Source organism: Gekko japonicus, unplaced genomic scaffold, assembly GCF_001447785.1.
Source record: "Gekko japonicus isolate JY-2015 unplaced genomic scaffold, Gekko_japonicus_V1.1 scaffold989, whole genome shotgun sequence".
NCBI classification, from domain to species: domain Eukaryota; kingdom Metazoa; phylum Chordata; class Lepidosauria; order Squamata; family Gekkonidae; genus Gekko; species Gekko japonicus.
In genome coordinates this window covers 357,478-422,590 of record NW_015167080.1, presented here as the reverse complement: position 1 = coordinate 422,590, position 65,113 = coordinate 357,478, and the positions used below count along the sequence as shown (strand labels likewise).

Sequence of the window (65,113 nt, the reverse complement as noted above, 5' to 3'; positions counted from 1 at the left end):
GTCCTCTCCCCCCCATAGCCAGTCAGAACACAGAGGTTATTTGCATATGCAGCCTCATTGGCCTCTGCCTCGGAACACAGAGGTTGTTTGCATATGCGACTTGATTGGCTTTTGCCTCTAACATTCTAAACAGTTTTGCTGTTCTGAAGTAAAATGTGTCCAATCTCCAGGTGAGGGCTGGAGATCACTCAGAATTACAACTGCTTTCTGGAAAGCTGAAGAGTGAGGGGGAAATAAAGGTAGGTTGATGATTTCCTGGGAAGGAGATAGGGTTGCCAACTCCAGGTGGGAAAGTCCTGGAGATGCGAGGGATGGAGCCTGGAGAGGGTGAGGTTTCAGGAGGCGTGGGACCTCGGACAGGTACAAAGCCATAGACTCCACCCTCCAAACCAACTATTCCCTTCTGGGGGACCATCGTTGCCAATCTCCAGGCGAGGGCTGGATATCACTCAAAATTACAACTGTTCTTTAGGTAGCAGAGATCAGTTCCTCTGGAGAATGTGGACTCAGGGTCATTATACCCTGCTGAGGTCGCCACAGCAAATTGACACTGAGTGTCCAAGGCCGGGGCACCCGCCCAGAGCCTCTTTCTAGAGGCCGTTGTATTTATTTCCACAACGGGCCTTTTTCCTAGTAATACAATAAAACAAATTTAAAACATTTAAAATGGGCGGTGCAGTAAATTCAGTTCCAGTTTCTGCAGCCAGGAGATAAATGGGCCAACGCTGAGCCAAAGTGATCTCATACAGCAGCAATAGGGAGGCCAGCCAGTAGATGCCTGCTGCCACAACCAAAGGCCTGATGGAACAGCTCCATTTTACTGGCCCTGTGAAACTGTAACAGGTCTCGCAGGGCCCTGATCTCAATTGGGAGCATGTTCCACCAGGCTGGGGCAAGGACCACAAAAGCCCTGGCCCTGGTTGAGGGACAGCCTGGTGGGCACAAAATGTCTGCCAAAATGGGTGCTGCAGCTTTTAGTCACACAGTGAACCTTTTTGTGCTGTGGTGGCAGCTGCTGCTGAAGACGCGTTTTTTAAAAACTGCACAGCCAATCAAATCTCCATTGGCTAACTGGAAGCCTTGCTTGGCAAAAGCCCCACCTGGCTCTGCCCACTTTCTAAGAACACTTGGTGGGCATCAGGAAAGGTGTCGGCGGGGGCGTGGCCAAGCGAGCGTTGGGAATGGACGTGTGTTAACTCGGCTCTGCTCCTCAACCCGCCCTTAACTATACAAATCTCCTTCAAACTCAACTTAGAACTTTAACAAACAATATGGGACGAAACATCAACGGTAAAGCTAAAAAATCGGTACCATTGTCGACTCCGGTGTCCAAATATTTCGCAAAAGAAGGAAACGGCTCCGGGAGTGAACGGGCCCCGAACACAACACCTAAAATGGCCGCCGAGACTTCAATAGAGGACGACGGAGCGGTTTTATCTCGCTACGAATTCCTGCAAACCATCCAAAAACTGGAAGACAACATAGCCAACCAGGTACTTAACGCTATAAAACCTTTGAAAGAAGAATTCCAATCACTAAAAGAAACGCTCGCGGCGGTATCGCAGGCCGCCGAAACGGCCCTGGAAGGCGCCATCACATCGCAACAAGAAGTACAAGACCTAGGAAAGGTGTCGGCACCACACCGGGGACTCCTGGGTTTGGGTTTTTGCCCTTGGACTATCTTAATGTATCCTGCTGCAGAAAACGAAGAAATAATAACACTTAGTGTTCCAGTTGCCAAAGAGCAGCAGTGAATTATTTATGAAACATGTTATATTAGCCATTCATACCCAGGTATTTCTACTGCATAAATGTTGAAGCAAGGCAGCACTCCCCTCTTCTTCCTCCAGTCTTTGTTTCAGCAGATAAGGAAAATGGTGAATAAAAGAAAGCGTGTGATAGGGAAGGAAGGGCATGGCGGTGAAGCTGTCACACTGCCGCATTCTGATGCCTGCACCCACCATGAAAAGCGCACATAAAAAGCAAAGGAGAAACTGTGTTGAGGGCTTTTTGATTAATGCTCTTTCTCTGCCTCCTTGTTTGTTTAACAAAATGCTTGGGGACAGTGTGTGTGTGTGTGCACGTAACAGAGAAAGAGACAAGCAGGTTTCTTTGGTTAATTGTTTGTCCAGTTTTAGATTCAGTAACTAAGGTGATACGATCAGCTCATGAATCTCTAGTGTCAGCACTCTCATTCTAAGGCCCTGTACGTTATAGGGTAAAAGTATCTTCAGCTTCAATATTTTTCTGAATTGAATCTAACCGGCATCTGTTGTATGACACTTTGAAGGCCCGGAGCTATAGTTTGCATTTGTGTTCTGGTATGATGCCTTTAAAAAAATGACATGTCAGCTATGCATATTCAAGGGATTTTATGGCATCGCTTAGATTTTCCTTGGCAATTTTGGCTCCTTTTTAAACACAGTTCTTCCTTCTTGACTTCCTTCTATTTTTAGGATATAGCTACGGACTTGTTACCTGTATATGACCTTTTGTTCTTTCAAGATGATGAATAATCTGTTTTACACTTTTCTTACACTGAGCATCATTCCGAAGATATACAATGAATTTGAAGTGTCTGTTTTCAGAAGTGTTATTTGTAGCTGGGTTGCCAATATATCTTTTAGGCATTTGTGTTAGTGGAGTACTCTGATGTATGCTTTTCCACTTGATTCATAATAAAAAAGTAAAAATATTAAGCTAATGCTTCATCCTTCTTTGCGGCCTCTCAGGTGCTTCCTCCCCAGCATTGGTAGGGTGCACAATTCTACAATAACTGCTCCACCGCCTAAGAGCCAACATCTTTGCGCCAGCTAGGGTTGCCAAGTCCCTCTGGGCAGCTGGTGGAGGATGGAGAGTGGGCTTACCAGGAACGGGGAGTGTCACCCAATGTTTCAGCGATGTGCCCACATGACTTCCAGTGTGACCCAGAAGTGACGTCGGGACATCAGGGCGGCATTTTTTTGCCCCAAAACCAGAGCATCACTCGATGTCCCCAACATGCCTAGAAGAAGAAGAGAACAGATTGGATTTATACCCCGCCCTTCACTCAGAGTCTCAGAGCAGCTTACAAACTCCTTTCCCTTCCCCACAACAGACACCCTGTGAGGTAGGTGGAGCTGAGAGAGCTCTTTCAAGAACTGCACTTTTCAAGAACAGCTGTGAGAGAACTATGGCTTGCCCAAGGTCATCCAGCAGCTGCAAGTGGAGGAGTGGGGAATCAAACCCAGTTCTCCCAGATTAGAGTCCGCACACTTAACCACTACACCAAACTGGCCTACATCACTTCCAGGTCATGTTGAAGTCATGTAGGCAGGTCACTAAAACGTCGAGTGTTCCTCCCTTTTTTTTGCAGGAAGTCTCCCATGCCGGCCAGCTGATTGATGGCAGAGAGGTGGGGCCTAGGAGCAGGAGACCCCCGCTCCCAACAGGGGAGGGGGGTCTGGCATCCCTAGCACTGGCTGGGGTTGCCAACTGTGGGTTGGGAAATTCCTGGAGATTGGGGGGGGTGGGGAGTCTAGGGTAGATGGGGTTTGGGGAAGGGAGGGATCTCAGCACAGTATAAAACAGTCCACCCTCCAAAGTAGCTATTTTTTCTGAGGGGAACTAATCTTTGTAGTCTGGAGGTTGGCAACCCTGTTGCACCTGAACGCCTTCAGGATACCAGGCAAATATCTCCCAGTACATGCCTTCCAAATGCCTTCCTGTGCCTGCTTATAATAGTGTCGACCAGCTTTCTTGGGTTGCCAGTACAAGCTGAAGGGCCTGTCCTGTGATCTTGCTTTCCCTTGCCCTTCTCGGGTGCCCTATGCTTCCTCCTGCTGACTTTGTAAGCCGGAATGTCTATAACAGGAGCCCTTTCTGCTGGAAATTTGTTAGGGAGGATTAGAGATGTGAAGGCCCAGAAAATTTGGAACAGGGGTGAGGACAGTTTCTCTAAACCAAGGTGTTTTTATTTCATTTTTTCCCAGTCGACAATTTGAGAAATTTTGGAGAACACTCAAAAATCTCCTATGATTTTTTATTTTTGGAATAAGAGTAATCCTTTTAAGGACAATCTTTTACTCAAAATGCATAGTGTGAATTTTTCTATGTTATTTGACAGCATTAGATAATAATTCCTTTGTATACTGTTGATCTATACAACATATTTTGACTAATGTGTTTAATGATAATACATTATTGAAGAGTTCAGTGCTCTAATTAGCTTAATATCCAAATACGTTGGGAGTCCTACATAGTTTTTCTTAATTCTCAGAAGACAAAAATCAAGACGCATGTACTAAGGTAACATAAGGTGCAACAGTTTGTAGCTCTCTGTCAAATCCTGGGTATATCAGCAGTTTTTCTTATAGAAAACATTGATACCTTTAAACTTCATAACTGTGACAAATAGTACAATTATATGCTCACTAAGTTATAAATGATGCATTATATGTTGTTAAGTCAGTAAAATGAATTTAGGTTTGATAGAGAAGTATTGCTTCTATATCGATTTTTCCCCAAATTTCTGTGTGGTTTTTTTTACCAGATTTTTTTCACACTGTGAAAATTTCCAGAAATATTAGTTATCTAGGAGGGTTACAATTCATGGCTGGAAGATTTTGTTCATCTCAGTGAGTGCAATTGTAGGTCTAACAGCATTTACAAAATGATGATATTCTCCTGGAATTCAGTCCTCTTCATTGTAATATTTATTAACTAACAAGATATTTTGTGAAGCTTTCCACACAGAAATGAAGACCCCCAGATTCCAGAAAGACTAACTTGATAATGGATTTGCAGACTTCTACTTTCTTGTGTCTAATTTGTCCATAGGCTTGGCATTCTGAAACCATGAGATTGTGATTTGGGGAAATTAAAACCACTGTTCCCTGTTTTTCAGCTCATGACTACATGAAATGCAATCTGGTCTGTAGTGGAACTCTGCGGGAGAATGAATGCAGAGGAGCTGGAGCTATTGGCTGACTCCAAGTATAGGAACTATGTGGCAGCTGTTGACAAGGCCCTGAAAAGCTTTGAGTACTCCAGTGAGTGGGCCGATTTAATCTCATCACTTGGGAAGCTAAACAAGGTATGATGGAGATGGAGATTAGAAGGACTGGGTGAAAAATGTGTAAAGCTTTGAGGAGAAATTGAAAGTGATTTAATTTATTGCAAGAAGTTTAGGGTCTAGATCGGGGTGTCAAGCATACAGCCCACAGGTCAGATCTGGCCCATGAGCAACTGGCTCTCTGTTGTTTCCTTCTCAGGGGCTGCCGCCGCCACTGCATTGCAGCTCGATTTTGCCCAGCTCCCTCTTTCTGGTTCCTGCTTCATGCAGGACAGAACCAAGCCAAGTCTCCCTTCCCTCCATTGGCTGAGCTCTTCTCCTTTGAGAGGAAGGGTGGGGGAGGGAAAGCATAAGTGAGTGCTTGTACAGGAGAAAGAGCAAAGCCTGACTACCATGGCTCCTTTAAGGCCAGCAAAGTTTCATTTCAGGTATAAATATTCATGTACATTGAGATCACCTTGCTCTGCTGTGTTTCTTTGAGACTTGGGCTGCGATAGGCTTGCCAAGTCCCCCCGGGGGCGGGGAAACCCCCGCCCCAGAGGCCCGTACCCCGCTGCCGGCGGATCGGGCCCCGGGGGGAACCCCACCCCCAAAGTACGTGACGTGCACGTCACCCGGAAGTGACGCAACCATGCCAGGCATGCTGGGGGCGCGGCCACGGTCATCCGAGGGAAAACTCTACGGTTTTCCCTCGGATGGTCATGGCCCCGCCCCAGTGTGCCCAGCGTGATCACGTCACTTCTGGGTGATGTGGTTGCGGTGCGTGCGCGCGCGCTCCAGGAAAGAGCCGGGAGTCCCTCGCTCCAGCGAGAGGTACTTGGCAACCCTAGGTTGCGATCCAACATAGCTGTGAATGCCTGATGGATCTAAAGGGCACAATCAGACTGCAACATCTGGGAAGCATCCTGCAGTTGTCGGCAACCCATGCTGCTCCGCCAGAGAAGTGGAGTTAAAAGACACTGGGCAAAGTCCAGCTCTAATGGGTTCCAGCAGGCCATGGATGGACTTTTCCCTGTCTGATCGCGCAAGCATGCTCTCATGCTATCGGGATGGTTTGATCATTCCATCCCGGCTTAGTGCCATCCCCCCCCCTTTGCAGTATATGCATCACCGCATACCCAATAGGGAGCCCTCAGTGCAGAGATGTGATTCCTCATTTATGCACATGGGAAATAAATAGCAAAAAAACCCACCCTAACTCACCCACTGTTGCGTCTGATCACACAGCGATGGGCTGAGCTACAAAGGGAGGTGTGATCTCACAACTGCATGTCATATTCCTCCAGAGGAAATAGCTTTGCTTCCCCTCCGCTTCAGCTGATGCGTGTGACCACAGCCCCCTCCCCCTCTCTCTCTCTCTCACACACACACACACACACACACACACGTGTGTTAAAGGGAATGGGCACATTGGGATAAGGGGAAATAATTATTTTGGCTTATTCTTAAATGGTTTTTTTCTTAGATTTGATTTCTCACTGCCTATGTGACCCTGATTAGGAATTGGAACACTTGGACTGGATTCCATTGTTTAATGACTGGAAGTAGATGGCTAAGTATTTTAAAATACGTTTATGGTTCCATATATTCCAGTTCAACATGTCCGCCTCTCTGGCTGCCTTTCTTCACTCCCCCTTTGCTTTTGATGCACTAGCACTTATTTTGCCCCCTCTGAAATCAACAGATTATTTCACTTAGAGAGAGGGCCCCTTCTCTCCAGTTTAAACAGATGAAAGGGGGGGGGGAGAAACCTAACAGCACAGCTTGCAGTCTTTATTAGAGGAAAGGAGCAAGAATCCAATAGCACCTAAGAAAATTTGTGGCAGAGAATGAGCTTTCGTGAGTCATAGAATCACCTGTTCTCCCAAAATTCTCAAAAATAATGGACAGAGGCTCAGAAATTACATCTGCAAGTTCTTTTAGTACCCTTGGATGCCACTCATCTGGCTCTGAAAACCTCATTTCATTTAAAGAAACTAGGTGTTTATGTACTACCCCTAAGCCGATCCTAGGCTGCAACTCCCTTCCCTCATCATGAGTTCTGTTTTTGCCATATTGAGCACCATTTCCCTTGCAAGAGAAGACAGGGAAAAGTAGGAATTGAGCAGTTCTGCCCTCTTTTCATCACCTGTTACAATTTCACTTTCCTGTCCCTGCAATGGGCCTAACGTGTCCTTGCTCTTTTTCTTACTTTGAACATAAGAAAAGAATTCTTTTTTGTTGTTTTTAGCGTCTCTCGCTAGCCTAGGTTCATACTGAGCTTTAGCTTTCCAAACTCTCTCTATACAAGCACTGGTTGTTTGTATTCATCCTTGGTTATAAGGCCCTCCTTCCACTTTCTGATAGCAGATCCTCTTGTTTCCCTCTCCACTTTCTGGAAATTAAAGTTACCACCAGGCAAAGCCGGTTGTCAAAATTTGCTTTCCTGAAGTCCAACCTATATGTCTATGTACAGCTTTTATCTTCCCCAAGACTGTAAATTCCAAAATTACATGGTCACTAATACCCAGGGTGCCCAGTACTTTCACCTCATCAACCAGTCCTTCCCTGTTGGTAAGAATCAAGTCCAAGATAGCAGATCCTCTTGTTTCCCTCTCCACTTTCTGAAAAATAAAGTTGTCAACAAGACAAGTCAGGAATTTATTGAACCTTTAATTTTTAGCAGAGTTGGACTTCCAACAGATATCCGGGTAATTGAAATCACCCATGACTACCCATCTCTTTGAGAACTCTGTAATCTGTTGTAGGAGTGTCTCACCCAAATCCTCTGCCTGGCTTGGTGGTCTATAGCAGAACCCCCCACCATGATATCAGTATTATTTCTTACTCCTTGTATATTTACCCAGAGACTCTCAACTGGACTTTCATGCTCAGATTCACGTATTTCCTCACAAGTATATACCTCCTTTACATATAATGCAACTCCTCCACCCTTCCTTGTCTGTCCCTTTTAAATAAGTTATACCCCTCGGTCCTAATATTCCAATTGTGAGTGTCATCCCACAAAGTTTCAGTAATGCCTATTAGGTCATAGTCCCCTTCCTGTATTAGGACTTCAACTTACTCCTGCTTGTTTCCCATACTCTGCGCATTAGTGTAGAGACATTGGAATCCATGTTTTATGCACCCTTAGGTTGTCGTTTCTGTACTTACATGTGAGTTAATGTTATCTAGCATACATGCCACTCCCTGCAAAACTTTAGAGTTCTTATCCCCAGTTATTGGCTTTGCATTTTTGTCTCTCCCCCACAGGATTTAGTTTAAAGTTCTCCTTATTAGGTTTGCAAGGCTGTTTCCAAACACATTTTTTCCTACCCTCGTGAGGTGCAAACCATCTCCCAATAGGAAAGCTTCATCTTAAAAGTGTAAGCCATGGCCCAGAAATCCAAACGTATCCTAATGACACCTAATGACAGCATACCTCTCGTGACGACAAGTCCAGTCGGCACACTTTAGTTTCTACCCCTCTCAGTAGGGAATCCCTAATTACCAACACAGTCACTGCTCACATCTTCAGATACAGCTAGATTGAGTCCATAGATCCTCATATCTTGGAGAATGGAGTGATTTCAGATGCCAAATGACAATAGCAGGCATTGGTAATCAGACAGGAAACCAATTCAGTCCTGGAGGATGCATTGAGCTTCATTATCAGTTTCAATTCAGCAGCCTTTCTAATCTCCCTTTGAAATTCCTTTGTAAGAGAACTGCTACTCTTAAATCAGCAATTGAATGTACTGGAAGGTTAAATGTTCACCCACTGTTTTTTTAATGTTGTGGTTTGTAATGTCAGACTGATGTCCATTTATTCTTTGCATCCCCCTGGACGGAACTGAGACCTAGGTTTCCGGTCTCATTACCAATGCTGGTATCTCCATGCCTACAACCCCTCTGCATATCACATCAATCACACCTGCTATTGCAATTTGTCATCTGAAATCACCTTTATAAAGTTTATATCTCTAGTACATCATGTTACATTTTATGGTACGCATGGCCTGGCCCCACAAAGTGACATTTATGTCCGATGAGGCCCTTATAACAAATGAGTTTGACATCTCTGGTCTAGATATTTTCCTGAAAAATTATTTGGAGAGTGATCTGGCAGCTTAGTTAAAAGCCCAGTTATTGCTTTACCTAGTGGTGGTAAAATTCTGAGAGGATAGATTTTTGTGTTGAAGAAAAGAGCATATATGAAGATGCCTTATATCGAATCAAGCCGTCACTCTATCAGGATCAGTATTGTCTACTACGCAAACTGACCTTGACTCTCCAGGTTCTCGAGAATAGATTTTTCACATCACCCACAACTGATTCTTTAAAGCAGAGATGCCAAGGATTGAACTTGGAACCTTTTTGTATGCAGAGAAGATGCTCTACTACTGAGCCATAGCCCCACCCATGTCTCTCATCTACACATTTGATTTTAAATTTTCACACACTTTAATTACAAAAGGAAATTGGTCCTCTCATCTACACATTTGATTTTAAATTTTCACACACTTACTTTAATTACAAAAGGAAATTGGTTAGTAAATTATATAGTGTGTGGATGGGCTTTTATCCTCACTTTATGGAGGAAAGGGAATACAGGTAGAGTTCTGTCTGACTGGGCCCAGTCTCATACACATCACAGAAAAACAAACTTGAACTTGTTGTCAAGTCTGTACAGAATGAGGAGCTGTAGCCAGTGCTGGCTCCTGATGAGATCAGAAATTCCACAAGTTAGCTGGCCGTTTCACAGAGTGGAGTTTACTGAATTGTCAAACAGAGGATTTATGAGATCCCTCTGCTGCAGAATTTGCCCTGAAGAAGAGAGGAAACGGGTTTTTAAGACATCCCAGTGACACGGAGCCAGGGATGTGCTGTTAATAGAAGTCGAGAAAGATTGTGTCTTTGACTGATGCTTACAACACAAATAGGAGGGATTGTCACATTGAACAGTTGAAGAAGTTGACAAATGGAAATTCAGAGTGACTACATGGACTGGTATTTGACCTAAGCGTTTTATTCAATATAGAAGAATTACATGTACTGTAAAATTCTTTGGTTTCTAGTCCCCCTAGCTCTTTTTCTACGAAATGACCCCTGGTGCCAACTATCCCCCACACTCAGCCATCATATCGACGGCCTAGAGCACTCTAGTCAAATAATTGTTAAGAATGTTTTTGTATTGTGGGATTTATAAATGTTTTTAAATTTGTTTTATATTGGCGTTGCCACCTGTAAGCCGCCCTGAGCCCGCATTGCGGGGAGGGCGGGGTATAAATCAAATAAAATAAATAAATAAGTAATATAAGAGATTTGCATATAAATTTACATAAAATTGTTCTTAGTAACTATATTACGGTTGTTTGTATTGGTTGATCAGCTTCTCCCGTGATCTCTCATAATTTGTAGTTTCCTGCTGGCAGGAGGAAATTCCCAGACAACATGGGAGGGGAGTTGCAATTGGCATCCCTGGTGTGACGGTGTCACTTCTGGTATGACTGTAGTTAAACCATAGAGTTTTGGGCAATGCTGGAGCATCACACATTCACATACACACCTGGCGTGATGACATCACTCCTGGAATGTCATTGTGCTGAGGATGCCAACTGCACCACCCCACAGTGCAGAAATCCCTGACACGGAGCCAGGGATGTGCTGTTAATAGAAGTCGAGAAAGATTGTGTCTTTGACTGATGCTTACAACACAAATAGGAGGGATTGTCACATTGAACAGTTGAAGAAGTTGACAAATGGAAATTCAGAGTGACTACATGGACTGGTATTTGACCTAAGCGTTTTATTCAATATAGAAGAATTACATGTACTGTAAAATTCTTTGGTTTCTATTATTGTTAAAGATCTTTATAAGGTCTAGTTATAAACAGTCAGCTTCTCCCGTGATCTCTCATAATTTGTAGTTTCCTGCTGGCAGGAGGAAATTCCCAGACAACATGGGAGGGGAGTTGCAATTGGCATCCCTGGTGTGACGGTGTCACTTCTGGTATGACTGTAGTTAAACCATAGAGTTTTGGGCAATGCTAGAGCATCACACATTCACATAAACACCTGGCGTGATGACATCACTTCTGGAGTGTCATTGTGCTGAGGATGCCAACTGCACTTCCCCACAGTGCAGAAATCCCCGCCTCCCCCCTCTTCCACCAGTTGCCAGGCCATGTCTGGCATCTCTGGTTACTGCCCTGCTTATTTTGATAATTGGAGTGTTATTTTGTTCCAGTATGTTCTCATCTACGTTTGTTCATATGCTATTTGACCTACAGTGAATGAATTTTGTACTCTTGTTTACTTTTTCTGTGTGCCCTAGGCAACAGGGCAGTTTAATAATCAGGGATATATTATGCTGTGTTAGAGTTGTGGTAAATCATTAATTCTAATTCATCATTTATCCTATGTTTATATGGACACAACTGTATAAAAGGTTTTTTCTTTTTCTTTGTGAGATGGGTTGTTAGAGCACTTAAAATGAACTGAAATTTTCCTTGTTAGGTTCTACATAACAATGCAAAGTATCAAGTAGTTCCGAAAAAGCTGACTGTAGGAAAGCGCCTTGCACAGTGCCTTCATCCTGCCTTACCGGGTGGGGTGCACCGGAAGGCGCTTGAGACGTATGAGATTATCTTCAAAATCATTGGGCCCAAGCGTCTGGCCAAAGATCTCTTCCTATACAGGTAAAAGTGCTGACATTTTCATTGTATTTTGAATGTTAATCTTAACCTTTTTGTTCATTCATTCTTAATTAACAGTGTTAGATCCTTCAATGAATCCTACCCAGCATAACTTTAAGTTTGTCAAAATTTGCTTTCCTGAAGTCCAACCTACTACTTGTACCCCCTAAACCCGACAGGGATGGCCTGTGCTGGTTGGAGGCCTCTAGCTCATCTGCGTCAGTTTTGGTCGCTCCCGAACCGGCAGGGGTGACATCTCATTGAAAGGCATTGTCTCTTTGGGGGCCTGTAGCTTGGCTCTCTGAAGTCCAAGAGAGACCAAACTTGGTGGGCATGTCGAGGAGAGGGAGCTGGAATTATGCTGAGAATTTGGCCCCCCGAGACCCCCGGGGGTCTCTTCTGCATCTGGACCAGTTCACAAACCGGCCACAGTTCGGTTTGAGAACCGATCTTGGAATGAGTTTAGTTCGGTTCGGTCTGGGGCAAAATCTGGAAAGTGCCCATCTCTATTTATAATTGTTCAGCCATCCAGCAAGCTTGGATACAGCAGAAGTCTGAATACAACAGAGCATTTCTGTGGGTGGAAGGATTTTCTGCCCACCAAGCATAGCCTATTTGCTTACTGTATGCCTCTGTCCCACAATCTCTGTCCCCCAGGAGAGGCATTTCAGAGGGGCATTTTGGGCTGCACCTGGATGGGGAGGTGAGAAAGTCACACTTCACAGACAAGAAATGCCCCACTGAATCCAAGCCTGTATCTATACTCACAGAGGACACTTTATCCCTTCATACTGTTGTAGAGAGCATCGGACTCACACCTGGGACGAACTGGCTCGAATCCCCGTTTTGTCCATTGAAACTCGCCGGGTAGGGTTGCCAATCTCCAGCTCTCCTGCTATTGCAACTGATCTCCAGGCAACAGGGATCACTTCAACTGGAGAAAATGGCCCCTTTGGTAGTTGGACTCTGTGGCATTATGCTGCAAACCCTGCCCTCCAGCATTTCTAGGTATTTCCCAGCCTGGAGCTGGCAACCCTATTGCTGGGTGACCTTGGAGCTGGCACCCCCTTTCAGTTTGACCAGCTTCACACGGTTGCAGTTGTGAGGATAAAGTGGAGAGGGGAGAATTATGTGATACATCACTTTGGGTGCCCCTGGGAGAGAAAAGTGGGATCTAAAAAATAAATAACTCCATGTGCTGTCAAACTGCATTAGTTTTCCAAACATAAGCATTTGTAGTAGTTTGGTCAATAATGTGAATGTCTCCAGGGATTCATTGAAACTGCTGAACTCCTCCATACAATTATGAACATGGGTATGTTGTTGCCAATGTTACCTCATGAGAAAAGGTTAGTATCAACCTTCGGGGTAGGGCGGGATATAAATCCAAGGATAAATAAATAAATATGTAGTAGCTGCTATTATTTCAGCAATTGTGGTTACATATGTGGCTGCTGGCTTATGACATGTGCAGACTGGTTGGCACTAATCTTTCTCTGTTTGCAGTTGTGTATACCTGATTGCAAGAAGGAATTTAGCAGTGAGAACTGGCACTAGCATAGCAAAAATGAAAGATTTTAATTTTTTTCTATAGAAAGAAATGGAATCAAAGAGATCTGAAAAGCTACAAATGAATACAGAGAGATAGCTGTTTTGGTAAAAAAAACATATTTAAGCTGATTTGTATTTGAATAAAATAGCTAAATACAAGGAAATTGTGCCTAAAATCATAGAAACTAGAACCACTTCCTTATCATGATTTTTTTAAAATAATTTTTTCCTAGTAATATTCATTAACTTTTTGATGTTTTTTCTTTGTAATTTTCTTTGCCAGTTATAGCAGCAAAATCCAAGCTGGCTTTTAGATAAACTGTTAGAATTGTTTCCATTTTAATAGGGGTATTAACAGATTATTAAATTGAAGCATGAAATGCTGTGGCTTACTGCAGCTGTCACATAAATAACCCTAGGGGCAGAATTCTTGCAAGAGTTCAAGAGGCCCCAGAGGGCAAGGAAGCAGTATCTGATGGGATGCCAGCTGCAAGCACTGACTCTGTGTGTATCCTGTGTATATGAATGACAGTGCAATCCTAAGCAAAGTTACAGCCTTCTAAGCCCATTGACTACAGTAGACTTAGAAAGGTGTCGCTGCTCTTAGGATTGTACTCCTAGGCAGCCACCATACGCTTTTAGTAATTATTTCCATGTGGTGAGAATTATAATATGAAGCAGGCTTCAAAAGCCTGCCATATTAACCTCATGTATCTGTGTTTTATGTTCACAGTTCTGGGTTGTTTCCTCTTCTTGCCAATGCTGCTATGTCTGTCAAGCCAGCATTACTCAGTCTGTATGAAGTGTATTATCTTCCTTTGGGCAAAACGCTGAAACCAGGCCTGCAGGGTTTGTTAACTGGGATCCTTCCTGGCTTGGAAGAGGGGTCAGAGTATTATGAGAGGTAAGGCTGTAGGTCAGTGTAATATATTTTAAAAACTTGCATACTGTGAATTTTTCCAGGAGAACCAGTGTGACATAGTAATTAGAGCGGGGGGCCCCAGCATGGTGCCTGGGGATGCCATGGTGCCTGCCAACACCTTTTCTGGTGCCCACTAAGTGTTTTTAGGAAGTGGCTGGGGCTAAGTTGGGCTTTTGCCTGGAAAGGCTCCTGAATGACTATTGGAGATTTGGTTCGCATGAAGAACAAAGGACCAAGGACCCTGAGGTCCTTGGAGAAAGGACAGAAAATGTAATTGTCTATTGATATGATGTGATATTGCAACATATTGCTTTCTCTACAAGGAGATCAGACTTTATAAAACATTGACATTAACATCTGGTTTTGCTGTGGGTAATGTATCATTAAGGGCTCCTCCATTCAGGATCCACAGAACTCTGAAATCAACATTTTATTTATATATTTATTTGCTTTATTTTTACTCCACATCCCCATCCAGTGGGACCCAAAGTGGCTTACAACATTGTCTCCTCTCCATTTTAGCAAATCAACTAATTACCTAGAACAGTTAAGTGAAACATATATTCAACCTTTTTTCTGATTATATATTTTAACTGGGAAAATGTACAGGTTTCGGGGGCCTTGTGCACCAGGGTGATCAGAAACTTCCTGCCTAGGGTTGCCAATTCTAGGTAGAACAATTCCTGGAGATCTGGAGGTGGGGACTTTGGAGAGCAGAGTTGAGAGAGGGGAGGAAGTTCGGCCAGGATATGATACCGTAAGGTCCACCCTCTGAAGCTGCCATTTTATCCACAGGAACTTGTCTCTGTAGTCTGGAAATTACTCATTATTCTAGGAAAATTCCAGGGCCCGTTTGGAGGTTGGCAACCCTACTTCAGTCCCCCACTGCTACCCAGTGCAGCGGTGGGAGAAATTTTTGGGAGGAAGTGGCGTCACCTCCAGTTGCTGTAATCCCAAAAGGGCTTATTTTTCCTCTAACATCATGGCAAAACCGTATGGCACTTTTGGGGAATGTCATTGGTTTAGGGTTGCCAGGTCTGGGTTGGAAAATACCTGGAGACTTTGGGGGTGGATCCGGGAGAGGGCGGGGTCTCGGGAGGGGAGGGGCCTCAGCATGGTGCAATGCCATAGAGTCCACCCTTCAAAGCAGCCATTTTCTCCAGGGGAGCTGATCTCTTGCTACCTGAAGAGCAGTTGTAATTTTGAGTGATCTCTACCCCTCACCTGGACACTGGCACCAGGAGGAAATGGCTGGTTTGGAGGGTGGAGTCTATGGCATTGTGCCTGTCTGAGGTCCCACCCCTCCTCAAACCTCACCCTCTCCAGGGTCCACCCCTCAAATCTGTATGAATTTTCCAACCTGGAGTTGGCAACCCTATCTGGAGTTTCCCCCTCGGATGGTTTTGGCCCTGCCCCCAGCGTGCCCGGCATGGTCGCGTCACTTTCGGGTGACGGGGTTGCGGCGCGCGTGCGCTCCGGGAACAAGCCGGGAGCCCCCCGCTCCAGCAGCAGGTAAGACTTGGCAACCCTATTTGAAACAATTATAAGTGGCTGGCACAGTAAAATGCTTATGAAGCTCCTTTCAGTTTCACAAATCAGGTTCTAATGTGGCAGTCAAAAGCAAACTATTTGTCATAGCTAGCAGGAGCCTAATCATTTCTCGGGGGCGGGGTGATAAGTGCTGTCAAGTTGCTTTCAACATATGGCGACCCTATGAATTAATGACCTCCAAAATGTCCTATTGTTAATAGCCTTGTTCAGGTCTTGCAAACTAAAGACCATAGCTTCCTTTATTGAGTCAATCCATCTATCGGGTTTTCCTCTTTTCCTAGCATTATTTATTCTCTTTTCAGATGAGTCTTGTCTTCTCATGATATGACCAAAGTACAAAAGCCTCAATTTATTAATTTTAGCTTCTAGGGAGAACTTAGGCTTGATTTGATCAAAACCCCACTTATTTGTCTTTTGGGCAGTCCATGGTATCCATAAAACTATCTTCCAACACCACATTTCAAATGAATCAATTTTCTTCCTGTCAGCTTTCTTCACTGTCCAACTTTCACATAAATAGTAATGGGGAATAGATGCCAGCCCCTTTACTGAGAAGTTTTCTTTTCTTTCTGGTTGCTTTTGGCTTTGTTTTGTATTGGTGAAAATTTGTTCCACTCCACCAGTTTGTGTGAGGATAAGACTGTCCTGTCCCCCCTCTGGACTTTTCATTTTTCTGCTCGCTTCTTATTCCTTGTGCTGCAGAACCAACACTCTGCTGGAGAAAGTAGCAGCTGCAGTGGACCAATCAGCTTTCTACAGTGCGCTCTGGGGTAGCCTTCTGACAAGTCCTGCTGTTCGGCTGCCTGGAATTACTTATGTCCTCTCCCATCTGAACAGGAAGCTTTCCATGGAAGACCAGCTTTACATAATAGGCAGTGACATTGAATTGATGGTAAGAGCCAGTAAAGTTGAATTTTATGCCATTTCCCAGTCCCAGTAATTTGCTTCCATAATCTCTTGGTCCTCATTGCCTAAAGAAATAAATCTGATGTATTTTATAGCAGCGGCTGAATGTTTTTCAAATTCTGAGAATATTTGAGGAATTACATCGTTTATTGAGCTGAATCATAGGCCAAAATTTAATTTACATTAAATTTATGCCTAAATCTTTTTTATGGAAATCAGTGAACTTTATTTTTGGGGGGTTTTTACTTAATTTAAACCCAACTTTTTGACTCAAAGGGAACCCAAAGTACCTTACAATATTCTTCCCTTCTCCATTTTATCCTCATAACAACCCTGTGAGGTGGATTAACGTGTGTGTGTGTGTGTGACTGGCCCAAGGTCACCGAGCAGGGTTCCACAGCAGAGTGGGGATTTCATTCTGGGTCTCCCAGATCCTAGTCCAACACTCTAATTGCTACGCCACACTATGCTTAACTTTAGCTGATGGCTGCCAAAAAGTAACATTTTCCAGTGTTTGACGTAGATCCAGGTGGGTAGCAGCGTTGGTCGGAAACAAAGTTTGAGTCCACTGGCACCTTTAAGACCAACAAACTTTGTCAGTGTTTGACATGAGAGCTGAGATATTAAGGGTAAGGTGTTGGAGCCCATTGTCCACACCCAGTCTTCTCATCTTCCCCAGCAGCTGAGGGTTAGGCGATCCTCATGGACAAAATGCCATGCAACATGAGGACTTTCTTGGGTGAAACTGACCCCACTCTGCCATTGCAAGAGGGAAAGGGAACGGTTTCTTCTGATTCGCCTTCTTTCTTTCAGGGTCCCTTGCTACATGACGTTCTGTTCAGGATGGAGAGGGAAGATGGGGAATATCTGCCTCCAGAAACCCCTATGCTCATGTGTGATAAGAGCCAATCCATTATCTGTGTCTTTTTGTGTTACATAATTTGATATCAGTTGGGCTACATATTTTTCTGTTCTTTTCATTTTAAACATCGCTTTTTATAATTACACGTACACATACACATGCAATTGCACAAAAAAGGTGAATTTTGCTGAGCCAGCCCACTGGTCTGTCAGGGTCCATGCTGTCTACCCTGACGCGCAGCAGCTCTCTAGGGTCTCGGGCAGATGTCTTTCATCTGATGTATTTCACCGGAGGTGGAGATTGAACCTGGGACATTCTGCAAGCAAAGCAGATGCTCTACCACTGAACCATGTCCCCTCCCCAACACAGATAAAATACGTATGTCTGCATCTGTTTGAAAACAAGCAAAGCAGCATTGCTGCTTATACCTGTATTTAATGGCGATTTTATTTCAGGTAGAAGCGGTAAGCACTTCAGTGCAGGATTCTAGTGTCTTAGTACAGAGAAGCACACTGGACCTGATACTCTTCTGTTTTCCGTTCCATATGAGTCAGGTAAAATGAATAAATACTCAGTGAACTAATCTCTGTGTGTTTGTGCGTGTAAGTATACGTATATGTGTTTGTGCAGTATTCATGTATGCAAACTTCAGCCACACTTTAAGATCTCCCCATTTGAAAATAGCGTCATCCAGTGAATAGACCCACTCTTAGGCTGTGTTCGTCTGAAAACAGCTCCTAATCATCCTGAAATATCTCTGCTGGGGTCCAAAGAGTGTCTTATGTGTGTAGGGAGAGCTTCCAAAGAAAGGCACTTTCACACATTCTGAATAATTTCATTTTCAGTGCCCTTTGCAACTGGATTTTGCTGTGCAGAATGGCAAAACCCACTTGCAAACAGTTGCTAAAGTGCATTGAAAAAATATCTATAAGAAAGTTCATTATTCAGTGTATGTGACAGCGCTGCAAAGAGAGCCAATTTTCCCTTTCGACTGAAGTAAAAGAGCACGTGGTGGGTCATCTGGCTTTGAATGGATGCAACGGGAGCTGCTAGGGAAAGCGGGAACTGAAGTGTCCATGGGGTACAGCCCTTTGGATCCAAGTCCTCATGCTATTTTAACCAGTTAGTGACTTCCAGCATTAACATTATAAAAGATTGCCTGCGGTTTGCTGGAGGTATTATAAAAGATTCTGAAAATGCATAGATTTACTTTCTATATGATTTGAAAACCACTGAAGTTTTTAACATGATACATCTTGATCCAGGACAGTGAGCATGCAAAAAAAAGGGGGGGGACCAAATTTGCTTTCTCCAGTGAATGGAGAACTTCTGTGCATGCATCAACTTCCTGCTTCAGGTAGAGGTTACTGGATCTGGCCAATAAAGCTGAGGTAATGCATTTGTTTTCATGGCACCTACTGTGTTCCATTTTAGAAACCCAGTGAACTATCAGCAGTAGGTAATATCTGATTTATATAATATGATCTATTTTCCCCCTTTTATCTTCTTGACCATTTTTTTGTGGTGGTGCTACGGCCGCTCATTTAAGCCTCGGGTTATACTGGGATAATTTTAATAATTTTGTTGTGAGTGAATATTCATTGATAATTTATTATATTTTACTGGATTTTTTGTAAGGTACTTCAGGGACTTTATTATGAAGCAGTGCATAAAAAATTTTAAAAATAAAAAAGAATGCTATGAATCTTAGCATTTTTCGTATGAAAGAATGGGAACAGGAGGAAGAGAATGAACACAAGCAAGAAGCATTACATTCGTGCAATCCTAAACAGAGTTACACTGTTCTCAGCCCCATTGATTTGAGTGGATTTAGAAAGGAGTAACTCTGTTTAGGATTACACTGTGAGGCAGTAAGTTGTGGTTCACAGTTTCCTCCTTCAGTATAACATATACAAGTAGGATTATTTGGCAATAAGTAGCATTTGTTGCCAGTAAGAGAGATGTCTGGCTGGCCTCAACTAGGGCCAAGGCTTTTTCTGTCCTAGCCCCAGCCTGGTAGAACAAGCTCCCTCTTGGGATCAGGGTCCTGGCAGGATTTGTTACAATTCCACAGGGCCTGCAAGATGGAGCTGTTCCATCGGGTCTTCGGGTGAGGCAGCGGACATCCAAATCTATCTCAGCCTCCCCTGCTGACAATGCTGCCCAAATGGAACCAGCCCAAACTGAGCACCGTTGTTGAGGCGAATCCATCCTGATTGTGTTTGTTTTGTTTTTTAGCAGAAATATGGTTTTAATTATATGGTTATCTTTCTAATTTGTAACCCACCCTGAGCCCGCTTGTGGGGGACGGTGGCATAAAATAGAAATAAATAAATAAATAAAAATTGCTCATCACACCCTGTTGAGTAATTTTGAATAGTCATATAACTGACTATATAGAGAGGCTGGTCCAGACATTCTTTAGGGTTGCCAAGTCGACTCACCCCTTGGAGCAGGGGAGCCTTGCCGGCGTCCGGGAGGTCTTGATGGATGCGCGTGCCGGCAGCACGTCACCAGAAGTGACGTGCGATGTTGGGGGCGTGGCCGAGCTCATTGGGGGGAAAACCATATGGTTTTCCCCCCGACGAGCTCAGCCATGCCCCCAACGTCAGCAACGTGACGCAGCTTCGGGGGCGGGGTTCCCCCCGGGGCCCGATTCCACCACGGCGGACATCAGGCCTCCGAAGTGGGGGTTCCCCGCCCCCCAGCCCCATTTGGCAACCCTAACATTCTTAGACTTTTAAAAACACATAGATTAGCTGTTTTGATTAAGTATTTTAAATTAATACAAAGAAGCATGTGCTCAGACTACATCTTGTACCTGATTAATTTTGTCTCATTCTTCTGCATTTAAAATTCTTTTTTATAATACAGTTAATGAGAAAATGTCGTTGTCACCAGTGATTATTTTTATTGCATTTTATTGAGGGTTTGCTTCTAGTACTTACTGCAGTTAAATTGGATATAACAAGATGGGCTGCAAGTAGAGGTTTGGTCATCATTGGTTGAAGCCTGCTGAGCTCCTTTCACAAAGGACAGATAAAAAGAGTAGCCCTTTTTTTGTTAGGCTCCAGATGTCATGCTGTCTAAATTTTGGGGTTCTGGGAAGTGAATTCTTTCTGTGCCACCAAAGCCTTCAATGTGATACCAGTTTCTATTTGATGTTTAAAGTGTAACGTTCCCAATTCTAGGCAACGCGCCCAGACATGATCAGAATTCTTTCTGCATCTCTTCATGTAGTCCTGCGCAGAGACATGTCACTTAATCGAAGGCTTTATGCCTGGCTTCTAGGTAAGAGCAGGATTTGTTTTTGTAACTGTAATTTATTTGAACATTTTTGATCAGCTTTGGAATTTGTAAGAAAGCAGAGTGAAAATACAGTTTAAAAATACAGTAATAAATTGGTAAGTGAATCAACAGCTTTATTCAATTAGCAGGAAAAATGTAGTCCTAGTAAAGTCCCATCACTTCCTAAGCACTATTATTTCAGTGCTGACCTAAATATAAAGCATTTCAGCAGCGTGGCCAAACAGGCCAAGCTGTGGGGGTGTGGAATTTCAGATTGCATTGATGCGGGGCCACCATTGTAAATGTTCTGTTCTCTGGTCTCTGATGGAGGTAGCATCTGCATTAGAGGCCCTTTATCAAGGAGGTTAATACAGGACAAAGTGATCCCTCAAACATCCCAGATCCTGACTGTACAGAGCTTTTAAAAGTAAGAACCAGAAACTGGAATTTGACCAGAAAACAATTTATGGACCCCTTATAAAATTAAAGTATGCCAGGTAGTGAATGTCTGTCTCTAATCTCTTTTTTTGACCTCCTGAAATTCCTCAATTTCCTTCAAGAGTAATCACATTTCAGCAATGTTGTGAATTATAAAGCTGCAGTTGCAGTCAGTGGAACATGGTTCATGAAACTTTCTGAACAGTGTGGCCACTAACAACATTCACCTTAATCAGCATCCCCATTTGCTATGATCCTCAGAAAAGGCTTTGCTCATTGTTCCTGCCCTTGTCTGAAATCAGACTGATAGGGACAAGGAACACAGGGCCTTCTTGACTGGAATTCCCTTCCTCAGGATACTAGGCTAGCTCCATCTGCTCCTTCCAGAAACTGGTAAAACATCTTCGTTTCAGCAGAAGGTGCGGCAGACTACTATTTGATGGACCAAACATTTATTGCTTTCTGTTTTAAATAGTTGTATTTAAATAAATTGGCTTGCGTCCAAAAAATTGCAAGCGGTATGAAGCTTGCAAGATAGGACTATCCTGCTGTTCCCCTTCTGCTGCCACTCACTGATCCCTCTGAAAGTCTTCCCCTGAGGATAAGAGGACCCACACAAATGTCAATGTGTATGTGCATCCCCACAATGGGGCAAATAATACCCCCTCGGGACCATTTTGGGTTAGGGGAAGAATGAGACCACTTCTGCCCCGCCTTCAATCCCCATCTGGATTGGGACCCTGCAGTGCTTCAAAATGGAGCTTTAATGTGACTTGCCAGTCTTCATGCTGGTCACGTGTTAAATGTCTCATCTAGTTTGGGCCTCAAGGAGCAATCCTATGCAGCGTTACACTCTTCCAAGCCCACTTTCTTAAGTAGACTTAGAAGGTTGTAATTTGCTTAGGATGTCACTGTAAGACAGCAGGTCCACTCAGAATCCTGTCGTGGCCTATTTGTTTGTGCTTACTCCTAGGGATATGTTTTTAGAATTGCACTGTGATCCCAGAAGTACTTGATTCAAATGTTGCCTTAGCAATGAATTCATTAGATAGTATTGGACAAGCCACTGTGTCTTAGCTTCTTTTCTGCAATATGGAAATAATAACACTGTTTACTTTACAGAATTTTTGTAAGAATTACTGAAAGAATGTATGTGAAGAAAATAAAATCCCTGTGGAAATGCTATTCTTAGTATCGTTCACGTTTGGTCTTAATTCTTGTGAAGCCTTTTCTTTTTGCTAGCAAAAAAATTAACCCTAGCATTCATTAGCCTTTACAAGAAGTAGAATGTCAGATTTCCTATAAGAGTGAGAGCAGTTTGACGTTTTGCTCTTAATGCGACTAGTTGCCTTTATTAAAATTTTAATTTAAAAATGGTCTTTCCTCTTGCCAACAATATTTGGACGGCAAAATGGTAAGTTGGTAGAATCAAGCTGTTGTTCTCCCTGTTTGTTCTTTACCATTTTATTTAAGCATTGTATTAATCTGACACAAATTTTCTTTGCTTTAAAGGTTTTGATAACAATGGTGCTATCATAGGGCCTAGAAGCACAAGACACAGTAACCCAGAAGAACATGCTACCTATTATTTCAGTACATTCTCCAAGGATATGTTAGTTCAGGTAGTCATGTTTTCTGTATGTTGTTTGTATGATCTTTTATGTATGACATAATTCCCATGTGTGACAATGTGGACGAGGGCCTAGTTGGTACTGCTCATGGTCACCTGTTGTGATCAAGAGTGGGAACTGCAGTTTGTACACCACTACTCAACTCACATTGCTGTTCTACAAATTTGCAAATGTCATAACTAATGTGGTTGATTGGGCAAGAAAGCAAAGGCCTGTGCTCTGTATTCATTCAAGTCTTTTGTGCAAACTGTGGTATCTTATTAGAATATTTCTGTGCATAAATCACTGTTAGAAATAACTTGTCATTGGAATAAGCCCTTTAAAAGTACCTTCAGTATCCTCCGTTCTTCCAATATTTCTTTTTCTGTTCTATTATCACTAGGATTTGGGCTTCCATGCAATTTTATATTAAACTAATTGATCCCCATAAAATGATAATGAGGTCTTGTCTACAGAATGTACATTTTCATGACTACTGAAGACATTGGTTAGGTCAAGATGCTCAAATTCCTGCTTGAGGGATTCATATGTGGTGTGCGATAAGATTCCTCCCACACACACTTTTGCCCATGCAGCCTATTTCCAGGTCCCTAACTGTGGCTTTTCATTACCCGATCCATTTTTCATGACTGATTCATAAGTCTACTAGTCATAAGATCATGTCCTTAAACAGAGCAAGAGTCACTGTTTCGTACAAGCAGGGGTCATTTCCTGCAGGAGCGCACAGGAGCGGAGCTCCGGCAGTAAAGAGCCCAGGGGGTGGGCACATGCAACAAGCCCCACCCCCTGCTCCCAGCAGCCCTCAGTCAGAGCAAGAAGTAGCCAGGTAAGATGCAGAGCCCTGGCCCCCAGTCGAAAACAGTCCAGTGACACCTTTTAGACCAAGTTTTATTCAGGTACAATTTCTCCCTCCCTCTGCAAGGACAGATCTTCATGTTTCCTTCCCCCCCCCCCCCATACCTAGCAATCCAAAACAGTCCAGTGGAGCCTGAGCAAGTGGGTATTGCCTTCTGACACACCTCTGGTGACGTCAGGGTGTGTGGCATATGCAAATAAGTTATGCTAATGAGCTCCTCTTTTTCTATGAAATTACCCCTGCATACAAGGGAGGAGGAACTGATCTGTGGTCTCCCGATACAATTATTTCTCATTTATTAATAGGAACAAATGATTACCTGCCGGCAACATATCCTGTCTGGGTTGGAACCAGTTAAAGCCCAATGTCTAGAATATGTTCGGATCTCCTAGCTCTGTCTGAAAAAATGGACCACACTAACATGTGTGGCTTTTCACTGTAGCCTAAGTTTTTTTTCTTAGTCTTTGATTCTAAAAGGTGATCTTTTGCAGGCAATGGTGGGAATTTTGCAAATCAACGGACATGGAGAGGAGAGCACGTTGATGCAGGACCTAAAGCCTTTTCGGATTCTTATCAGTTTACTGGACAAACCTGAGCTAGGTAGCTATACGGATGTGTTTATGTGTGTCTGCTTGTGTGTTTGTTTGATTACTATCATATAAAGAGAGTTACAAATAATGGCCTGGATCTGAAGTACCGCAAGCACTTTCCCACCTCTTTGCTTCCACTGCATCCCCCCAAAATATATGCCTGTGATCAGGGGGTCCCCAAGAACATTACTTGAGTACATGGTGAGGGTTTGCAGAAGAAGGGGAAGTGCCATTCTGTTGGCAGAAAAGGAGGCCTGTATCTAACTCAATGTTAACAGTGAAAAAGTCAGGCACTGTAAGGCACATATTTGATCAAACCGTAATTTTCATTCTAAGAATGTTCTGCTTCTCTGTACCATCATTCAAATGATTGTGGCAAGCCTGGTACTGCAACAACTAAAAAAGCAGTCTGCACCAGCAAGTCACTCAAAGTCACATTACTATTTGAATCTGATGACACAGTGTTGGACTGGTATGGAGTACATGGTTGATTTGCCCTGGTGACTCCTAATATGTGGAACAAGGTTCCAGAACTAAGAAGGACTCCATTTACAAAATTTTGTGGGATATAATATCATCCTGCTCTTGTAAGGATTTTAATATGATTCTAGATATGTTGGTATACATATCTAAATCACAGTATAAGTAAAATAACCTCCAGGAACAAAATTAGTAACTTTAAAAAAATGAAATACAATTCTTTCTTACCTCTGAGCTATTTTATTTATTTATAGTTACTGAAAACATTGATTAGCCCCCTTTCTTCCTTACGGAGCTCAAGGTGGCTTTACAGCATAGATAAAACACATAAAATACATTGGGAAAAACACACACCCCTCTTCCCAATTTAAAATAGCCAGTGTTGTGTAGTGGTTAAAGTGTCAGACTAGGATTTGGGAGATCCAGGTTCAGATCCCCACTCTGCCGGGGAAGCTTGCTGGGTGACCTTGGGCCAGTCACACACTCTCAGCCTAACCTACCTCACAGTGTTGTTGTGAGGATAAAATGAAGGAGAGGAGAATGATGTAAGTCGTTTTGGGTCACCGTTGGAGAGAAAGGTGGGATATAAACAAATATAAATAATAAATAAATCAGGACTGCTAATAAGCATCATCAAATGCAGTCTTAAATGCAACTGTGTTCACCTGCCTCCGGAAGATCGAAAGTGAGGGGGTCAGGCACATCTCCCTGGGGAGGTTGTTCCATATTGTGGGGCTGCCACTGAAAAGGCTGTATCTCTTTCACTTGGGTTCAGAGAGAAACTGTAATCTTCAGATTAAGCTCACAGTTTAAAACTTTAATGGCAGTGAGTGTACATTAAGGATTAATGAAGTCAATTATAGTAATCGTGTCAGTGCACTGAGCTGCAGCACCAACAGAGATCTTGTTCCCACAGTGACAACACTGATGCCACCCTTTCCAAAAGCTTTCCAAACTTCTGATGTACCCACTTGAATAGATCTTCGATGTGGTCTCTGTGCTTCACACCCATGGGATCTAGTGTGCATGTGCTGGATCGATCGGCATTGTAGCAAGCTCTTTAACGGATTTTCGTGCCCAGACCTCGGGCATGTGCAGGAACCCCACCACGCATGCCCAGAGGGGTGGGCGCAGACATCCCGCCAGTTCCTTTCTTACCGCCACGCTGGAAACATCTTCCTTTCGTCGGTCTGATCAGTTCACTATTTACCTCATGGCTCTTCAGATTTTTTCCTCAGTTCTCTTTTCTTTTCTCAGCCTCTCTTCATTTGTTCTTTAAAAAACTAAAAAAAAACAGTTTTTTCCAGCTGAGGGGAAAGTTGCCGGTTTACCTCAGTGTGGCCTTCGGGCTACCCCCCCTCCCCCCTTCTTTCTTCTCCTTTTTTACTTATTTAATGCTGAAGAAGTGGGGCTTTTTCAACCACTTCAAGGGTTGTGGCAGTAAACTCGCTCCACCTGACCGCCACACCCTCAGCATTTTTTGTTTGGGGGAATCACACCGACCAGAGTCTTGTCGGCACTGTGCCAGGTTTTCTAACCAGATGAGGAAAAACCGAGCAGCACGCCTCAGAGTAGTGCTACTAGAGTCAGTGTTACATCCTCCCTCAGTGATGGATTCCGAAAGCCTTCAACATCGACGGCTCCGGCATCGAGGTCCTCTTCCAATATTGGTCAACCGACATCGAAATCACCGACATCGAAGGCGCAATCCTCCACTTCCACGCCGGTGAAAAAGAAAGCCAAACTAGGTAAGGAGCACAAGTCCGCAAAGAAGGGCTCCTCTAAGTCCCTTAAGGCGGCAAAGAAGGGGAAGGTAGTGGTGTCTGCACTGGGTGATGCCCCTAAAGTGCCTCCCGCTCCAACGGCAGTATCGCTACCGGAGGCCCAAGCCCCTCCACTGATACCGACCATTCAACTCTTGGACTCCCCTATGCACCAACTGGAACGTCCTTACTCCGATACACTTTTGGACTCTCCTATACACCAACTCAAATGTTCTTTCTCCGATATCGAGACTCTGGAGCTCCTTAGTCGCCCCCCAGACACAGATCGCTCTCCTTCCCCATCGTTGACATCGACGGTCTCCGAGGCCCATGCCGGTATCGGTACAGGTCGGAATCGGCATATCTCCAGCAGCACTCAGCATCACCCTCCATGTCTGTTTGCTGAGCCTGTCGATATCGATGAGCGAGTTTATAGGGACTGCTCACAAAGGCAGTATACTGCACTGTCTCCTGGATGCTCCCGTTCCAGAAGTTGATCTCCTTGAGTCTTTATTCTTCCACCTCCACCTCTGTCGTGGGATCACCGCCAACTGAGGTATCTCTATGGGGCTTATCGACCATCCATGCCGTGGTTGACACCGGCGTTGGTCCTCCTGGAAAACCTGAGTCTACAAGTGAATCTAGAAAAGTCTCAAGTTCAACCGGTCCAGAAAATACAGTACGTTGGTGCGTTACTGGATTCCACCAATTGCACGGCTTACCTGCCTCAAAACAAAGGGGAAGACATCATACACCTAGCCACCGTCATTTGTACCTGGCCTTCAGTTACGGCCTTCCAAATACAGAGGCTACTCGGCCTTATGGCCGCTACTACGTCAGTCCTGGTCTTTACCAGATTAAAAATTTGTCACCTTCAACTATGGTTTATCCACAACTTCGATCCAAAGAAAGACACACACTCCACCTTCCTAAACCCTCCTCCCAACATCAGAGAGTCTTTACTTTGGTGGACTGTCCCCTCCAATCTATTCCAGGGAGCACACTTCCATCCTCCATCACCCCAAATTACCCTAACCACAGACGCCTCCCTGTCGGGCTGGGGTGCCCACATGATGGGTCTTTGTGTCAGAGACAAATGGGACACTCAGAAATAAAAGTGGCACATAAACTTCCTGGAACTGCTTGCAATACAGTTCGCTGTCACCAGTTTCCTACCTCTGATCAAGGGGAAATGTGTTACGGTCCTCACGGACAACACCACTGCCCTCAGTTATGTCAACAAGCAAGAGGGCACTGTCTCCCTCCGCCTCTGCAACCTTGCCATCCAGTTATGGAACCTTTGCATCGGCTACAACGTCTTCCTGGTAGCTACGCACATCCCAGGACACATGAATGTGCAGGCAGACCATCTGAGTCGAGCAGGACTCAAGTCTCCACGAGTGGGAAATGAACCCAACCTACCTTCTCCCACTCTTCCGCAGGTGGGGAGTTCCCTATCTCGATGTTTTTGCCACCAGAGCGAACAAAAAGTGTCCTCTGTTTTGCAGCCGAGGTGGCAGGGACCCACACTCTCTAGGGGACGGTCTCCTCTATCCTTGGTCCAGAGGACTTCTCTACCTCTTCCCTCCACTACCCCTGCTTCTGAGATCAGCGACAGAGCGGACTGCATCCTCATAACCCCATGGTGGCCGAGACAACCATGGTTCTCAACCATCCTCCACCTGTCAGCGGGGGTCTACCACCAATTTCCTCCAGCACAGGACCTCCGGTTCCTATCAGAGTCCCCTCTCCTATACCACAACGTGCCACAAATGAAGTTGACAGCCTGGAGAGTAGTGTCAACAGCTTTTCCACCCGCGTAGCGAACGTTTTACTAAACTCCAGAAAACCCACTATGCAAAAATCGTACCAATACAAGTGGCAGAGATTCTGTTCCACCTTGGGTGACGATGCCCCTCGAGCCACTTCTGCAGGTCTCGAGAAAGGTTTTCAATTCCTTCTGTCTCTCGCTGACTCTGGACTTTCACACTCCTCGTTAAAGGTTTATTTGGCCGCACTTTCGGCCTACCATGTTCAAGTTGAGGGATGCACACTGTTCTCGCATCTGTTCTCTAAACGTTTTTTGAAGGAACTGTTGCACCTTTATCCTCCCCATCAAAACTCCTGTCGTCCCCTGGGACCTTCCCCTGGTCCTTTGCCAACTCACCAGGAAACCTTTTAAGCCACTCGCAAATTGCGACCTAAAATTCCTGTTGTGGAAAACTGCCTTCCTGGTTGCTGTCACTTCAGCAAGGTGAGTTGGAGAAATACTGGCCTTCAGACATGACACTCCTTTACTTGTCTTTTTTGCCAGACGGCGTCCGCCTCGTACCTGACATCTCGTTCCTGTCAACGGTAGTGTCAGAATTTCACCTACAGGCAGAGGTCTTCCTCCCGGATTTCTTCCCGGCTCCGACATCCTCAGAGGACAGACTGTTACACACATTGGATGCGAAACGTGCCCTTCTGTTTTACCTAAACAGAACCCGTCCAACGAGACGTGACTCCCAGCTGTTCGTCTCCTATGCACCAGCAAGACTGGGGACTCGCATCACGGCTCAGCGCCTCTCAAAGTGGATTGCGGGTCTCATCCGCCTCTGCTACCTAATTGCCAAACAGCCATTGCCTGGCCCTATCAGGGCCCATTCAACCCGAGCTGTTGCAGCTTCCACTGCCTTCCTCCAGGGAGTTCCCCTAATGGACATTTGCAGAGCCGCTACATGGGCTACGCCTAACACCTTCATGAGGCACTACGCCCTAGACGTCTGAAAGAACTCTAGTACCAACATAGGACGTCACATCTTATCTTCAGCTACGCAGTAAGGACCTGCCAGCACCCTCCTCCAGGTAGGCCTCTGCTCGCTAATCTCCCATGGGTGTGAAGCACAGAGACCACGTCGAAGATAAACAGGTTGCTTACCTGTAACTGGTGATCTTTGAGTGGTCATCTGTGCATTCACACCATCCGCCCTCCTTCCCCGCTGCTGTCAGCTTCTACATTTTACATAGGGGTTGATTCGCGGTGGGTCGAAGGAACTGGCGGGATGTCTGCGGCCACCCCTCTGGGCATGCGTGGTGGGGTTCCTGCGCATGTCCGAAGTCTGGGCGCGAAAATCTGTTAAGAGCTTGCTACAATGCCGATTGATCCAGCACATGCGCACTAGATCCCATGGGTGTGAATGCACAGATGACCACTCGAAGATCACCAGTTACAGGTAAGCAACCTGTTTTTCCCTTCCCCTCCCCACAGCAGACACCCAGTGAGGTAGGTAGGGCTGAGAGAGCTGTCCCAAGAACTGCTCCTGAGAGAACAGCTCTGAAAGAACTTGTAATTGACCCAAGGTCACACCAGCAGCTGCATGTGGAGGAGTGGGGAATCAAACCCGGTACCCACAGATTAGAGTCTGCGCCCCTGACCACTACACCAAACTGGCTCTCTCATCCTGCTCAACAAAGTCTGATGCCTTCCTCCGAGTGAAGCAGCTCTTCCGCCGGTGGAAGAACCATTCAGTTGGCAGAAGTCTCCTTAGACGAGAGGAAGACATTAAATTTTATTGAGGGGAGTGTGTGGATATCACACATATCACACGCTGGGGAAAGCGACAGGAGCAGGGGAGAGAAAGCGGCTTGCAATCCTGTAAGTTCACAGCAGAGCCGAGAGTTGAAGCCAGGAGCTCACGGCCCATTTGTCTTGCCATTGTGCTACTCTGCCCCGACTGTGTCATTACTTACACATTGAGGCAATCATGTTAGCGGTGGCTCTCTGGTGATCAGGGAACCACAAAGCAGCCAGTTTGGTTGGTGCAAACACAATGAGCGGCTGGGCCATGGCACAGAGGCACTGTCCTACGAGCAGGTAGACAATGTTGAGGGAACCTAGGCTCAAGGCGTTGATGACGCTGAGTTCTCGGACAATGCTTCCCACCATGTTCAGCCAGGCACAGAGTATCACCTGTGTGAGAGAAGACAATGTTAAAACTGTCCTTTTAAAGATCAGGGATAGCGACTTGAATGGGATGCAAAAGTTAATGAGACTTCCTGCATTTTCAAGTGTGTAATCCAACATTGGATAGAAGAAAACGAAGAAGAAGAAGAGGAGAATGGATTTATACTCTGCCCTTCACTACCCTAAGGAGTCTCAGAGCGTCTTACAATCTCCTTTCCCTTCCCCTTCCCACAACAGATACCCTGTGAGTTAGGTGGGGCTGAGAGATCTCTTTTGAGGACTGCTCCTGAGAGAACGGTTCTGAAAGAACTTGTGACCAGTGTTCCCTCTAAGCTGAGTTAGTGTGAGCTAGCTCACAGTTTTTTAGCCTCCAGCTCACAGATTTTTGTCTTAGCTCAGAAAGGATGGCTCCAGAGCAAACTAATTTATGCAGCAGCCAAATCGCTTGCTCACAACGTTAATGCCTGTAGCTCACAAAGTAGAATCTAGGCCTCAGGGCAGCTTATGTCGAAGGCAAATACAATATATAAGAAAATTAAAACAACATTAAAACAAGTTAAAAGAATCCATGAGGAAAACAATACTGCGTTCCAAGATGATGGTTAATTTTGGTGTCCGCCTGGAGGGGAAATAGGGAGAGTGCTCCCACTAAGCTGTGGAGTCTTGTGAGCAAAAATTCTAACTTTGTGAGCAACTGGCATTAAAGTTGCGAGCGAGTGATTTGGCTGCTGCATGAATTGGTTTGCCCTGGAGCCACCCTTCCTGAGCCGAGACAAAAAATGTGTGAGCCAGAGGCTAAAAAACTTTCAGCTGGCTCACACTAACTCAGCTTAGAGGGAACGCTGGAGGTGGGAGTGTGAGAGTGCCAGACGGTTGCCGTCCTCAACCAAATGCCTGGTGGGACATCTCTGCCTTGCAAGCCATACAAAAAAGTTAGTAAATCCTGTAGGGCACAGCTGTTCTCTGGCAGAGTTCCACCAGGCGGGGGCCAAGGCCTTTTCGGCTGGTATGTTGCCTTCACAGGGGAACCTGCATATTTTGCATGTCTGTACAAGCTATGGCAAATCCAGTGGTCAGTCTGTGTACGCCAAAGCCAGAGCGAGTTGGGTGTAGTGGTTAGGGGCGCGGACTATAATCTGGGAGAACTGGGTTTGATTCCCCACGCCTCCACGTGCAGCTGCTGGTGTGACCTTGGGTCAGTCACAAGCAATGCTCCCTCTAAGCTGTGGAGTCTTGTGAGCAAAAATTCTACTTTGTGAGCTACTGGCATTAAAGTTGTGAGTGAGCGATTTTGGCTGCTGCATAAATTAGTTTGCTCTGATTGTTTGATTGGTCCATCAACGTCGGTATTGTCTATACTGACTGGCAGCGGCTCTTCAGGAGTCTCGGACGGAGGTCTTTCCCACTGCCTGCTGACCGGTCCTTTAAACTGGAGATGCCTGCATGCCAAGCAGGTGCTCTACAGTGGATACAGCAGGTGAGCTACAGTGGATACTAAGGCCTGGGATACTAAACCCTAGACTCTGACGTTGATGGACCAATGGTCTGATTCAGTGTAGAGAAGCTTCACAAATTCATGAATTCCAGAATGTTTGGGACTGTGTGCCGAACAGCACGTACCAAGGAATCATCTAGCATGGGAGGACCAGATCATGTAATGAGCTGAATTAGATGGAAGGACAGACTCCTGCTTTCCAAAAGTTGTAGTAGCCCTGTGCATATCATGGGCACCAGCTTGATCACTATTCAAAACTGCTATGGGGAAATGTGCAAATACTATGGGTATTTTTCACAGAAGTCCTCTTAGTTGGTTTAATGCTGCCTCGTTCAGAGGTGCCACACCCTTTGTATGTTAGGGGTAACCCTATAAGGCAGCAATATTCAAACTCTGTACCTTTGGGGAGCACTCTCTTTGTTGAGTCTTCCACCAAGGAACCTTGCTGCACTGCAACGGATTCTTAAGTAGCGTTCTGCAATGTGTGCTCAGTTTATTCGAAGTACCGGCCAGGCATTTCTGTCGTTCTATCTGTCCGCACTTTTGCCTCACGCCTAAGGCTCTGCCATGGCTGCGTTTTGCAAGAATTATCAGTAAGTTGGGCCAGCTGTCTTTTTGGGAAACCTACTGGCCCTCCCTTGATTTCAAACTGAGGAACCCCTACATGTGGTTTCTCCCATCCAGCAATTTTATCCTCGTAACCACCTTGCAAGGTAGATCAGTCCAAGGCAGGGGTAGGCAACAATTTTGGCCCAAGTGCTGGGGGGGGGGAATACACTGCCTGTGAAGATCTTGGTGTGTGGGCAAACAAAATGGAAGAGGGAAAAGAGGAGGGTTGTACTTGGCCACACGACCAGCATTTCAGCAATTGGCCATGGACTCAGCTGGTGGCTGTGCAGGTCTAGGAAGCGATGATGGATATAGAATCATAGAATCAAAGAGTTGGGAGGGGCCATACAGGACATCGAGTCCAGCCCCCTGCTCAGTGCAGGAGCAGCCCAGAGCATCCCTGACAAGTGTTTGTCCAGCCGCTGCTTGAAGACTGCCAGTGAGGGGGAGCTCACCACCTCCCTAGGCAGCCGATTCCACTGTTGCACAACTCTTCCTGCAAAAAAGTTTTCCAGCCGCTACCTTCCCACCCTTAATTTAAACCCATTATCGTGAGTCCTATCCTCTACTGCCAACGGAACAGCTCCCTGCTCTCCTCTAAGTGACAGCCCTTCAAATACTTCAAGGGAGCCATCATGTCTCCACCTCGACCTCCTCTTCTCCAGACTAAACATTCCCAAGTCCCTCAGCCTTTCCTCACAGGGCTTGGTCTCCAGGCCCCCGATCATCCTCGTTGCTCTCCGTTGCACTGCTACATTCTGTCCACATCCTTTTTGAAGTAAGGCCTCCAGAACTGCACACAGAACTCCAGGTGCAGCCTGACCAATGCGTGTACAGCAGGACTCTGATAGCTTGCAATCTGGATGTTACGCCTCTGTTGAAACACCCCAAGATCACATTAGCCTTTTTTTGTCGCCACATCATAAGCTAGGCCTGTTGCCTTTCCCCACATTCCTGGCGCCAGCAGTGCTGCCAGTGCCTCAGCTGCTTGTCCAAGACCTGGCCCTGGGTGCCAAGCAAAACGGTCTGGGGTGCCGCTATCAGCACATGTATTGGGGGGTCACCTTCCCCAGGTCTAATGTGTAGTGAATGGACCAAGAGCAGCTTCCTGGTGTGATGCCAATATGAACTTGGGGCTCCATGGGCGCTAGCCCCGAACTCAATCTGCTATACCACCCGGAGTTCTTTGGCAAGGAGCCTCTAGATTCGGTGGGACACACTTGGGAAATGCAGGAGTCAGTCTATCAGTTCCAGTCTTTGTTTCAACTTACCACACACTTAAGTCCAAGGGTGTCCAGCATCCATATGGCTACCAGCCCAAACGGAACGGATATCACCAGGTAAACGAGAGAGAGCCAGTTGACCGTGTCCAGTGAAACGCGGAAGTGTTCGGCTGTCTTATCAGCCACCGGAGCAAATGACAACCAGAGCTGCAGAGGGGTTGGAAAAAGAGAGTGATTTTTTCCCCCCTTTTAGCATAATAAAATAACAATCCAGGTAGAACTTGCAGCTGGCAAATTTGAGACTCCCTTACTAATGACTGCTTTTAACCAAAGCTTGTAATTAGCTACTTGCCCTGTCTTCTATGCCATACAAGGCTCACTTCCGGGTGACTTCCAAGACCTTTAAGGAAGTCGGTGATTTATTTTGCTCAGCTACAATTGGCATGAGTAAGTAAGAGGGCTAGTAACCGCATTTGCGGGTCAGTCACTTTGGACAGCCTGAGCTAGATTGATCTTGTCAGATCTCAGACGCTAAGAAAAGTTATAGACTCCCAGCAAGAGAGGAAATAGTATCCAAGCTGATGGAACTAGCAGAAATGGATAAGCTAACTATTAGCCTCCAAGGGAAAGATGGAAGTGTGTTTAAGAAAAGATGGGGAAGAGTATATAAATGGATGCATGAAATATGGGAAAATTCAGATCTAAATTTATAAATGTATAAATGAATGAATCTATGTAAGCTTTGATAAGACTCAAGTTATTTGAAGGAAGAATGGTTGTAAATAATTTGGAAAATGATAAATAAATATTATATAAAAAAAAATCTCAGAAGCTAAGCAGGGTCGGTCCTGGTTAGTATTTGGATGGGAAACCACCAAAGAATAGCTGGGTCATTATGCAGAGGCAGGCAATGGTAAACCACCTCTGAATGTCTCCACTAGGGGTCGCCATACATTGGCTGCGACTTGACGGCACTTTCCACTTTTCCAACTTCTGTAACGGTCTACTGACAAGGGAAGAGTTTAGAATGGTCCGTTTATAAAATGCTTGCTTATGGAATACATGTCCCACCTTTCCGTTAGCTAGACAAATGAATTAGATTCATTCTATGCAAACCAACTTTGACAGATCCGGAACCCACCTTTAACCCCCTAGGAGGAATGTGTGTGAAAGACAGCCATATAAACACTGTGGTCTGTGATATCAAAATCATGCCCCAGGAAGAGGGGGAGAACCAGAATTATGACCCCACTGGTGTCAAGACCAGGACTGTGGGCAGCAGACGGAGGCAGCTGGGGACCAGAAATGCAAGCCAAGCACCACAAGCTGGGCCACATGAAGAACGAGCCAAGGATCAGAGCTATAGAGGAATCTTCACCAGTGCCTTTGCCTCGGCATCCTGCTGCTTCTTCCAGCGCAGATGCAAAGTGTGGCGCTCCATCCAAGAACCAGCCCCCCATCCCCCCCCGCAACAAAGAGGAAGATCTACAGGGGCTCATGACCCACCAGTGTGTCCCAACCCACAGGCTGCAACGGAACAGTAAGGAATGGGTCCTCCCTCTGCTTTGGGAAGTGGATTTAGCCCAGTTGCTACCAACCAAATTGGCAAGCGGAGGTGGTTCCAGGTTCTTTCTGTGTGCTCTGGCAGTTTGAAGTTTGTGCCAGCGGCAGGGATTGCAAATTGGAGGTGGTCTATAACCTGCCCCTTTGTTTCCCACCGGCTTGGGGTGCAACCTGACAGCAGGTTGCTGCAATGCAGCCAGAGCTGCTTCTCAAAATCTTCTAGAGGGCGCAATACGAAACATGTTCAGAACCTTCCACAGCTCTGATCCTTGGCTTGTTCTTGCATTTCTAGTCCCCATCCTTTGGCACAGTGTCAAAAAAAAAATATTTTTACCAGAACGGAAGCTGACTCAAAGCACTAATTAGGAACAGACTACAAATCCAGGAAAACATTTTAACACACCTAGCTGGCACACGTTCCCCTTAGAATTCTGATCCTGGGCCACGAACACATGCTCAGATTGGCACATAAGACATTAAGAAAGATCTCTAGCAGCAAAGACTAGTTTAAAGTAAATATTGTTCTCTAGGAAGTATTCTGGCTCCAGTCACCAAGAGGGATATCGAAGTCTGAATATTTCCTGATAATCCTGAGCTATAAAAGTTCATGCAGGTGTGGCCCAAGATACCCTGGTTACCAGAAGACTTTGAAAGCAGGACTCTGGTAAATCTCTCCCTCAGAAACCATGGACAAAATGTATCCCCAAGCAGTCAGAAGTATTTTCTGATCACACAGAGAGCTGATAGGCAAGCAGACTACCAAGCCCTGAAAAGTCTGGAAAGGGAATATTTTTATATATATATATTTATTGAGTATATGATTCATATTTCATAAAAATGATTCATATCCTTATACATTATACTCCTTTTCATGCACAAGGGGAAAAAAGCAAAAATGAGGTTACAATCCAAACTATATAATTAACAAATTAAACTTAATCCCAGTCCTGTTTGTAACTTCTTTTCCTATTCCCTTATCCTTCCCACATATGAAAGGGAATATTTTTAAATGTAAATGGCCCAGACATGGATGGAAAGATAAAAGAAAACTGTGCAAAAAGACACTAAGGAAAAATATGGAACAATTTACTAATGAGTAACACAAGCAGAGGTCATTTCAGGGGGGAACGCGGGGGAACGCAATTCCCCCGGGTGAGGTGCAGGGGACGGGGAACATGACGAAGCCCCACCCCCTGCTTCCGGCCGCCCCGCTTCTGGCCCTCATTCAGCCAGGAGGAGGCAGGAGAAGAGGGAGGGTAAGTTGCTTCCTCCCCGCCTCTCCCCACCCCTGCCTGCCTGGGGCCAGGGAGGGCCTTCGCGGGGCTTCCTTGCACTCCCGCCGGCCTTGCAGGTCCACCGCCGGGCCCCTGATGTCAGGGGATGTGGCATATGCTAATGAGTTATGCTAATGAGTTCCCCCAGCTCTTTTTCTACGAAATGACCCCTGAACACAAGTATAACTGATAATAATACAACTAGGAATACCACTAAAGTAGTATTTACAAAAAATTCAAATGGGAAATCCTAACTTTTTTTTTCAGAAGTCCAACAGGTAAGTTATCAACAATCCAACAGGTAAGTCTAAAATTTCTCAATAATACAACAGATGCAGTGTTTACAAGAATCCCACAGGTGAAACCAATATTTATACAGGTAAGTTTTCAACAGTCCAACTGGTAAGTAGACAATATATCCAACAGGTAAGTCTACATTGGATGATGAAGACTCCGGATTTCATAACTTCATTTCGAATAGTCTTCCTCAGTAGAGGCTGATTAAAGGTAAAGGTTCCCTTGCTCGAAAGCCAGTCGAATCCGACTCTAGGGTTGCGGTGCTCATCTCCGTTTCAAAGCCGAAGAGCCAGTGCTGTCCGAAGACGTTTCCGTGGTCATGTGGCCGGCATGACTAAACACCCAGGCGCACGGAACGCCGTTACCTTCCCACCGAAGCGGTACCTATTTATCTACTTGCAATTTCTTGCTTTCGAACTGCTAGGTTGGCAGGAGCTGGAACTAGAGACGGGAGCTCACTCCGTCATGCGGCACACTCGGGTCTCAATCTGCTGAACTACCGACCTTCCACAGCCTGCAGTTCAGCGTCTTAACCACTTGAGCCACCGCAGCTCCTAGAGGCTGATTAGGGAACTCTTAAAGGACTCATCAGTGTTTCCAAGGTAAACAACAGCAGCAGAACAGCTTTCCAGTTTATCAGGAGAAATATATTAACAGGGCAGCCAGTCAATATTCAATGAGGAAAAACCTTCAAAGTCTTATGTTGCTGGTATGCCTCAGTCTTTTTGCACAGCGTCTTTTTGCATAGTTTTCTTTGATCTTTTCACGTTTACTGTGTAATCACTGATTGCTTACTGTATCTAGACAACGATGGCCCAGGCTAGCCCGATCTCTTCAGATCTCGGAAGCTAAGCAGGGTCTGTGCTGGTCAGTATTTGGATGGGAGACCACCGAGGAAGTCCAGGGTCACGATGCAGAGGCCGGCCATGGCAAACCACCTTTGTGCCTGAAAGCCCTACGAGGGGGCGCCATATGTTAGCTGCCACTTGACAAGCACTTTCCACCCCCACAATGGTCAAACACTGAAAATCACTGTGTAAATTAGCAGAGCCGGTTTTATAGTCCCTGGGTGAATGTGTAATTGCCCCCCCCTCCCACTTGAGTCCCTGTTGGGAAGAAAGACAAGGTACAAACGAGGTAAAAGGTAAAGCTTCCCTTGCTTGAAAGCCAGTCGAATCTGACTCTAGCGTTGCGGTGCTCATCTCCGTTTCCAAGTCAAAGAGCCAGCGCTGTCCGAAGACGTTTCCGTGGTCATGTGGCCGGCATGACTAAACACCAAGGCACACAGAATGCTGTTACCTTCCCACCGAAGTGGTACCTATTTATCTACTTGCCATTTCTTGCTTTTGAACTGCTAGGTTGGCAGGAGCTGGAACTAGAGACGGGAGCTCACTTCGTCATGCGGCACCCGGGTCTCGAACTGCTGAACTATCAACCTTCCACAGCCTGCAGTTCAGCGTCTTAACTACTTGAGCCACCGCAGCTCCTCACAAACGAGGTAAATATCTCAAAAGAGCCTTGAGAAAATGGTTAGAAAAAATTATAGTGACTCGATCAAGATTACATAGTGAGCCTAGATTAAGGCTGAGCGAATAAGGGCAAGTGCTGTAGGTAAACCAGTGCAAAGGCTGGTAATTACTAGACAGTGTTTTGCTAAGACACGGAGAAGAATGTGATTGCTTGGTGTTTTGTTCCCACTCAAAATCTAAAAACTGGATCTCGTGGGCCACACTAGTTCATTAAAAAGAATTGAACAAAAGCAACAGAAAATGTCCAATTTATTAGGACAGAAAGTCACAGCTAGATTTCAAATTTTGTTTTAAAAATTAATTCCCTCAAGGTTTTGATCACCGATCTGCAATTTAAAATTACCTCAGAATGTATAATGTATACATGTATAAATAAATGTAACCTCAGGTTTTGGTAATCCTAAAAAGCACAGGGTGTCAGAAGATGAGTCTTTCTTTGTGTACAAATCTTGGAGCTTAACCCAAGTATCACTGAAGCATCTCAGCTCTGTATCGGCTTTTTCACTGTCAAAGGTATAGCCAGAGGTACCTGAGTTCCTGGTCTTTACCAGCACAGACTGAACATGCCAAGCCACAGCGCTGAATGACAGCCCCTGGGAGCAGCAGAAGTGTTCTGCGACTGGAAGGGCAGGTCCCAGATTGGAGTGACAGCCCCAGGGAGTAGACGTGTTCTGGGACAGGAATGGCAGCCCCTGGGAATAGCAGAAGTGCACCGGGACTGGAATGGCAGCCCGAGTGGAAAGACAAGTCCTGGGAGTAGCAGAAGTGTTCTGGGACAGGAATGACTGGTCCAAGGGTGGAGTGGAATGACGGCCCTTGTGATTGAAATCAGTGCTCTGCGCCTGTAATTTATTTATTTGTATCTGTTGCCTTTATATCCTGCCCTATCCGCAAGCGAGCCCAGAGCGGGTAACGTCAGAGTCACAAACATTAAAATCATTGTCAGAGCAAACACGTAGAACACTGAATTCAAAACAAATTTAAATTAAAATGAAGTTAACGAAAGATGGCAACATATATATATATTTACATAATAGCCCCAACAGCTGGATAGATGATAAGCAGGAGTCACTACACATGAACGATACTGAGACTCCATGTGGGCAGATATAATAGGGTTGCTTTCTGCAGGGAGGCCAGATAGTTGGACGCCTGCCGCCTCAACCAAAGGCCTGGCGGAACAGCTCCGTTTTACAGGCCCCATGGAACTGTAATAGGTCCCGCAGGACCCTGATCTCAGGCAAGAGCACGTTCCACCAGGTGGGGGCCAGGACAGAAAAGGCCCTGGTTGAGGCTAAACAAGTGTTGTTTGGGCCAGGGATAACCAGTATGTGTTGATCAGCAGAGTGCAAGGCTCTTGGGGGGGGTACATGGGGAGAGGTGGTCCCTCAGATATGTCGGTCCTAGGCCACTTAGGGCTTTAAACTCGAATGATAAAAGGGTTGGAACACTTTCCCTATGAGGAAAGGTTAAGGCGCTTGGGGCTCTTTAGCTTGGAGAAAAGACGACTGAGGGGTGACATGATTGAGGTTTATAAGATTATGCATAGGAAAGAGCAGGTAGAGAAAGAGGTACTTTTCTCCCTTTCTCACAATACAAGAACTCGTGGGCACTCCATGAAATTGCTGAGCGGTCGGGTTAGAACAGATAAAAGGAAATATTTCTTCACCCAAAGAGTGATTCACACATGGAATTCACTGCCACAGGAGGTGGTGGCGGCTACAAGCATGGACGGCTTCAAAAGGGAATTAGATAGACATATGGAGCAGAGGTCCATCAGTGGCTATTAGCCACAAGGTATAGATAGGGGGGCTCTGGGGCAAGTGATGCTCTGTCTTCTTGGTGCTTGGGGGTGGCAACAGTGGGAGGGCTTCTAGTGTCCTGGCCCCACTGCTGGACCTCCTGATGGCATCTGGTATTTTTGGCCACTGTGTGACACAGAATGTTGGACTAGATGGGCCTTTGGCCTGATCCAACATTGTTGTTCTTATGTTATCCCCTGTAATCACAAAGCTTAAAACTGAACGAAATACCTTATACTGATTTCCATCACAGGGGCCATCGTTCTGCTCTGGGACCTGTCCTTCCAGCTCCAGAACACTCATGCTACTGGGGGGGGGGGCTCATTCCACTCTGGGGGCTGTCATTCCCACTCTCATTGGTCAGTGACTGACCACCTAAGCCTACCTATGACACTGGCCCTGTAACTGCTGTCAGCATTCCAGCACATCGCAAGGGTCAAAGGCTGGTCAGCGACTAAGTATTGCATTAGTTGTGTTCAGACACTGCAACCAATTGAAATAACATTTGCTGCTGTGCCCACACACTCCCCTTGCCTCTCCCTCTGTGCACAGGAGGACTTGATTTGAACCTTCCCCAGCTTGATCAGGTTCCAGTGCAGTGTCATGACTGAAAGCAGGGCCCCCCTCAATAAACTCAAATTTGTTTATTCCCCACTGACTGGGATTAAACCAAGGTTTAGAATCCTGGAGGTTCAAACCAGGGCATGAAGATGCTGGTCTGTTGATTAAGATAACTGTGTAACTAGGCCAGGTGCTGTCTATTCAGAGATGCAAAGATTCAGGTCTTTCCCCACCCTGACATCTGGGACTGTTTAAGTACAACCAATAAGAATGGAACCCAACGAGTCCTTCAACACGTGAAGGATCTATTCTATCACTGACCTGTGGCTCCTCCCTCTCACGTGGTTCTTTTATTCACAGAGCTCCATTCTAAATGAAGGAAGCAAAGGAGAGGCAGTGTGGTGTAATGGGTGGCATGCTGGACCCGGATGTCAGAGACCTGAGTTTGGATCCCCATTTGGTCACAGATGCTCGGTGGGTGACCCTGAGCAAATTACACATTTGCAGCCTAACCTACTTCATAGTGCGGCGATGAGGATAAAATGGAGGAGGGGAAGACGATGTCGTAAATTGCTTTACAAAAAAGCAACAAGAGTCCAGTAGCACCTTTGAGACTAACAAAATTTGTGGCAGGATATGAGATTTTGTGAATCATTGTTCACTTCTTCAGATACATCTGTCCTATAGGAAAGTGGAGTGATTTCAGGCAAATAACAATAGCAGGTGTGATTGGATTAGGTGTGATATACAGAGAGGTAGTAGGCATGCAGAAATCAGCACTGGTAACAAGACAGGAAACCTAGGTCTCGATTCAGTCCAGGTTGCTTTGTGTCCCCATTGGGAAGAAAAATGGGTATATATTTTGAGAACCATTAGACTGAAGTCCTTGACCCCATATGGCCAGGGTGGGTAAAAAATGGCATCCATGTGCTGTAACTCAACTGTCAAAGGGGTCCAGAAAGCAGCAACCTTCTGTCTGCCATTCTGTCTGTCTGTTCTTTTATTCAAGGTCTATTTTCATACTCCCTTCTACAGAAACCCCTCTGTGTCAACTTGTCACGAATAGACACCAAAATTGAAATTGCCAAAGGAAATGAAATTAATAGAGCCTTAAGTGTCGCAGAGAGCTTCTCCCACAAGCTGACAAGGACTGTCAAGCTAATTACGCTCGGAATACAATAATCCCAGAGCAAAGTACAACAGCACCTCAGAAGCAGGCAAGTCTTTCACAGAAGTGGGGAAGCAATGACACTGAATGCAAGCCATCAGCCGGCACGGCAGCTCCCAAAACAAAGCGGCAGTGAAGGAATTAAGTCGTCTTTGAGATGGAATGCAACACAAACAATGGCATATGCATCAGAGTCCCTTCCAATGTACAGTCCTCTACAGAACTCACCTGTTTGAGCGGTGTGAAGGGATTTCTTTGGATTCCAGTGTTATCCGTGAGCTTAGACTGAAGTCAGTTGGCGCAGCATTTCTATCGCATTTTATAAGAAATTTACTCCCTCCCCTTCAAATTGTTTTTGTAGGTTCATCTCCTGTGTGCTGCTTATATTCTTTTTAACTTCTCGATACGTGGAATCTTTCAGAAGTTCTTGGGATGAGAAACATTGTCATTGGTGCTCCGGTTAAGAGGAATATTTTCAGTATTTTACCTCAAGGAAAATAATTGTCCTCTGGCAAGGGGATTTTCAAAAATTCATATATTTACTTCATTTATACCAAACCTTTCTCTCCAGTGGGGACCCAAAGCAGTTTATATCCTTCCCCTCTCATTTTATCCTGACAACAACCCTGTGAGGTAGGTCAGGCTGAGAGCATGACTGGCCCAAGGTCACCCAGCAAGCTTCCATGGCAGAAGGGTGCTCTGAACCCAGCGCTCCCAGGCCCCAGTCCAAAATGGCACGACACCAACGCTGGCTCTCATACTTCTTCCACAGTTTTTCTAGGATGCTGATAATACCGTTTGGCTTTTAACATGGAACATCTTGCCTTCTAATCACTGCAGATTTATCGCTCCTTCTTTCACTCGCTTCAGCAGACCTTGCTAGTGTATAAAGACTGGGAATCCTGGATAGTTCACACATGACAACAGCCCCCACCAGTTAGACTTCAAACTGTGAAGGACTCTACAGCCTTGAAGAGAAAGCACCTGTCAGAAACTGGGACCAAGTGACAGAAGTGGAGGGCTGCTGTCTTCACAGGGCAGGCCTGTGGGATTTTCGGAGGCATCTGGGCTGGCTGCTGGAGCAAAGAGAACGATGGACCCTTGGTTCTCAGAATTCAAAAGCGGGAGGACGACATTGGTCAGAAACGCAGTCTCTCTTTCCCGGTCCATTACAAGTAGAGAATACATCACCAGGTCTATCTGAGAACATCCCCAGGGGCTTCTGAGGTACCTGCAGACTGAAAACAGAATGGATGCTTTCCACTCGTCCTCATCCAAGATGCTGGGGGGGGGGGGGAGAATTTGTTGAAGGTATGTGGTATATACCTGTTGTTAAAGAGTTTTGTGGAAGACTCAAAATAAACTCACCAAATACGGTTAAGTCAAATGGTGTTTATATAACTATTAACTGGTGAATGATTAAACAATAACTTTGTATATAATAACAGATTAACATAGAGCGAGCTAACAACAGTTGTGCTCAGAGACAGACCAACTGACAGAGAGTAACTGAATAACTGTCACTCTTAGAATCTCTGTGTATGACCAAGACAGTCGCGACAGCCAATCAGAGTTCAGGCTGCCTCACACAGATGAGACTGACAGAGCCTCTCAGTACACGCCCACATCTATCAAGCTTGAATCCTCAAGTAGTTTGCAGCCGCAATCTAACTTTATACATGTAAACATTATCTCTGCACCTGTGCCTCTATATTCATATTCTGTCAGAATTCTCCCTTCCTGTGACCTTGGGCAAAGGACCCCAGAGAAGAGGTGGCAATAAAGAAGGTTGTTTGGCATGTCACACTGGAAATTTCCTGATCCACAAACAATATTGGGCTGTTAGCCTTGTAACCTAGCACTGCCAGTAATGTAAACAATGATGGTTCACGCATTAATAATCTTCACTAGATAACCACATTACCACGGCGTGACATGCACATATATACATGAGGGCTGGTTTGCACCACAGATGACGAACATGCCTCCATGTGTTCCAGTGCCTGTGTGCTAGTAGTTGCTACTGGTTCCCACAAGTGCTACAAGGACTTGCAGAGCGAGCCAGCCTTCCCACACCTGCCGTTTACCATCTCACTTGCCAGCAATGTACGGCTCCTTCTGAGCATCTAAGGGAAAAATGCCATTGCTGCCTTGTCCCTGCCTGCCAGGAAAAACACAGGTAAAAGCAACACTGATTCTGAGGGCTGGAAAGAGGTGCTCTCGGGGTTGCCAACCTCCAGCTGGTGGCCAGAGATCTTCTGCTATTGAAACGGATTGCCAGGTGACAGAGATCAGTTCACCTGGAGAAAAAGGCCACTGTGGAAGCTGAATGCTATGGCATTATTATTGAAGTTCCCTCTCCAAACTCCACCCTCTTCAGCCTCCATCCCCCAAATCTCCAGGTATTCCCTAACCTGGAGCTGACAAGCCTAGGAAAGTGCCTGTAGCAGCTATCTGTTCTGACAGCTGCTGCAGGCACTCGGCACCTTCTAAACAAAAACTATTGAACTGTGCTTTTTTTTATTGGATGTGGTCAACATTTTCAGCTGACCTCATTAAAGGGATGCACAACCACAGGTGACCTACCCACCACTCCATACTGACTGTGATGTTCCTGTGGAGAAACAACCTAAGAGCCTGTGCAAAGTTTATATAGCATCTGTACATAATGTTCTGTATGGAAAGGGGTAAAGTTTTAGGAAGATGATCTTGATAAAGCTATGTGGCCAAAATGAGGGTGATTTTACTTGCAGAACTGATTTTCAGGGTCATACGAGGAGGCCAGGGTCTGCAAAGCAGTGGAGATGTTTCACAGTTACCATAAGAATGGTTCTTTGGGAGGGTTTTACTATATTTAGAGGACAATCTCTATATTTATAGGGAATCTAAAGCGGTTATAAATGATTGGTTAGTGGACAGTCTATCGAGTCAGTAGTCTATTTAATTACTTAAATTATCTATAGTCCGCCTTTCTCACTTGGTCTCAAGGTGAATTGCACAGAGTGAGTCAATCAAAAGGATGGGAAATTCAATAAACAGTACAATAAGACTAGGGCTGTAGAACCAACCAGAAGTCTGAAAACATGAGTGAAGCAAAGCGCAAGTATTAACATGACACATTAAATGATGTAAAAGTTACAAAGTAGGATCCTAGTTTCAGCAAGCTATGCACAGGAGTCGAGAGTAGAGACCACAGTCCCTCTTCAAGAAGAGATTGTGTCCTCTGTATCTAAAGGTGTGCTTGCATAGGAAAGCTTAGACCTTGAATTAAACTTTGTTGGTCTTAGAGGTGCCACTGGACTTAAACTTTAACCTGGAATTGCTTCTCTAGCATGGGAACATAATTGTTGTTCTCTGTGTTGCAATGAACACACACACACAACAAGCAAGAGAGAGATTAATTAGCTATTTAATTGCCAAACTGAGCAGTTCGGCTATATATAAGGAGGGCAAGAGAGGATAAGGATAACAAATAGAATGTTTTGGATAATGAATAGAATTTGTTGGGTGATAGGGATCAGTTTAATAACTGGGTACGGTAGAGAGAAGGAAAACAGCACACTGTTTTTGACCTGAATGAAACATGACTAGTTGTTTGGCAAAGATTTCTAGAATCTGCTTCTAAAAATGTTTTTTTTTTAAATGAAAATATACCTTTGATAACAACCAACCAAATGATACCTAGCACTGTGCAAGCGTTCAAACTCAACAGAGCTCTTCATTAGGCTTGATGTTACAATTTAAAAAAACTGTTTATCTGTAACACCCAGCCTGAGAAGAGTGCTGCTGAATGTGAAAACTTGCAGAGTTAGGTGTCACTGGTTGGTCCTAATCAAAGTTGTTACATGGATAGTGTTGTGACGTCTTGGTGTTTCCTTCTCTGGGACTGACACAGCTGCTAACCATTTCGTCCAAAAAGAAATATGCCTATCTTGGGCAACTGGAATGATTCCTTGGTTTCTTTTTATACTTCCAAAATGGCAATGGGCTTTGTTAATGCTATGTTTTGTTGTTGGTATTTGTTCTCTGTGTGTAAATTTTAAAAAATATTATTTAAAAAAATGGCAATGGGTGTTTTTCCCCCACCCCATGAACTCTGACCTCTGGTGCTCCAGTAACTGTCAAATGCAGGCAGAAATATTGACTTAGCTCCAGACTGGGACACCCACGAACCACAACTAAAGAATGAGGCATCCGCGCACATACCAGTATCTGCTGAATGGGAATGACATGCATGTGTGCATATCTTGCAGTGTTCCTGAAACCACTGATCATGCATTGCTCGGCTTGTCCCCGTTTTTTATAAAGCTCACCCTACTTTTTGCACCTCTTCGATATACAAGATGTGGCTCTAAGATTCATTCCTTCTTAATAATATTAATCTGCATGTTCTCTTCCTGTTTGTAAAAACAATCATCTGGCTGTGCTCTTTTGAAGACCTTGTGGATGAATGAGTCACAATGGTGGGCTGACGGAAGAGAGCAATGCCCGAATAGAATGGAACATTCTATTCCATAGACCCATTGTTTGGCTTTCTCCAGGCCCAACAGATCTTCAGAGGCAATGGCCTGCTGGGAACTTCCACAGTAAGCTGAACATCCAGCTTGCCCCAGTCCCTGGGTATCTAAGAGTCGGCAACATTCTCCTCACTCCTGCTGGTCAGTAGAGACAGGAAGGCTACCCTTGGGAGTGTAAGAACTCAGCTCAAGTTGGTTTGTCCATCCCTACCTCCTCAATGTCTAGGGAGCTTTATGAAGGGGTGGGAGACAAAGCAAAAAGACAGTAAAAGTTATCTGTACCCCAACAGGCATCTAATTTACACCAGAGAAGCAAAAATCAAAAACAGACTTATGACACCTTAAAGATCAACAAATATGTTCTGGCATAAATTTCTGGGGGGCCTAGTCCACTGCTGCACACCGGCCTGTTGTAATGTCCCCCTCAGAAGTATGCCATGCTCCCTTTCTACATTCCCAGCTTTCATTTAAAAAAAAATGCTTTAGCCCTTTTCATTGTAGAGATATAAGAGGAAATGTGGTAGCATTTTTGTCCCAGTTGCAAGGTTAAGAATTGGGGGGGGGGACAGCTGCAAGACAGCTGGAGCCAAGATCATTAACCCGTTCCAGACCAAAGTAATTTTTGTCTGCTACGTTCATCCCCTTTCCTTTTGCTTCTTTCTTGTTGGATTCTCTCTTCTTCAATATCCATAGTGGCAAGTCAGAAAGTTTGCCAGACAGCTGCTGTGACGCATGACACAGCAGCCATAAAGGCAGAACCAAGAAGACGTCATTGTGCGTCACTTTTATCATGTTGAGCATTTATGGCTTGCCAAGATAACGTGACCCACTTCCAATCGCCAGGTACTGGGAATGAATCACCCCAGCAAGATGAACAACATAAAGAAACACCTGGACGGAATAAATATTTTCTGGAGGGCACTCACCACTCCCAAGCCCTTCTAAGCTCTGCCGTGTCAATGCCAGAAGAGAGGCTGGATTGATTGGTTTGTACAGAGCCTTGCAGCGCCTTGAAGTCGACTTAATGCCTTTGGGGGGGGGGGGGGAGAAAGTGATTAGCACCAGATCAGGGCTCAGTAGGGATTTGAACTGGATACACCTGCTGCTCGGATCTGGTTTGGAGTGTGTATATTTCACAGCTTCCCTGACTTGGGGGCTTCATTTTGTATACCCCTCCCTTTTCTGCTCCCTCTTGGGGTTTAGGGCTATTCATTCGCTGACGATGCAGCTTCTGACTTCTGCCAATCAACTTAACTGCCAGTCTTCCCCTTCCTCATACCTTGAGAGCAGAAGAAAAGTTTCCATCGTGCATAGTTTTATGCTCTTCCATCAAATCCCGCTTCGAGCAGCCTCAATTGCCGCACGGCAGGCTTTTTTTGCCTTCTGTCAAGGGGAAAATGCTCCCTTCGAACATCACCTGACCCCCTTGGCCAACGTACTTCTCCTTTACTACTGGAAATTACTCACTTTTTAAAAGGCTGATTGAGCGCCTCTATCTGCTGATTTCATTTCTTTCCCCCTTTTCTCCCTGCCTGCGCCCCACCCAGGCTGTGAAAAGTACATTGCTTTTTTAAAAAAATGCCACACACACATGTAAACAGCCTCAGATTTTCTGTTAATGTGCTTGGCTATTAACCGCGCTCTACACATAAATCAGAACTAAAGAATAAGCTGTTTCTTTTCTTTTAAATCTGTGCTTCTTTTAAAAAAAGCAAATAGGGTTAATTTGCAAACAGAAGGGGGGGCTCGTCTTTGAACTGTGTCCCCTATATTGGGACACAATCAGGAAGAAGCACTCTGCACCTGTTCAGAGGACCCTGATGCATGCCCACTGAAGCTAGATCCCAAGAGCTGAGCCTGGTCTCAGACTGAAGCTACAACTCAGTGGCTACCTGGGAGTGAATCTGGTTGAACTGACTGGCCTGTTACTTTAAAATTTTCATTTTTATCCTACCCTTCCTCTCGAGCTCAGGTTCGGCCTACGTGGGTCTCCCTTTATTTTATCCCCACAACAACCTTGTGAGGTGCGTAGGGCTGAAAGTGACAGAATGGACCATGGTTGCCCAGTGAGCTTTGTGGCGCAGTGTAGGATTTGAACCTGACACCCCCTGCATCAGACACTCTATGGCACCATCTCCTCTGTTTTATCTTCACAACAGATTAGTCTGAGACAAAAAGGGATGGATTAAGATCACTCAGTGAGCTTTATGGCACAGTGCAGGGCTTGAACCTGACACCCCTTAGAATCACAGACTTGGAAGGGACCTCCAGGGTCATCTAGTCCAACCCTCTGCACAAAGCAGGACATTCACAAATACTTCTCCCTCACACCCCCAGTGACCCCCTGCTCCATGCCCAGAAGATGGCAACCCCACAACCCTCCAGGATCCCTGGCCAAACTGGCCTGGAGAAAATTGCTTCTTGACCCCAAAGTGGAGACTAGCAGTTCCCTGGCGGTGTAAGAAAGGGTCAGGAGAACTAAGTACTGATGCAACCTTTCCTTGCCCTCCCTTCTCTTGATCTGCCTAAGTTCTTGTATTGGAGTTGGACACTCGCACTACTGCACCATCACCTCCGTTTTATCTTCACAACAACCCTGTGGGGTAGATTAGGCTGAGGGGGGGGGATGGATCAAGGTCACGCAGTGAACTTTATGGCACGGTGGGGGATCTGAATCTGAGACTCTGGGCTCCTCTGCCCACTACGCCGCACTGGCTCGGCAAAGGGCTGCGCTGCCCATTCAGGTGCTTCGGATGGTGCCCTGAGGCTGCAGCCTACGAGTAAGTCCACCAGAAGGCCTGTTGTCCTTTCGGGCGTCTCGCGGCTTCCTTCTTCAAGAGGCCGCCGGACTTCTGCTTTCTTTTCCTTCCCAGCAACTCGCACGGCGCGGGACCAAAAGGGAAAGAAATCGGTTTCCGCGCGCGATCCTATGCAGAGTGACTCCCGCGCAAGCCCGTGGGCTTCAAGGGGTCGAGGGCTATCCCGGAGGCGGAATGGAAGGGGGCAGCAGCAGAAGCGACAACCGGCCGGCCGCGCCACCCTGGCGAGGTCAGGGAGGCTGGGAGGGAAACCATCCCCCGCGCGTCCTCACCTACCGTGGCATTGGAGCAATTGAGCAGGCAGACGACGCCCAGCACCAGCCAGCGCCTCTTGTAGACCTGGAAGCCGCCGGGCGGGCTCGGGTCGCCCTTCTCCTCGGCCTGGCTGGCGGCGACCTCCACGTCCATCTTCCTCTCCCTGCGAGGTAGGCTCGCCGTCTCGACTTCTTTCTTCGGGGGGGGGGGGGAGCCGCCTGCTGCCCACGTGGCTCCGCCGCCTTCACCGCATCCTCCCTCCCAGTCAGATGTGGCTCTCTCCCGGGATCATCCAGGCCTTCCAACCAGACCCATTGCCAAATCGCCAGGCGGCGCCCTGAAAAGCCGGTTCAGCCGCAAGACGCCCGCCGGTCCCGCCGCCCCGTCCGCGGGCGCTTTAGCAACAAGACCGGCAGACCGCCCTGGCGAGGCAACCCGCCAGTTCCTGGTTGCCAGACACTCCCCGGACAGCTGCCTCGGCCGGGGCCGCGGGGTCCTAGCGCCGGTCCTTTCCCCGGCCTGCCCCTCCCAAAATCAAAAAAGCAAGAGTTAAACGCCTAACGAAGAGTGTTCCCCGATGAGAGTTGACTGAGGCACAACTAAATAAAAATAATAAAAATAATTAGTTGTTGTAGATTGGCCGTGCTCTTGGCCTTCGACAACATATCCTAAGATTATCCCAAACTGTAAGTTCGAGCTCTTTTTAGTGGCGGCGAGCTGGATTTATTTGGGGACTGAGAGAGCTCTGGAAGAGCTGTGACTGACCCAAGGTCACCCAGGTGGCGCCATGTGGAGGAGGGCCAGGCCCGTAGCCAGGATTTTGCTGCTTGTGGGGCAAAAAAATTTCTACTGGAGTTTGTGGGGCCATAATGAAGGGGGGTGGAATGTGTCCCTCTCCCTACCCTTCTGCGAGATTTAAAGGGCCCTTCAGCGATCTACGGGGAGCATGTGGCCCGCTGATCGGCTTGGAGGGCCCTTTAAATCTTGCAGGAGGGGAGGGACAGTGCATGCACCCCACCCCCACTTCTTCTCAAAAACATTTAAAGGATACCTTTAAATGCTTTTGGGAAGTAGCGAGGGCCTTTAAGGAAGGGGGCTGGCCCTTTAAGGGAGGGGGCAGAGCCCCCAGTCGCCCCACCATAGCTACGGGCCAGAGGAGGGCAGAACTGAACCCAGGTTTCCAAACTAGGGTCCGCTGTTCTTAACCACTACACCACGCTGGCTCCCTGAGGCAGAACTCATTCCATCAGATAAACTGAAGTATTCCTCTATTACAAGGACGGCTTGTGATAGGGACAGATCTGCATCGTGAATTCAGGCCCCCAGGGCACTGGATAAAGCCAGCCTCCTACTCAGGAGACCTGATTCTGGAATACGTTTTGTTAGTCTTTCAGATATCCCTGGACTTCAGTTTTAGTTTGTTGCTCCAGACGAACCAGGCCACACCTGGAATGATCACTACTTGGCCAGATCTTCAGCCTGCCAAGGAGTCTGGACCTTCCCTGACCTGGATAGCCCAGGCGGATGGCTCTCAGATCTCAGAAGCTAAGCAGGTTTGACAGTAGCAACTTCTTGGATGGGAGACCTCTAAGGAGCCAGGCAAGAATAGCTAAACCACCTCTGAACGTCTCTAAATCGGCTGTGACTTGAGGGCACTTTCCACCACCAGTCTGGACCAGCCTCAGAACAAAGCAAACAAAAGGGGGGGGGAGAGAGGAAGGACTCACTCTTTTGGGGTGAGGCTTGGTGAGTAGACTGCTCTATCCTGCCTTCAGCGCCCTCCTCTGCCCTTTCCTGTAGCCAGCTCAAGGCGGAAGCTGGTGGGCAAAAGATCAGGGGCAGAAGTCAGTCAACAAGAGGGCAGGGATGCTGCTCAGCAACAGGAAGCAGTTCTTCGCTTCATCCTGCGTAATAAAACTGTGACTTCATCTGTGAACATGAAGCCACATTCACATGAAGCCACAGCTCAGTGGTCGTGGGTCTGCTGTGCGTGCACGTCCCGGGTTCAGTCCCTGGCATCCACAGGGGAAAAGATCAGGAAGCCGGTGATGTGAAAGACCTGTGCCAGGCACCCTGGAGCCACTGTTACTTAGAGTAGACAGTCCTGACCTTGATAAACCAATGGTCTGACTTGGTATGAGACAGTTTCTTGTGTTCCCTGGTGCGGGGATGCAACACCTACCGGGGGAGGCCTCTGAGCCCTGTTCGTTGCCCCTCCGGGGCAGCTGGTTGGACACTGTGGGAGTCAGGGAGCTGGGCTAGATGGACCCCTGGTCTGATGCAGCGAGGCACCTCCTGTGTCATTCTGACTCGTAACAGCTTCAGCAACCAGCCTCTGTTGCTTTCTGTTAGGAGGGAATGCCACTCCGGCAGGCACTGAGAGACTACAGCCTCGAAGCCCAAAACAAAAATGAAGTGCCTCCCCATAGTGACCAATCTGCTTTTATGTAAGCCGCCTTGAGCCGGCTCTGGCCGCGAGGGCGGGGTAAAAATCTGAAAAATAAATAAATAATGAAGATCTTGTGGGAGGAAGAGAAGGACACTGACAGGGTCACAGAAAACTCCATATCTCCACATGTGTCGGTTTTATGCAGACTTTAAGTGGGGGATCTGCCAGGGCTTGTAGGGGGAGTCTCACGATTCCTTTCTCTCTCTCTGCCTCCCTGCCAGTGCCTGCAGCCTCATCCCTTTCCTTCTCTCTCACCCACCCAACCCGCCTCCTTGCCTTGTCCTGTTTTCCCCCGTGGCCGCTTCTGTGCCCACTCGCCCACTGTTTTCTGTCCTCCCCCCATCTTCAGTTGTCCCTTTTAATCTTTTCTGCTCTTTCCTCCCTCTAGTTTTACCTTCCCTCTCTCCTGTCTTTGGCGGATCCCATCTGTCTTATTCCCTTGTTCATACAGTGACACAAATCCCCACCACTGTTGCTCGCTGGTTGTCCGGCAACCCCCAAAATGGCCACCAAGACCTCACAATGTCGTCTCATGTGATCTCAGTGGTCTGCTTTTCTTAAAGATGTAGATGTCACTTCCTGTGAGTTTGGGATTTTTCTAATCACCATGGTGTTTTTTTTAAATAATATTTTCTCCCACTACCTGCCCTTTGCCCCATGGTGAGTTTTTTTAAAATCCACATGTCAAGACAGAGACCATCTTGAGGGAATCTTCTAGTCTGCTGCAGCTGAAGCTGAATTAACTCCACTGTTCTACACAGTTCCTTGGTTTATTGCAGGTGCCAGCCTCCCCCACACTAGTAGACATTTGGAAAGGTGGACAATCCCGGCCTGTTAATCAGGTTCACTTGGATCTGGTATGGGAGGGCGGATTCGCTCTCACCTGGAAGACTCCATGGACAGTGTCCAGTGATTGGTTGAGGAGGACAGGAGTTTTGGCCTGCAGTATTCTATGAAAGTAATTAGTGAGAAGAAGGGCTATCCTTCGCCTTACCCTTTCCGTGCTGCCAAGAAGACACCTGTATGATGCTCAAGGGCTCTTCACTTCCAGAACTATCTGTGTTGTATTAGGACCCCAGGACCCTGCAGGGAAGGGCGGTCTAAAAGTCTAAATAAATAAATAATAAAAGGTAGCTAGTTAGCCTTCTCGGTTTATTTATGCATTTCTTTTATTTCTTTAATATGTATCCCGCCCTTCCCACAAGCATAATGTCAAAGTGATAAAACATAAAAAACAAATTATTACAGGAATTACTTAAGAACAATTAAGATTACAATTAAAAGATGGCGACATGTATTTGCTTGATGGCCCAAGGCCAGCTCCAGGTTTTTTTGCACACTAGGTGAGGCCACCTTCTGGCGCACCCCCCCAGTGCACCCGTGCGATTGCAAAGCGCCCCCGCTAGTGGCCATGGGACCCCCCCCCGCGCACGCGTCTTTGCATGCCCGGTGGCGGCAATTGCAGTTCCTTGCAGAGTGTTGCAAACTCCCAGCCTCCGCCTTGCTTTGCCGGTAGGGGGTCCTTCCCAGACTCTTTTCTGCTCCAGAGAGTGTGGCTCACCAGGGTCCCTGGCCCCCACTCCAAGGCAGGCTGCAAACTTCGACCACCACCCCAAATAAAAATCCAACCTGCTGCACTATTCCGGGCATGCTGCTTCACCTTTGGAGCCAGTCCCATTGACGTCAGTGGGGCTCACTCCTTCCGAGTAAACAGGCACCGAGGAGCGCTTCTTGCAGCAGCGGTGGCAGGAGGAAGCTTAAAAGTTCCGTGACGCTTGGTTTGCTAATCAGGGAAAGGGGGGCCAAGGAGGCAAAGGGCGGATGAAAGGGGGTGCGCGCTGGTGGCCCCCAATTGCTGGCTGGAGGAGGGCAGGATCGTGGCCGTGCTTTGGCCCCGGAGAGGTTTGGGCTGACTTACCCCGCGGTGCGGTGCAGAATGGCTTGCAGGGCGATCCAGGAAGGGTTAGAGCCGGCCTCTGCCACAGGGTAATGCCCGGGGGGAGAGCATCTCTCTGTTTAGGTGAAGGTGGGGCAGCAGGCCAGGGGGCACTCCCTCTTAAGGGGCCACTCTAGGCCACTGGCTAAAAATTGTCTATGACGGGCCGGCCCTGAGCCCAGCAGCTGGATAAATGGTAAACTGGAGTCGCCACAAACTAGTGACACCTACACTCACGTTGGCAGATGTAGTTGGGTGGCTTTTCTGCAAGGGAGGCCATAATTGGACGTCATAATTAGCCATAGTTGGATGTTTTATCCGTGCATTGACTGCCACTGAACTATATGCTTTGTTTTTAAACATTTTTCTTTAGTTTTTTCAATAAAGCTCTATTTTGCTTGTGTGTGTGTGTGTGTGTGTGTGTGTGTGACTCAAAGAGTTTCTGGGACCAAACCCAGGGGCAGCTTGGTTAATTTGGGGAGCCCCGGCAGCTCAGCCTTAATGCCACACTCCATGGCCCAGTTTAGAATTAAATATACCAAGGGGGGGGTATAGTTAATGAGGGGGCAAGATCCTATATGCACACACGGCACTTTGAAGCCTTCACAGTAACGAGGACAAAAACACACATGGTGACGACATTGGCAGCTGTTGGTTTGTTGGATGAACAGTTATGCGCATGCACAAACTGAGGGGGAAAAACACACACACACCGACACACACTCCCGTGTGATCGCAATTGTCCAGAGTAAAAATAATTGCGTCAGAACCGGACCAGTTTAAACCGCTCTCAGCACACCGTCTGAACGCACCCTTAGAGCCTCAAAGCATTAAGAAGTGGCTTTTTAAGAGCATCTGCAATCATCTCTTTTGTTGGGCAGTAAGTTAGCTTGATTATGTCTTTTTTTTTTTTGCAGTTCTCTCACCAGGTGGTACGTCATGTCAATGTGCTTGGTGCGCATGTTCACGCCTTCTTGTTTGGACATTTGAATGCAGCTTTGATTGTCTTCATACATTAGTGTGGGCTTTGGTACATCTGTTCCCAGGTGTGTCAGCAGATGGTATGGCCACTGGAACTCTCAACAACCTTGTACAGCTGACACATATTCAGCTTCAGCTGTAGCTGTTACTATGTCTTCCTTCTTACTCATCCAACTTATGGCTCCTTCTCCAAAGAAGAATTATGTTTCTACTGGTGGATTTTCTGTTTGTTAGATCTCCTCCAAAGTCAGTCTATATATGCCACCAACTGAGGATCACCACTGGTTGGTAGTTTAAGTTTGAAGTCTTTAGTACCTTTCAGGTACTTCACAAGCCATCTTTATTGATTGTTTACTTTTGTGAACTTTTTAAAAGTCTCTAAATGTGCGCTTGACTGCTTGGACTCGCTTTGGTAAGTACTTCTAGGCAGTTTCCCTCGCGTTTTCTTCCATTCCCCCCCTCATTCGCTCAAAAGTTTGTGCGCATAGGAGGCGTCCCTCCCTCACTAGTTCCCCCCCCCAATCGGTGGGGTGGGGAGCTATCTTTTTCTCTTTAAACGCTTTGGAATTGACTCATGTTCATAATCGGTCCTTCGACCTCACTTTCATTTTGTTTCCGCCGCGTGATCTCCTGCGCTTGTCCCAGTCAGCGTCACTAAGTCCATTTGGTCTCACAGCACGGAGAACCGTTGGAACAGAGAGGCGCCTCAATTCTCCGGCAATCCGCCGTCGAAGAGGCGACCTCTTTGAAGTTCCGTGGCCAGGGTCCCTTCCCCGGGCCCCGGGGGGGGGGGCTGCGAGCCTGCGCACCCCCTTCTTCAGCTGGAGCGCAGCTTAACCCTCGGGAGATCCAGGAGGTGAGTCTGCTAGTGCGCCGCCATAAACCGGAAGTCTAAAAAGGCTATTTTGTATGTACACGGCTGTCATAAGGGCTTCACCCCAAAATTTGTCTGGTAGATGTGCATCAGTAAGCACACTTCTTACCATTTCAGTGAGGATTCCGTTCTTTCTTTCTGCCACTCTGTTCTATTTAGGACTGTATGGTGCTGTTCTCTGGTGCTCAATTCCTTGTTTTCTGAGGAACTGTTGAGTTGCACTTGCTGTGTATTCTCCCCCATTATCTGTTCTCAATACTTTGGGTTTCTTGCCAAACTTGTTGCTCACCATTGCTACATAGTCCTTAAGTCTGTCCAAGACTTGTGTATGGTCAATGAGCAAAAATATTACAGCATATCTTGAAAAATCATCCAAGAAGGAAACAAAGTATCTGTACCCCTCAGTTGTGGGTGTCTGCAAGGGCCCAACCATGTGTGAGCGAATGAGCTGAAGTGGTTCCTTGGACCTGCATTCAACCTGCTTTGGAAAGGATCTTCTTGTACTCTTAGCTAAGATGCAACAGGTACAGTTAGCTTGGGTTGCATTCCACAAGATCAATTCCATTTGTTAATTCTCTCCTTTCCATTTCTTTAATGGCTGGTGAATTTGCATGTCCTAGGTGACAATGCCAAAGGTAAATGCATTTGTCATGTTAACAGGATTCTGTGAGATTGACTTTGGTCCATCTCATCTGGCATAAGCACATGAGCATCCAAATAATATTCAGCTTCACAATCTGATATTAAAGCATCACTTTAATTTTTCACACTGTAAAGTCCATTAACTTTGTTTGTAATTAGACATGTTTGTCCATTTTCCAAATTATGCATCTCCCATTTTTAAAATTCACTTCAAAATTATCTGCATCAAGTATGGCAATCAAGATCAGTGAACTGCTGAATTCTTCAACCAACGATGCATCCTTTAACATAAATTCATGATGAGCGCCATCTGCTGGCTTCAACAAGATTTTCCCTGTAAAATAAGCCTTCACTTTTATTTCCAAGGTATACAGCTACTGGGCTTTGCAGTTTTTGCAAATCAATGAACAGGTCTTTATTATTCAATAGATGTGAGGAGGCTCCACTGTCCATGACAGAATCATTTTTGCTCTCCTTTAGAGTGGCTGTGAAGTTTCTGTGTTTGGTAAATTCCTGCTTCACAGAGTTAGAGCTCCCTTTATTGCCTTTGTCCTGCCTTGATGGACAGATGGAAGCTTTCTGGCCACACCCTTGACATGTGAAACATCTCAGTGGTTCAGGTTTCCCTGCTGCCCTGCAAGAGTTCCCATCTCTTTCTTTCTCTTTCTCATGCATTACCTTGGTAACAAATGACCCTCTTGGTTGGGATGGCTCAGTGGCATTGTCTTTTATGTTGCTAGCCAGGGCTCTTAAAGGCTGATTTGTGTATGTATGTTTGGTGGGCAAATTCTTTAGACAGGCTGTGGCGGAACGGGCCCGCGTCCACTGGCAGACCCCGCTCTGCCCACCCCTCCTTTGCCTGACCTGGCACCTGAAGGGGCAGTTTTTCACCACTGCCTCCGGGTATTGCTGCCACCACTGTCCCTGTCTTGGGCTCCAGTTAGGCGGGACAGCCTCCTAACCTCCCTCTGCTGTCGCTAGGAACCCACCTCGGGGCTTCCTGGCAATCTTTGGGGCTCCCCTGGAGAGTTGGCAACTGACCGTTTTGCCCTTGTTTTCCTCCTCAGGGAGTCCCCAACCCACTCTTAGCATGTCCAAGCGGCTGGGGGAACTATGCGGTACGGAGGGACTTCTCAGGGTCAACAGTAAAATAATTTATTTTGAAATCACTCAACTATATTCAGGCATATTAACAGTGAACTGAAGAATCAAAACAAAGGTGGATAATAAATCGCTCCATCTCTCCCTTCACTACACATACCCTGTCTAGATGGTCTGCAGGGCAGGCACATGACTTGTTTTCATTGGAGGAAGATTAGCACAACTCTCAACATGGCCTCTGTCTCCTGCAGACTCCAGCCGACAGCCTGACTGGCTCCAGACTTCAGGCAGACCGACCTCAATTCTCACAGACTGGCTTCCCGCCCAAAAGCTCCACTATATAAAACAGCCCTTCCCGCCCAGGAAGTCCCTCTCCCTCCTGCAGCATTCTGGGGCAGATCTCCTCACAGCCTTGATGGACTTCCTGTCCTCTCTAGGGAGCTGCCCTCTGACTGCTGGTTGGAGACAGGAGGGGGGGGGAATGAGGAGGAGACTAGGCCAAGGCCTACCTCAGGTTTGATAGTCCCCTCCTATCTGGCCCACACCAACTTAAACTGTAACTTGTGAACAGCCCTGTTCACAAGTTACAGCGAACGCATGTATAATTGGTGTACAGTGTACACGTGAGTCTTCATTATACATGCATTGAGTAATTCTCATGTTACATTCAACCCAGGCACAGCTGTACGTGTGACCAGGGCTTTTTTTGTAGAAAAAGCCCAGCAAGAACTCATTAGCATATTAGGCCACACCCCTGACAGCACAGCTCATTCGCATATTAGGCCACACCCCCATGTTACCAGAAGTGTGGTCATCCAGCCACACCCATCTTTTGCTTCTTATTCTCTTTACCTTGTTTGTTGTCTAAACCCAGGGCTTTTTGCATGTTAGGCCACACATCCCTAATTGTAGCCAATCCTAATGAGTTTCCGCTGTTGGGTGTGGCCCATTATGCTAATGAGTTCCTGCTGGACGTGGCCAACTTGGGAACCAGCCGGAACTCCGTTCCTGTGCGTTCCTGCCCCAAAATAGCCCTGCGTGTGACTGAAACCCCACATTTATCTGGGAACTGATCCCTGGTTTCATTTGCAAAGTGGACACACGTTGCACTCCTGCCTCCAAGCAGATGCAGATGCGTATACATGCAGGATGTATGTGTGTTCATTGTATCATGAGGATGGGGCTTGTCGCTAGTGGATTCCAGCTTTGGGGGTTCCTTCACATTAAGAGAAACCCCCGTGCAACGAGAAAAATAGCACAGCAGGGATAACAGTCCTACCCATTCTCTCTCCTTGCTCTGCTCCTCTTCTAGCTGCAGGGAGTTTTTAATAGAGGGGAGCATCCCAAAATGTGATCCTCCACCTGCATTCTGAAGAGGTGCCATTGTACTGCGAAAGCATTCTGTTATCTCCTTCTTCTGCGTGTGGCACTTAGCTCTAAATCCTACTTCCTCTTCAACCGGTTCTTCTCAAAGAAGGAAGGCAACACTGTTTCAGTTTAGGATGACAGCTTTGGGCAAAATCTTTCAGCAGAGTGTTTGTGGAAATTTCGGAGGCAATTAAACAGCAAAATAAATAAATAAATCACTTTCTGCTCTTGATGCCCTAGGCAATCGATGAAATCTCCCTAACCCCACGTTCAGGGAAACATGAACTCTTGATAGTTCCTAATTTCACATCTTTGAAGTCACAAGCCAGGCTGGAGTGTTCGAGCGGAAGTGACTGCCTACAGAGCTGCTGTTCAGTTGTGTAGTCCTTGCACACCCCCTGCTGTTGGCATTCTTAAGTACTGTTTTTACACAGGTGCCACTCTGCCGGTGAAGCAAACCATTGCCTGTTTGGTGTGTTAGAATGCACCTTACGTATTCAGTGCATTACAATGAGCCTTACATAACGTGGTGTTTAAAGCATTTCAGGAGCGTGCTCTAACCTGGAGCTGGGCCTCCGTGGTAGAGCATCTGCGCTTGGTGTAGTGGTTGAGAGCGGTGGACTCTAATCTGGATAACCGGCTCAAGATGGGTAGCCGTGTTAGTCAGTCTGAAGAAGAGAGCAGGAAAGCTCATACCCAGCTGCCACCAATGTTCCCTCTAAGCTGTGGAGTCTTGTGAGCAAAAATTCTACTTGGTGAGCGACTGGCATTAAAGTTGTGAGCGAGCCATTTGGCTACTGCATAAATTAGTTTGCTCTGGAGCCATCCTTCCTGAGTCAGGACAAAAATGTGAGCCGGAGGCTAAAAAACTGTGAGCTAGCTCACACTAACTCAGCGTAGAGGGAACACTGGCTGCCACATAGTTTGATAGTCTTTAAGGTGCTATTGGACTCTTGCCCTTTTCCACTGGATAACCAGGTTTGATTCCCCACTCCTCCACATAAAGCCAAGTGGGTGACCTTGGGTCACTCTCAGCTCTCTCAGAGCTCTCTCAGCCCCACCTACCTCACAGGCAGTGTTCCCTCTAAGCTGAGTTAGTGTGAACTAGCTCACAGTTTCTTAGCCTCCGGCTCACACATTTTTGTCTTCGTTCAGGAAGGATGGATCCAGAGCAAATTAATTTATGCAGCAGCCAAATCACTCACTCACAACTTTAATGCCAGCAGCTCACAAAGTAGAATTTTGGCTCACAAGACTCCACAGCTTAGAGGGAACATTGCTCACAGGGTGTCTGTTGTGGGAAGAGGAAGGGAAGGTGATTGTAAGCCACTCCGAGACTCCTTTGGGTAGTGGACGGCGGGGTATAAATCCTCCTCCTTGGCATGCAGAAGGCGTATATATTTTAAATGTTTCTGAGACCAGCTGATGTAATTTAAAACAGTAGGGGACCTCTGTGTTTTGTATATCTTAGGGCCTCAGCAAGTCTAAATCCGGCCCTGTGTGGACCAGCTGGCTGGTGGGGGAACCCCGCCCCTAAACAGGGACGTCACTGTTCAATGTTCCCAACATGATGAGGTCACTCGGAATTACTTGTGGCCACTCCAGGACCGTGGTGTTTTCAAGGCAAGAGATGAGCAGAGGTGGTTTCTTTGCCTTCCTCTGCACTAGCAACTCTGGACTGAGTTAGTGGTTTCCCATCCAAGTACCATGGCTTATCCTATTTACCTCCCAAGCTCTGACAAGCTCAGGCTAGTCTGGTCTACTTAGGCCACTACCCCGAAACTTTGCAATGTGACACGTTGACTAATTGACATGTTGGTTATTAATCCATACATTCCTGCGGCCAAATGCTGGTTGTTGCAAGTCCTTTATTAGGGGGTTTCACAATGAGTAATAAATACACATCGCAGTGCCTTGCACAATTGTCTCAGTGCTCTGGCATAAAGCTGTGCATGGTTTGCGCTTGCATTACTGGAAATGGTTTGCTTCTATCATTCCCCTGTCTGTAAAGCGTCTCTAAGAAGCTCTTCACTCCCATCAGAATCATTGCCCGTGAGTCCCTTCAAAGAGTGGTTACACATAGAATCATAGAATCACAGAGATGGAGGGGGCCATACAGGCCATCTAGTCCAAGCCCCTGTTCAGTGCAGGATCAGGCTAGAGTAGGGATCCCAAGTCCCCCCCGGGGGGCAGGGAAACCCCCGCCCCAGAGGCCCGTTCCCCAGCGCCACCAGATCGGGCCCCGGGGGGAACTCCACCCCGACGTGCGCGTCACCCGGAAGTGATGCGGGCACGCCGGGCACGCTGGGGGTGGGGCCACAGCCATACAAGGGAAAACTATGGTTTTCCCTTGTATGGCAGTGGCCCCACCCCCAGCGTGCCTGGTGTCCTCCTGTCACTTCCAGGTGACAAGCACACGCACAAGACGCCGACCAGGAGCCCCCCGCTCCTGGCGAAGATACACCTGGCAACCCTAGCCTAGAGTATCCCTGACAAGTGTTTGTCCAACTGCTGCTTAAAGACTGCCAGGGAGGGGGAGCTCACCACCTCCATAGACAGCTGATTCCAGTGTTGCACAACTCTGACTGTAAGAAAGTTTCCCCTAATATCCAGCTGGTACCATTCCACCCTTAATTTAAACCCATGAGTGCGAGTCTTATTCTCTGCTGCCAACAGGAACAGCTCCCTGCCCTCCTCTGAGTGAAAGCCCTTCAAGTACTTCAAGCAATTATGTCCCCCCTCAACCTCCTCTTCTCCAGACTGAACGTTCCCAAGTCCCTCAGCCTTTCCTCATAGGGCTTGGTTTCCAGGCCCCTGATCATCCTCATCTTTCTCCTCTGCATACGCTCCATTCTGTCCACATCCTTTTTAAAGTGAGGCCTCCAGAACTGCACACAATACTCCAGGTGTTGCCTGACCAACGCAGGACGATGACATCTTGCAATTTAGATGTTATCCCTCTGTCGATACACCCCGAGATCGTATTAGCCTTTTTTTGGTAGCTGCATTACACTGGCTGCTCATATTTAACTTACGGTTCACCTGTACCCCAAGATCTTGTCCACAAACACTGCTACACACATGAAGCTGTCTTATACTGACTCAAACCATCATTCCATCAAGGTCAGTATTGGCCACTCAGACTATCAGCAGGTCTCCAGGGTCTCAGGCTGAGGCATTTCACATCACCTGCTATATGATCCTTTCAACTGGAGATGTCAGGGATTGAAACTGGGACGTTCTGTATGCCAAGCAGATACTCTGCCCCTGAGTCATGGCCCCTCCTCTACTTATTGATTATTCCAGTTACCCACCTAACCTTCCAATATACCTTAACAATTTCATTTTTTAAAAACTCATATTTGGTTCCCTACTGAGCCACATTTGGCTTTGGAGTCATAGGCTGCAGACCCCCTGCCTTCAGGTATTGGTGTCATGGTACCCACGCCGAAAGAAGTAACCTCTCTCCCAGCTTAATAATGTCTGAGGTTTAAAACAATTGCAGCTTAATGATAACAAGCTGAGCGAACAAAAAAATAAATAAGTGTTAGCTTGAATGTTCGTTATTGGTTTGTATGTTCTCCTTGAGGTTGTTGGCTTAATCAGTACAAATGTCAGGTGTTCTGGGGTTGGCATGAGACTCCAGGTTCCACACACCTTTGCTATTGGGCGAGATCTGGGAAGGAAAAGAAGAACTCCATGGCACTCGAAGAACTCATATAAGCTCATGTGGGCTTCAGCCCCCTTCATCAGATGGCAGCAAAGTGAATTCTCGGTGAGCGAAATTTTTAGGCACAGAGAAAGAAAAGGAGAGGGTAGTGAATATAGGATTAAAAGGCTTGGTTTGTGACATTTCCATGAGGAAATCTAGATCCTGTTGCATTTGCACTGCAGAATTCAAGGTTTTTAAAGTTATTAATGCATGCCTCTGGCTTACTTTTAATAGTGATCATTCATGTAGCTTGTATGATTTTTAATGATTTCATGGGTTTTTAATAATTTTATGGGTTTTTTACTTGCAAGTTGCCTCAAGCAGTTCTCTACGTAAATATTTTTTTTCCCTTTTAAACTGGCTGGTTGATTGTCAAGTTACCTCAAAAAGTGTGATTTGGTCAGAGTGATCCATGCTGGGATCACACCCAGATTAAATACCATAATGCGCTTTACATTGGAGCTGCCTTTGAAAACTGCCCAAAGGCCAAGTTATCATAGCAGGCTGGATGCAGGGATCATATCAGTGTTGTGCTGAAAGATCTGCCCTGGCTGCCCATCTCTTTCTTGGCACAATTCAAAGTGCTGGTTCCTACCTTTAAAGCCCTGAATGAGAGCCAGCATGGTGTGGTGGTTAGATGGTTGGATTAGGATCTGGGAGAACCAGGCTGGAATCCCCACTCTGCCATGGAAGCTTGCTGGGTGACCTTGGGCCAGTCACACTCTCAGCCTAACCTAACTCTCAGAGTTGTTGTGAGGATAAAATGGAGAAGGGGGCAACGTTGTCATCTACTTTGGTTCCCCGTTGGGGAGAAAAGTGGGTTGTACATGAAGTAAATAAAACAAATAAATGGCTTGGGGCCAGGATACCTCGACTGCCACCCTCTGTATTGTCCAGTCCACCAACTAAGACCCTCTACTGCAGACTGATCCTCTGTGCCCTTGCATGCAAAGGTGAGGAGGGTGGATATCAGTGTCAGTTATCTTTCAGTGGTGGCACCTCACTGTCGTGGGTCAGCCAGGGTTCAGCAATAGTGAGGACTCCTCAGGAGGAGGGGAGCCCTGTGTAGCTAGCCTTGAGTTAACAGGTGAAGCTGACCAGCAGGAAAATGAGCTACAGGCTTGTCAGGATTCACAGCCAACAGCTGGTGCAGAGCCACTGACACCCTCCAGCCCTGATTCAGCAGGTGAACCTCAGTTGTCGTTCCCAGCCCACCAATACCTACACCCTTAGAGCACCACAGATGGAGGCTGAGAACAGAGCTACAGACAAGATGGCAAAGTGCACACCTTCTGGTTCAACGCCAGCTTCTTGCTGATAACAAAGATGAGTAGTTGCAGGATTGCTTCTGAGCAGCAGGCTGCAAGCATGATCCTTAGGCATGGGGCTATAAAAACCAGCCAAGATAGGCTGTTAGGTGTGGACACAACACTGCCTTGCCTGACTTCTGGACCCTTGACCTTGGACTGAATGACTCTGCCTTGCTTGACATCTGGACCCCTGACCTTTGACTGAATGACTCTGCCTTGCTTGACTTCTGGACCCCTGACCTTGGACTGAATGACTCTGCCTTGCCTGACTTCTGGACCCCTGACCTTGGACTGAATGACTCTGCCTTGCTTGACTTCTGGACCCTTGACCTTTGACTGAATGACTCTGCCTTGCCTGACTTCTGGACCCTTGACCTTGGACAATGACTCTGCCTTGCCTGACTTCTGGACCCTTGACCTTGGACTGAATGCCTTGCCTGACTTCTGGACCCTTGACCTTGGACTGAATGACTCTGCCTTGCCTGACTTCTGGACCCTTGACCTTGGACTGAATGACTCTGCCTTGCCTGACTTCTGGACCCCTGATCCTGGACTGAATGGCCTTGCCTTGTCTGACTTCTGGCACTTGAGACTTGTAGCCTGCAAGCTAGTACACTCACCTTTGGGAAGCCCTCCCCTTGGTCCATCAAAGTCAGTATTGTCTACTTGGACTGGCAGCAGCTCTCCAAGGTCTCAGGCAGAGGTCCTTCACATCACCTACTGCCAGACCTTTTAACTGAAGATACCGGGGATTGAACCTGAGACCTTTGGCATGCCAGGCAGATGCTCTGCTACTGAGCCACAGCCCACTGAAGTGGCAAACGGAGGGGAGTGGGAAGGGGACCCCTGTGCACCTTCTACCTGTGGTCCACCAAAACCTAGAACCGGCTTTTTAACAGAAGCCTTGTGCCACCTTAAAGACTAACACATTTTTAAAGTTTTCTAAAGAACAGGGACCTTTGTCTAAAGTAAATTGGAGTGGAGGAATGAGCCCCTGATTGCATGCATGCTGACATACACAGCAGCAATGTTCATTGGGGAATGCGGCTGAGAATTCTCTGTTGGAGATTTCTAGCCCCATTTAGAGACAGCGAGGGTTTGAGTTGTTCTGTCA

At 46.4% G+C, this 65,113-nt stretch overlaps 2 protein-coding genes across 2 annotated transcripts; one reads left to right on the top strand and one right to left on the bottom strand.

Annotated features, from left to right (window-relative positions):
- Positions 1–4,936: 4,936 nt before the first annotated feature.
- Positions 4,937–27,065, top strand: LOC107111777 (protein dopey-1-like). Its single transcript, XM_015412807.1, has 10 exons — positions 4,937–5,074; positions 11,552–11,733; positions 14,015–14,185; positions 16,457–16,646; positions 17,978–18,076; positions 20,714–20,813; positions 22,761–22,870; positions 24,227–24,335; positions 26,430–26,531; positions 26,674–27,065. The coding sequence occupies exons 1-10, from the start codon at positions 4,937–4,939 to the stop codon at positions 27,063–27,065; spliced, it is 1,593 nt and encodes a 530-aa protein (XP_015268293.1).
- A 3,043-nt stretch (positions 27,066–30,108) lies between these two features.
- Positions 30,109–49,960, bottom strand: LOC107111779 (major facilitator superfamily domain-containing protein 7-b-like). The gene is made up of 3 exons (XM_015412809.1): positions 49,648–49,960; positions 33,890–34,048; positions 30,109–30,520 (listed from the first exon to the last, which is right to left on the bottom strand). The coding sequence occupies exons 1-3, from the start codon at positions 49,777–49,779 to the stop codon at positions 30,293–30,295; spliced, it is 519 nt and encodes a 172-aa protein (XP_015268295.1). The 5' UTR covers positions 49,780–49,960; the 3' UTR covers positions 30,109–30,292.
- Positions 49,961–65,113: the final 15,153 nt, after the last annotated feature.

Excerpts from the sequence above, each read along its gene's own strand:
- LOC107111777 (XM_015412807.1), top strand. The coding sequence starts at position 4,937 with ATGAATGCAGAGGAGCTGGAGCTATTGGCTGACTCCAAGTATAGGAAC. Across the intron at positions 14,186-16,456 it reads GGGTCAGAGTATTATGAGAG|AACCAACACTCTGCTGGAGA; the intron begins GTAAGGCTGTAG and ends CTTGTGCTGCAG. Across the intron at positions 24,336-26,429 it reads ACTGGACAAACCTGAGCTAG|CCTTCAACATCGACGGCTCC; the intron begins GTAGCTATACGG and ends GGATTCCGAAAG.
- LOC107111779 (XM_015412809.1), bottom strand. The coding sequence starts at position 49,779 with ATGGACGTGGAGGTCGCCGCCAGCCAGGCCGAGGAGAAGGGCGACCCG. Across the intron at positions 34,049-49,647 it reads TCAATTGCTCCAATGCCACG|CTCTGGTTGTCATTTGCTCC; the intron begins GTAGGTGAGGAC and ends ACCCCTCTGCAG. Across the intron at positions 30,521-33,889 it reads CCCTTGGACTTAAGTGTGTG|GTGATACTCTGTGCCTGGCT; the intron begins GTAAGTTGAAAC and ends TCTCTCACACAG.